General features: G+C 37.2%; 1 pseudogene and 1 gene segment (V, D, J or C); both read left to right on the forward strand.

Moving 5' to 3' along the window:
* Window positions 1-24039: 24039 nt before the first annotated feature.
* LOC144253742 (immunoglobulin lambda variable 1-40-like) lies at window positions 24040-24580 on the forward strand. The segment is given in 2 exon segments: window positions 24040-24097; window positions 24207-24580. Coding segments are annotated over 2 exon segments (432 nt in total).
* A 2671-nt stretch (window positions 24581-27251) lies between these two features.
* LOC113177255 (dnaJ homolog subfamily B member 6 pseudogene) lies at window positions 27252-27977 on the forward strand (annotated as a pseudogene).
* The last annotated feature ends 44112 nt before the right edge of the window (window positions 27978-72089 follow it).

Raw genomic sequence — 72089 nt, forward strand, 5'->3', positions numbered from 1 at the left:
CCAGCCTGAGGATGAGGCTGACTATTTCTGTGAGTCTTATGATGACAATCTTGGTGCTCCCACAGTGCTCTAGGCTAATGGGGAAGCAAGACAAGAACCCCTTTACCATCTGTCAGGAGGGCCAACACCCAGCAGCTTTGCTCAGACCTGGTCTCTGGCTTTTTCTGCTACCACTACTAGAGGCCCAGATGAATCTAGGCTTAAAAGATAAATCACAAGAGATGAGGGCTAATTCTACTTTTCTAGAATTCATGTAATTCCTTGACTGACAAGCCTCTTGTCCTCTTTCTTGGCACTTCCTTGACTGACAAGCCTCTTGTCCTCTTTCTTCAGAGTCATTCACACCAGGATGTTTCTGGGAACATGTCTCCATATAAACAGTAATTCCTGCTCCTCCCTAGCTTGAGGGCCTGACTATTTAGGATGCTTTGATCTCCTTTTCCTGAAATTCAGGTCATGAGTCAGCCATTGCAAGCCTGGACATCTCATACTTGACATCTGAGGGGGTAAACCTGTGGTTCCATCATAACATTTTTCCCTATTTACATGAATTCTAGAAATGTAGAATTAGCCCTCATCTCTTGTGATTTATCTTTTAAGCCTAATTTTCTATAAGTTTTCTAACATAAAATATTTGGCACACAATAAAACATACATAAGGGAAAACTTTGATAGATTTTGAGATACTATTGTCAGCACAATCAGGCCAAGGAATCTGTCCACCAGCCCACAATCCTCCTTTGATCTGTGCTCCCAGAACCTCTGAGGCAACCACTAACTTTCCCTCTGTGCATATTGGTAAGGTTTCCTTATATATTTGTTAACACAGAAAATATTGTTTCTTGAATGATGTCTTCCTCGCTACAAATTCCTTTAAAGACCTTTTCACATTTTGTTCAATTTCCATTGATTCTATTGAGGACACATCATGACCCTTGTGTTCCTTATATATTTCTGTGTTAATCCACAATTTTCTCTGCTCACATGTGTATTAAAATTTTATTTTTTTTACTCCATCTGTATAGAGAGCAATATAATCCAGCCTTGATTGTATTGATTATATTATTGACCTCCTGGTCTAAGATCTTTTGTTAAAAATGTGATGGAAAACAAGTAGAAAACTTTTTCCTTTGTTATCTGCTCATAAGTCACTGAGCTAAGCATCACCTCATTGGGGCTGTGGGCATGTATAGATGTGCCCTTCTCCTTCTCACTTTGGAGAGTGGCTGTCCTAATTCAGGGCTTGTGGTGGGACTGAGATTAAAGGCGAGAAAGCTGATATGCATGATTCCCAGTGAGTTACTTGGAAGCAGATGACCATTGGAGATCACAGTTCCTGCGCTATGTGCTCAGAGTATTGAGAGTGTCTCTTACATTTCTAGGACCTCTGAAAGGACCTCTGCAACTGCACTACAACTTCTGGAGCCCATGTGATGACAAAAAACATCCTAAGAAAATTATCTCCATATGCTGATTACAACAGATGACACATAAGAGAGACTCAGGACAGGGAGAGGTAGGGAAGGCATGGATTTCCAATTGTTTCCAGGCTTATTTCCAATTGTTTCCAGGCTTGTGGCACATTCATGAGAAAACATTCAAAAGCCATTTTTGTACATGTCGTGCCTGTTGAGCCTCCAAATCACGTTTCTGAAGTTCAGTGAGTTAAATAAGAAATGAGTGACATTCGTATTTCCCTGTTTATCTCATGTCAGCTGAGATTCCCAGTGGTTATATCTAATGCCTGACAAACACCTCATCTTACAAGGACATGTGCTAGGATATCTAAGGAGTATAAAAAAGATGGCAAGATATGGACCTAAGACATTTTCCCTTAGAATCCTTCAGGGACAAAAAGTAGATTTGAGTAGTTGCAACTAAGAGACAAAATATTTTAAAAATCCAGGTTATCGGAGTGTCACTGTGTGTGCTATATTTATGTGTTTTCTCTTTCTTTAAAACCTACTGAATGTAATTCAGGGGATTTAAATGGGAGCCCCCAGATTGTCCCTTGCAGATTTGGGGAACAATAGTCAAATATTTGAACAATTAAAAAAAAAACATGCGATGAGCATAATTTGATGGAACTGGCTACATCTTAAGCTTGTACTGTACAACAACTACCTGGAGAAAAATTCAAATGAGTGCTGTTTCCCCCTTGTACATAAGATATACATTGAGGAAAATAGCTCTCCAGGACAACTTTATTACTACCCATGAGAACCTCCAGAGGGCCCTTATGTGAACTCAATAGTAGGTCCATTGTTGAATGCTGCTCTGGGTGATCTCATGGTTAGCATTCAGCTCACTCACTGTCATGGCCCAAGTTTTATTTCTGGTCAGGGAAGACATTCTTTTGCCAGATGTGGCAAATACTTAGGAGCCTGAGTCAGTGGGATAATAATTTGGAGGCAACCTTCAACAACTGAGGAATAACATGTCTCAAAAATGAAAGAAAAACAACAACAAAACTACTAAAGAGAAGCCATTCAGCTTAATACACAATTTGGGTCATCAATATTGTTTATGCTTATCAGTGGTTATGAACATTGGTTTGGTGAGCAACTTAAAAGGTGACCAGGAATTGGTTGGACTTAAGACTCTGCATGCAATGTGTGCACATGTAGTGCCATGGTTTTCATATTTCCAGTTTATTTTGAGTACCAGACATAACTCTCTGCCTCATTGAAGGGTTCCTTGGCTCAGGGTTGCTTTGCTCAATAAAGTAGAATCAGAGGAGTCTTGTGCTACATCGGGACAATAGCATGATAAGATGCAGAGCTACTTCCCTCTTTCTTCTCTGCATGATTTCTTCTGCATTTTGATAAACATTATCCCAATGAGTGATCACATATTGAGTTAGTAAAAGAATGAAAATAACACATGGGAAATCACCATTTATCACATGTGGTAGAAAAGGTTTGTGAATGAGAATTTTGCCATGTTATTTCACAACACAGAGTTGCAATTGTGTTCATCCAGAATGACAAAGAGTATGTGGTCTGAAAACAAAGTTAAATTGCTATGTCTACACATCTCACTTCTAACTAATAACGTGTCTTTATTGGGTGTCTGATTCAGTATAAAGCTCCACTTGCTCCAAAGCATGTAGATCAGCAAGATTGATTTTAGGAGATGCAGATGCAAGTAGATATCTGGGAAACTGCTCACCCTGGCCCACAGTGTGTGGAACAGTATCTATTCAAAATAATATGAGTCTCTTCTCAGACTGTCACTCACATTAGCCCCTGGAGCTTAGGAACATTCTTCTTAATTAAATATGGATTCATTGGCAGGATAGATTATATGTTAGGCCACAAAACAAGGCTTAAAAAATTGAAAAGGAGGGACTTTTTCTAATATTCTAAGAGGCCAGTTTTTCTCTCCTAAAATTTTTACTGACATTGATAACTCTCCTGAAACAATGACTGCTATTATGCTTACATTATTGTCAATCAGCAAAACCCTAAAATCTTGGGGTGGTGGCATAATCTCAGCAGCTTCAGAGGATGGGGCAGGAGGATCACAAGTTCAAAGCCAGCCTCAGCATTTCAGCAAGGTCCTAAACAACTTAGCAAGACCCTCTCTAAAAAATATAGGGGGACTGGGTATGTGGCTCAGTGATTAAAACCTTCTGCACTCAATCCCCCACCAAAAAAAAAAAAGGAAAGAAAATACCAAGCAATCAATCAAACAAACAACAACAACAAAAAAACAGTAAATCCCTTATGAGCATGATGTATTTTTGAGTAATGTGGTCATGTAGATCTGGTTGATCATCTTCATAACCAACTTTATCTTCACAGAATGACTTAAAAAAATTGAAAATGGAAAGAAGAAGAGATTTAAACCTCTAACTTGGAGCATTTTCTTTTTCGTTTTTTTTTTTAACTGTAGATTAAATTACTAAAAGAATTTTTAAGTTAAGCTTTCTCCACATTGACAAGAAGGTCAAAATAAACAATCTTATCATAAGTCTGGTCATGAACACAATTCCTTTACTCATTCAATACATTTATGAACTGAGATGAACATCATTACTCTAAGGACATATGTGAAAACACAAATGGTGTGACTCTACAATGTGTACAAAGAGAGATATGAAAAATTGTGCTATATATGCATAATATATAGCATACATATCATTCTTATATCACATATAACAAATTACAATAAATTTTAAAAATAAAAATAATCATTCATGAGTGAGGTTCTTGCCTATTTATTGATCGGGTTATTTATTTTTGGTGTTGAATTTTTGGAGTTCTTTGCATATGCTGGAAGTCAATGCTCTATCTGATGTGCATGTAGTAAAGGCATTCTCTCACTCTGTGGGCTGTCTCTTCACAATATTATCATTTCCTCTGCTTAGAAGAAGCTTTTTAGTTTGAATCCATCCCATTTATTGATTATTGATTTTATTTCTTTTACTTTAGAAGTCTCATTAAGGAAGTCAGGACTTAATCTAACATAATAAAGATTTTGGCCTAATTTTTCTTCTATTAGGTGCAGGGTCTCTGGTCTAATTCCTAGGTTCTTGATACACTTTGAATTGAGTTTTGTGCAGTGTGAGAGAGAGTGGTTTAGTTTCAATTTGCTGCAAATTGATTTCCAGTTTTCCCAGCACCATTTGTGGAAAAGGCTATCTTTTTTCCCAATGTATGTTTTCAGTGCATTTGGATTCCCTACTTTTGTCTGCCTTGATTTCCTCCTGTCCTCTATCAGCTGAAGAAATACACTCTTTATGTGCTTAGAATCTCAATTTTTACAGGGTAGAGAGAAAGAGGCAGTGAAAATATTTAACACTAATGGAGCGGTTGGGGCTGTATGACTTCTTATATCCAATGGTTCATGGCCATGTGCCTTACTTTGTCCCTCCCAATGTATATCTGTTATTCAGTGTTGCTCCTCCTACACTAGGCTTCCTTTCTAACTCTGTGACAACAATCAAAGGGGTTCTCCTCCCATATTTGTAAATCATTAGGGAGATTCAGAGTTCTCTCCCCTACTTTCAAGATACTTCATATTCAAAATATTAACAAATAATTGATAATTATTTCTCAATAATTGATTTTATTATTGAGATCTAATTAACACTCAGTTTTCTTTAAAATGGAATTATTACCTGGGAACTATATAGAAGTGCAATTTGCCAACCTACATCTTGATGTAAACTACTGCCTTGCTGCTAAAGATATTATATTAATAAGATATCAGAAATGTTGTGTGACAATTACTAACTGGATATCAATTTTGCTTTTATACTTATGAACTTATTTTTGTAAATTTATGTTTAAGATGCAGTTAAAATAACCATCAATCACTAAGTTACTCCCATGTTGCAATTGATAATCCCCAAAATATTCAGAAAAATTTTAAAACATCAAGCCAATGCCAAAAAAATGACTTAATTTCAATCTGCAGCCAAAATATGGGAGAAATTTCTGCAAACATGACTCTTTAGAATATATTCAGGGTTGACGTGAATATCTGCATTACAAGAAAACCATCCCAGGTACAATTTGCTTCCAGACACATTCTTATCACCCACGGAGGTGACTCTTCTGATGAGGGATACAAAGATACAGAGCTGGTGTTTGTATCTTGATATAAAGGGGTCCTAATACATTCAGCACTGGTTGAACAGATTAAGGGGACAACATGTGAAAAATCAGCATTAATAATTTTTCTATTTCATCCATAGAAAATAATATTATAAATTATTATGTTGAAGAAATATACAATGATAAAGAACCAATGCAACATATAGGAAATTACTGATATGAAAATATTATTAATATGCTATATTGCTTTTACTAACCTTTTGAAATTTAAATTAAATCTTTTGTAATTTAAATAAATAATGCAACTGATATAAAAATTCCCTCATAATTGTGAGTTGAAAGTAGTGACATTGCAAGACAAAAAAACAAATTGATTCATCCAGTTCATTTCCTAGATCAGAAAGGTAAATTAGTGGAGCTCCCTATCAGTCTTTGAAACACAGCATGTCCTGGAAAAGACTGAGACTTTTCTTCAATGCAAACACAAAAAAGCAGGTAGAATATTTTGTCTCCGCATGAAGTGCTAATGCTGACAGGGTGCAAAAAAACATTTTTTTTTATTGTTGGTCGTTCAAAACATTACATAGTTCTTAATACATCATATTTCACTGTTTGATTCAAGTGGGTTATGAACTCCCAATTTTACCCCGTATACAGATTGCTGAATCACATCAGTTACCCTTCCATTGATTGACATATTGCCTTTCTAGTGTCTGATGTATTCTGCTGTCTGTCCTATTCTCTACTATCCCTCCTCCCCTCCCCTCCCCTCCCCTTTTCTCTCTCTACCCCTTCTACTGTAAATCATTTCTTCCATTTGTATTATCTTATCTTACCCCTCCTTTCCTCTTATATGTCATTTTGTATAACCCTGAGGATCGGCTTCCATTTCCATGTGATTTCCCTTCTCACTTCCTTTCCCTCCCACCTCTCATCCCTGTTAATGTAAATCTTCTTCTTAAGCTCTTCGTCCCTACCCTGTCCTTGTTTACTCCCCTTATATCAAAGGAGTCATTTGGTAATTGTTTTTTAAAGATTGACTAGCTTAACTTAACATAATCTGCTCTAATGCCATCCATTTCCCTCCAAATTCTATGATTTTGTCATTTTTTAATGCAGAGTAATACTCCATTGTGTATAAATGCCACATTTTTTTTTATCCATTCATCTATTGAAGGGCATCTAGGCTGATTCCACAATCTTGCTATCGTGAATTGTGCTGCTATGAACATTGATGTAGCAGTGTCCCTGTAGCATGCTCTTATTAGGTCTTTAGGGAATAGACCGAGAAGGGGAATAGCTGTGTCAAATGGTGGTTCCATTCCCAGCTTTCCAAGAAATCTCCATACTGCTTTCCAAATTGGCTGCACCAATTTGCAGTCCCACCAGCAATGAACAAGAGTACCCTTTTCCCCGCATCCTCTCCAGCACTTATTGTTGTTTGACTTCCTAATGGCTGCCAATCTTACTGGAGTGAGATGGTATCTTAGGGTAGTTTTGATTTGCATTTCTCTGACTGCTAGCGATGGTGAGCATTTTTTCATGTACTTATTGATTGATTGTATGTCCTCCTCTGTGAAGTGTCTGTTCAGGTCCTTGGCCCATTTATTGATTGGGTTATTTGTTATCTTATTGTCTAATTTTTTGAGTTCTTTGTATATTCTGGTTATTAGGGCTCTATCTGAAGTGTGTGGAGTAAAGATTTGTTCCCAGGATGTAGGCTCCCTGTTTATATCTCTTATTGTTTCTTTTGCTGAGAAAAAACTTTTTAGTTTGAGTAAGTCCCATTTGTTGATTCTAGTTGTTAACTCTTGCGCTATGGGTGTCCTATTGAGGAATTTGGAGCCTGATCCCACAGTATGTAGATCATAACCAACTTTTTCTTCTATCAGATGCCGTGTCTCTGATTTAATATCAAGCTCCTTGATCCATTTTGAGTTAACCTTTGTGCATGGCGAGAGATAGGGATTCAGATTCATTTTGATGCAAATGGATTTCCAGTTTTCCCAGCACCATTTGTTGAAGATGCTATCCTTCCTCCATTGCATGCTTTTAGCCCCTTTATCAAATATAAGATAGTTGTAGTTTTGTGGATTGGTTACTGTGTCCTCTATTCTGTACCATTTGTCCACCCGCCTGTTTTGGTACCAGTACCATGCTGTTTTTGTTACTATTGCTCTGTAGTATAGTTTGAAGTCTGGTATCGCTATACCGCCTGATTCACACTTCCTGCTTAGTATTGTTTTTGCTATTCTGGGTCTTTTATTATTCCATATGAATTTCATGATTCTTTTATCTATTTCTACAAGAAATGCTGTTGGGATTTTGATTGGCATTGCATTGAACTTATAGAGAACTTTTGGTAATATCGCCATTTTGATGATGTTAGTTCTGCAAAAAAACATTTTAGAAGAAACAGGCCAGAGGGAGAGTATGTGCTCTGTGGATCCTGTTGCAAGGTCAAGACCTGTAGTTGCTCAAATCAAATCACTGAGGATATGGCTCCAACAATGCCTCCAGTTGCTGGGTAAATATGAAGTAGTAATAGGATATTATACAATAATGTAATTTATTTATGTTCCCCCTTGAGTGTTTCCCAGTTCAATAATGGCCTTTGAGATCCATTTATTTGTTTTGAATTAATTCATACAGAAAGAAATACATATAAAAGGAACATGATAATACCTCCAATTTATAAAACTAATTGATCATTTTTTATTCTTTTTTTTTAATCTGTGTGTGTGAGACAGATTGTACTCTGTGTGTGTGTGTGTGTGTATTTACATATACATATATATACACACAATGATATAGAAATACTCAGTTTCCTTTAAAATATATACTATGTACTGTTTGGGAAAAAAACTTTTCTTTTATGAAATAATTTGATTGGTTTTACTATTTTTTTTTTACCAATTACTGTATTTTTTTTGAAATTATAATTTACCAAAATAGAAACATATTTTAGCTTTAAATATTTTTCTCTCAAAACTAGAAGGTTTTTTGAGTGTGGAGCCTTTGAAAAGCAGATGCAATGTCTTCAGATAAGATGTGGTTTGGGAAGAGGGGAATGTTGGTGAACACAAACTAGAAAGGACCTGGAGGACACAGGTGACTTCAGACCACAGCTTCTTCACCTGTGACAGCATCAGGGTGAGAAAGAATTAGACAGGAAGATCCTCTGACCACAGACAGATCTGAGAGTTTCTTCTCAGGCTGAGTGGCTCCTGGATCCTGGGTGGCCATTAGAAGGATGCTAGTTCCTACAGAATGACCTTGAGGTAGTCACCCCAGAGTCCAGCATTGCCAGTGGCCAGTCCAAAAAGGGACTGTCAAGCAGTGGTTGTTCCCCTGTAGTATTCCCTGGAAGTTGTGTGAAGAGCACTTTGTTGTCAACTACCCCTGGCCGTTAGTGATTCATTCATCCTTAAGACAGGGGATGTTCCTTGTTCTCTTTTGCTGCTACTTCACCTGAACCCCAAATGAATTCAAAACTGAGGATTGAATCAGGGGTTCAGAGCCCTTGTAATCTACATTCCCTGAAGCCACTTAGACACCCCCTCTTCTCTGATCCTCATGGGCAAGAAGTCCTCAGGCCTGCAGCATCCTCTTATACCACTCTATCCCCTTCTGTGCCCAATTTTTGCTGATCACATAACTGGGAAAGTTTTAGAATCCCATATATATTTCTAATGTCTCATGATAACTGCAAAAATAAAAAAGGAAAAATATTATGAATGACATAATAAATAAATGACTGTTCTATGTCCCCTATTTGTGGTTGTTTTAACTTCTGCATTTTTCATATGTGATAGAAAATATAAGCCTGATTATCTCTGAATGTTCTAAATTATTTCCACTTTTTATACCATGGTTACAAAATGATAAATATGCATCCACATCCCAACTGTTGCTCAGACTAGATAGTCTACCTAGCCTTTGTTAGTCTCAGCAGATGTGTTGCCTCCACCTAACTTATACTCTGGTCCATCTATCCTCTCTCACCTGAGGTTCAGTGGGCCCAAGTGTCCCACCTAAAAAGCATGTGCCTTTGTATTACATCTGCAGTCTTAATAGCTACCCAGAAATGTTCTCTTTTGGCTCTTTCCTCCCCTATTCTCTTCTAGAATGTTACCCTAAACACCAACCAGAGCCTATACTCTAATATGAGACATAATAACGGCACAGACATGATTATACCTATTCAGGTAATTGAGGAAGTCACCTGAAAGACCAAAACCTTGTTTCTACTGAACCCTGAGCCCTGCCCACCTTTGCACCCAGAGTTGCCACTTCTTTGTTCTCTTATCTTCTCTGCCTGATGCTTTAGAAAGAGTGCACATTTCTAGTGCATCATTTTCTCCCCTATGAACATCTGATTCACCCTCAGTGAACTCCCTTCCAGCTGAGAATCCAGAGACAATGCCTCTTCTTCAGAGACCTTCATATGAACACACCTTCTCTATTTCTGCTCCAGACATTTTGTTCTCAGATTCAGAGTGGTTTGAAGGCTCTTCTAAGTCACCTTTCCATGTTTGTTCAGCACCCACAGACAGTACACCTGACAGTAGTACTTGACCTCATCCTCAGACTGCAGCCCAGAAATGTTCAAAAATGCACATTTTTGAAGTATCTTTGGATCCAGAAAATCTACTGGGGACTCCAGGCCCCAAATGCTTGGTTCAGTGGGCCCAGTTATCCCACCTGAGAGGCATGTGCCTTCATATTACATCTGCAGTCATATCAGTTACTCAGAAATGTTCTCGTTTGGCTCTTTCCTCCCCTATTCTTTTCTAGAATGTTCCCTAAACACCAACCAGAGCCAATACTCTAATATGAGACATAATAATGGGCACAGACATGGTTATTTATGGCTACCTCAAAATTGCACATCCTTTGTCCTTTCTAGATATTTCATTTAAGTGAAACAATCAGGCAAAAGTGGAAGTGTATTTGGTCCATTGTGAAAGAAGTTTGCTCTGAGACCAGAAAGTGCCATGATGAGACCATCTCCTAGTGCAAGAGGGTTAACCAGAGATAAATCACAGCTGGGCAGCCTCAACTGACTTGAGGTCCCAGGGCTGGGCCCTTTGGTACCTGGGTGACTTGGTACACATGTCCCTCAAGACCTAGCAGAGAGTCCCATGTACATAACCCCAGATGTGGTTTCATCAGTTGGTTCCTCTTAAGTTCACTTATTAGTCAAATTTGGGCACTATGCAAGCCTTCCTGGGAAAAAGACCCAGACACTGAGTGCCCATGGGAGAGAGACATAGGATGAGGACACATTTGCATAAGCTGCCCCTCCTCTTTGATTCCAGTGGGGCTCCTTTAAGACAGGCCTGGGTAGCCCAACCACAGAGGTGAGGCTGAAGAAGGGGCTATGTCCACCATGGTCTGGACTCCTCTCTTCCTCCTGCTTTTGTCTCAATGGACAGGTAGGAACCGTCTTCAGAGGCCCAAGGCATACCTATAATCTGGGTCATTAGCCTCTGACTCAGACCCTCAAGCCACTACCCCCTGCCTTTTCCATTCAATATATTTTGTCTGTGTTCACGGGTTCCCAGCCTGTGCTGTCAGCCACCATACATCTCTGCATCCCCTGGATCAACAGCCAGACTCACCTGCACCCTAAGCAGTGACCTCGGTGTTAGTAGTAAAAGCATGTATTGGTACCATTAGAAGCCAGGGAGCCCTCCCCAACTCTACCTGTACTACTACTCAGAATCAAGCAAGCAACTGGGGCCAGGTATCCCCAATAGATTCTCTGGATCCAAAGATACTTCAACCAATGCAGCATTTTTGCACATTTCTGGGCTCCAGCCTGAGGATGAGGCCAACTAATACTGTCAAGTGTATCAAAGCAATGCTATCATAGTGGTACACAAAGATGAGGAAGTGGGACAAAAGCCCTCAGCCCCTGAAATTCTGAGCTTATGTCACTTTTACTAGGGTAAATAAGAACCTCACTGATTTCAAAATAACACAAGATATTGGAATCTGGTTTCCATAATGTCACACTATAATTGTAATCCATAAACTCCCATGGAAACTCTAGAAAGTAAAAGTGAAAAAGAAGAAATATTCTATGAACATTAACAAATATTTGCACTTCTTATCAATTTCTACTATTAAATGAGCTCTGGCACAGAAGGTGAATTTCACCCAGATTATTACCCATAATTATTATCCCTCTATATTTTAGAAATGTATTTAAATTGTACAGTATGCATATGTACTATATATTATATGTATTACCATTTAAAGGAACATCAATGTCTGCCACCAGGACTCAGTGATTTTTCCTGTAAATTATATAATGAAATCTCTTTGGAAAAAAACAACAACAACAACAATAAAAAACAGGCACCAGGAAGTAAACATGTAAACAGTCATGATGCCACTGCAGAATGACACCTAGGGGCTTGTATAATTTTGTATTTTTGTTTGCTTTTTTTTAAATTCCTTAATTTTACAGTCATGCAAACAATCCATTGATAAAAGAATTCAGATGTTTTGGTACAAATCCTTTGCTCCAAAGTAAAATGAAGAAGAGTTTTAAACGTAAGTTTTCTTGCTCTTTATATTTTCAAACCCTAATGGTAACATAATTAAATATAACAGAGCCTAAGAACATGAGAAGTGTAAAATAGATTTATTTCACTTATCTAATAATATTAAATCTGCTTGAAATAATGCTCTCCTTGTAAGTCCTCCAGCTCAATGATCTTAGAAACTGCACTTTAATTCAATGAGGGAAATGGTTAAACTGGTAGGTTAATATTCTCACTTATGTGGCTTATGCTCCTTTCAAGAAAGAGTAGGTGAATGTATCAGTGCAGTAAAGTTCAGCTGGGCTTTAGTGAATAATTGAGCGTGTTCTACCTTGAACAAACACTTTCCATCTTTTTTATTTTTATGTTAAGTTTCAGGCACATGGACTCAGTGAATCACAGCTTCAGAATTTGTTTATTTTTTATGTAAGTATCATCATGGGCTATTTTAGTCATTCCAGTGGATAATTTCATTGGTGGTTTAATAGGCATGCTTAGTGACAGGTGATCTGAGAGTCTCACTACATTTCTGCCCTTTGGCCAGCCTCCATCTATCTCTTTTCACAGCACCTACCAGCCGACCAGTGACTTGCTCACTGTGATTGTTGGTCAGTTTTCACTTTATTAAATTTTTATAAATGAAATCATACAATAGGTATTCTTTCCTCAACGTCTTCCTGAACCTACAAGGTGCTTTTGAGTGTCTCCCATGATGAGTTGAATTGCACTTCATCCTACTGGGGACACATCATGACTTTTTGGACCCTACATGCTTCTTCCTTCATGGATCCTTAATGTAGCTCAAATGTAAATTAAAATATATTTTATGACTCATCAGAATAGAGGGAAATATAATCCATGCTGGATTATATTAACATTTCTTATGGCTATGAAATAAAAATTTTCTTAGAGCCCTAAAACTAGTCAGTCCTCCAGCACTTGTTCCTCCTGCTCTGGTGGATGATCAGACCTGCTTACATATTACTCCACTTTTATTCATAATTAAGTAGTGTTAAAATATTAGTTCTAATTTCTAGAGAGAATATTTTGCATTCTGGTGACTGAACTCAGGACCTTTACCACAGAACTATATTCACCAGTACTTTTTAATTTTATATTGAGGCAAAGTCATTCATTCTAAGTTGCTTAGAATGTTATTAAGTTCCTGAAGCTATTCTGCAACTTGTGGTCCTCCTACTTCAGACTCCCAAGTCACTGGGTTACATACATTCACCACCATGCCTGGCTAGAGGTCATGTGTTAATTCTTTTAGTGTTGCAATGACAGTGCCACAGACTGTGTAAATCATGAGCATTGTAAGTGTACATGTTTCATGATCTAGATACTGGGAAGTCCATCAGCATAACACTGGCATTTTGGGATGCTTTTGTTCAAGTCATAACAGGTGCAAGAGAAAATGGGGACACAAAGAGAAAAGTGGCCTGAATAACTTCTTTATATCTGGACACCTTTTCTGCCATAACTAATCAAATCTTATATATATATATATAAAACAAATATAATAAATTAGATACATATCTGGACACTTTTTCTGCAATAACTAATCACATTCTTTTACTTTTATATTCACAGGTTCCCAGCCTGTGCTGACTCAGCCACCAAACATTATAATATATATATATATATATATATATATATATATATATATATATATATATATGAATGTGATTAGTTATGGCAGAAAAGGTGTCCAGATATATATCTAATTTATTATAATTGTTCTACTTGGTTATATGGCGGTATAACATACTTTGACATATCATATATAAATGATGTTTAATTTCCTATGTTTGTGGTTGTAAATAATGAAGTGTTACACTGGTTGTGTATTCATATATGAACAGGACAGTTTTGTCTGATTCATTCTACTGTCTTTCCCCATCCTATCCTTCATCCTTTCTACCCCCTCCCCTCTGTCCAATCCAGTGAACACTGACTCCTCTCTCCCACCTGCTTGTTGTGTGTTAGCATCCACATATCAGAGAGAGTATTCAGCCTTTGGATTTTTGATATTGGATTAGTTAATGTGGCATGATGGTCTCCAATTCCATCCACATATCAGTAAATGCTATAATTTCATTCTTCTTCGTAGCTGAGTAATATTCCATTGTGTATATGTACCACATTTTCTTTTTTCTTTTTCTTTTTTTCTGAGGGCAGGTACTGCACATTGAACTCAGGGACACTCACCCACCAATATTTTTTTTTTATTTTATTTAGAGACAGAGTCTCACTGATTACTTAGCACTTTGATTTTACTGAGGCTGGCTTTGAGTAATCGATCCTCCTGCTCCAGTTCCCAACCTGCTGGAATCACAGGTGTGCACCACCACACCCAAATTGTACCACATCTTTTTAATTCCTTTATTGTTGTAAGGCACTCATTTTAGTTCTATAGGTTAGCTCTTGTGAGTTGAGCTGCTATAAATATTGATGTGGCTGCATCACTATAATATGCTGATTCTAAGTGCTTTGGGTATATGCCAAGGAGTGGGAAAACTGGATCAAATTGTGGTTCCATTCCAAGTTTTCTAAAGAATCTCCAAACTGCTTTGCAAAGTGGTTGCAACCATTTGCAGTCCACTAGCATTTTATGGGTATGCCTTTTTCCCAGCCTCCTTGCCAACATTTAATGTTTTTGTATTCTTGATAAATACCATTCTGGTGGGGGTGAGATAAAATTTCAGTTTAGTTTTAATTTGCATTCCTCTAATTGATAGAGATGTGGAACACTTTTTTCAAATATTTGTTACCCAATCACATTTCTTTTTCTGTGATGTGTCTGTTCAATTCATTTACCCATTTATTGATTGTGTTATTTTTTTGTGTGTGTTACATTTTTTGAGTTATTTATATTTCATGGAGATTCATATTCTACCCGAGGTACAGGTGGCAAAGATTCTCTCTGATTCTCTAGATTCTCTCTCTTCATATTCTTGTTTCCTTTGCTGTGAAGAAAATTTTTAGTTTGATACCATCCCATTTGTTCATTCTTAATTTTACTTCATGTGCTTTAGGAGTCTTGTTGAGGAATTTGATTTCTCAGCTAACATGATGGAAAGCTGCAATTAATTTGTTTTCTAATAGATACAACGTCTCTGACCTAATGCCATGGTTCATCATCCACTGTGAGTTTTGTGCTTGTGAGAGACAGGGGCTTAGTTTTATTTTGCTGCATATGGATTTTTAGTTTCCCCAGCACCATTTATTGAAGAGGCTTTCTTTTTTCTTTAGTCATTTAATTAAAAATAATTATAAGATCCTATCTTTACTCCACTGTATGTTTATTTACCCATTTATTGATTGTGTTATTTTTTGTGTGTGATACATTTTTTTGTGTGTTTGTCTAGTATGAGATAACTATATTTATCTGGGTTTGTCTCTGTGTATTCTAATCTATACCATTGGTCTTTATGTCTGTTTTGGTGCTAATACAATGCCAATTTTGTTACTATAGTTCTGTAGAATAATTTAAGGTCTGGTATTTTGATGCCTCCTGCTTCCGTTTTTGCACTGATAATTTCTTTGTCTATTCTAGGACTCTTATTTCTCCAAATGAATTTCAAGACTGCTTTTTTACTTGTATGAAGAACATAATTGGATTTTTAATAGAAAATGTCTTAACGTTTTTATATACTTTTTTGTAGTATGGCCATTTTGACAATATTAACTCTACCCATCCAAGAACATGGGAAGTCTTTCCATTTTCTAAGGGCTTCTTCAAGTTTTTTCTTTAATGTTCTGTATTCATAATTGTAGAAATCTTTTACCTCATTTTTTAGATTCTCAAATATTTGATTTTACATTATTTTTAAGGATACTGTGAATGCTATAATTTTCATGATATCTCTTTCAGGGGATTAATAATTAGTTTTAGAAATGTAATTGATTTATGGCTGTTAATTTTATATCCTGCTAGTTTACTATTTTTTAACCTTCTCTAAAGTAGACCATATATTATGACACAAAGCAACTTTTATCAAATACAAAAATTAAAAATTTTAATCCATTATGATCTGCATTCTGTCAGATCATAATGGATTAAAATTAGAAATCAATGATAAAATAAAAAATAAAAATACTCCAATATCTGGAGACTAAATAATATGCCACAGAGTGAACAATGGGTTACAAAAACATCAAGGAGAAGATGAAAAATTCTTAGAGGTAAATGAGAACACTCATACAACATATTGAAAATTCTGGGGAACTGTAAAGGCAGTACTGAGAGGAAAGTTCATTGCCTGTAGTTCATTTGTTAATAGAAGAAAAACCTCAACAAATAAATGACCTAAATTGCATTGCAAAGTCCTAAAAAAACAAGAAGAAATCAACACCAAAAGGAGTAGAAGACAAGAAATAATTAAAATAAGAGCTGAAATATTTGAAATAAAAAAACTGAAAAAAATTGATGAAAAAAATTGACTATCGCTTGGCCATGCTAACAAAGAGAAGGAAAAAGAATAGTCAAATTACTAGCATATGTGATGAGAATAAATATATCACAACAGGGATAAAGAAGAACATACAGAAGATAATTAGAAATTATTTTGAAAACTTGTACTTCAGTAAAATATATAATATCAAAAGCATTGACAATTTTCTAAGAACCACAGAACTTGCCCAAATTGAATCAGGAAAGTATACACAATTTAAACTGACCAATTTCAAGCAAATAAATAGAAGATGCCATCAAATGCCCACCAACCAAGAAAAGCCCAGAACAAAATGGATACATAGCTGACTTCTTCAAGACCTATAAGGAAGAACTAATACCTATACTCTTCAAATTATTTCATAAAATAGAAAAAGAGAAAGCATTTACAAACTCATTCTATTAGTCCAATATCAACCTAATTTCAAAACTAGGCAAAAAATGTCATACCAATAAGTCTAATGAACATGCATGCAAAAATCCTCATTAAAATTATAGCAAATAAAATAAAAAATATATATAAAAAAGGTAGTGCACCGTGATTAAGGTGGGGTCCATACCAGAGATGCAAGGGTGTTTCAACATACAAAAATCAATAATGTAATTAATCACACAAATAGACTTAAAGATAAGAATCATATGATCATTGTAATAGATGCAGAAAAAAATTTTGACAAGATCCAACACCCATATATTTTCAAAACACTAGAAAAGCTAGGAATAACTGGAACATATGTCAACATCATAAAAGCTACCTATGCTAAGACCCAGGTTAACATAATTGTAAATGGAAAAAAAAATTGAAACTATTCCCTGTAAAAATGGAAATAAGACACCTCTTCTATTTAACTTAGTTGTTGAAACCCTAGCCAGAGCAATTAGACAGACAAAATAAATTAAATCATTATGGATAGAAAAAGAAAAACTCAAAATATAACTATTTCCCAATGATGTGATTCTATACCTAGAAGACCAAAAAAAAAAAAATCCACCAGAAAATATCTAGAACTAGTAAACAATTCAGTAAAGTAGGAGGAAATAAAGTCAACACCCATATATCAAAGGTATTTCTGTATATCAGTGACACATCCTTGGAAAGAAAAATGAAAAAAAGTACCACATTTACAATAGCCTCAAAAATGAATAAATAAATAGAATACTTTGGAGTCAACCAAACAAAAGAGATAAAAGACCTCTACAATGAAAACTACAGAAAGCCAAAGAAAAAAATTAAAAAGACCTTAGAAGATGAAAAAATCTATCTTGCTCTTGGATAGGCAGAATTAATATTATTAAAATGACCATACTACCAAAAGCACTATATAGATTTAATGCAATTCCAATCAAAATCTCAATGACATTTCTCAGAGAAATAGAAAAAAGCGATCATAAAATTCATCTGGAAAAATAAGAGACCCAGAATAGCTAAAGCAAACTTTAGCAAGAGGAATGAAGCAGGTGGCATCACTATACTAGAACTTAAACTAAATTGCAGAGCAATAGTAACAAACAACAGCTTGGTATTGGCATGTAAATAAACTGGAATACCAATGGTTCAGAATAGAGGACACAGACATTAACCCACATAATTACAGTTATTTTTATTAGACAATGGTGCCAAAAATGTTCATTGGAGAAAAGATAGCCTCTTCAACAAATGGTGCTGCGAAAACAGGAAATCCATATGCAACATAAAGAAATTAAACACTTATTGCTCACAATGCAGAAAACTTAACTCAAAATGGAACAAATACCTAGGAATTAAACCACAGACACTGCATCTAATAGAAGAAAAAGTAGTCCCAAATCTTCATGTCGGATTAGTCCCCAACTTTCTTAATAAGACTCTTTTAGCAGAAGAATAAAAATCAAGGATCATTAAATGGCATGGATTTCAAATAAAAGGTTTCTTCTTAGCAAGAGAAACCATCAGTGAAAGTGAATAGAGAACCTATGTTTTTGGAGCAAATTTTTACAACAAGCACATCAGATGCAGCACTAATCTCTAGGGTATATAAAGAACTCAAAAAGCTAAACACCAAACAAACAAATAACAACAACAAAATAAAAACAAATAACCCAGTCAATAAATGGGCCAAGGAACTAAACAGACAAAGACACTTCTCAGAAGAATATATACAATCAGTTAATAAATAGATGAAAAAAACGTTCAACATCTCTAGAATTTAGAGAAATGCAATTCAAAATCTCTCTAAGATTTCATCTCACTCCAGTCACAATGGCAGCTATTAAGAATACAAAAAACAATAAGTGTTGTTAAGGTTGTGGGGGGGAAGCACATTCATACATTGCTGGTGGGACTGTGAATTGGTGCAGCCAATAGGGAAATCAGTATGGAGATTCCTTGGAAAACTGAGAATGGAAACACCATTTGACCCAGCTATTCCAGCACACCCAAAGGATTTAAAAACAGCTTTCAACAGGCTCACAGCCACATAATGTTTAAAGCAACACAATTCATAATAGCTAAACTATGGAACCAATCTAGATGCCCTTCAGTAGATGAACAAATAAAGAAAATATGGTATACATACACAATAGAATAAAAGAGAATAAAATCATGGCATTTGTGGATAAATGGATGGACCTCGAGAATATAATGCTAAGTGAATTTAGCCAATCCCCAAAAAACTAAATGCTGAATGTCTTCTCTGATATAAGGAGGCTGATTCATAGTGGGGTTGGGAAGGGGAGCAAGGGATGAATAGAGGAATTTCTGATAGGTTAAAGGAATAGAACCAAAAGGGAAGGGGCATAGGGATAGAAAAGACGGTGGAATAAGATTGACTTCATAACCTAACTGCATGTATAGAGATGCAAATATGGTGTGAATATACTTTGTATACAACCAGAGATATAAAAAATTGTGTTCAATATTGTGTTCTACAAAATTGTAATAAGAATTGTAATTCATTCTGATCTCATATATAACAAATTAAAATTTTAAAAAATAATATCAAAAAATTTTTAAAAATAACTTCACTGTTTATAAATAAAACATCAGATTCTGGTTTATTTTAGTGGCATACCATAATTCTCTCTCATTACACAATGTTATAGAATCTGTAAAAAGCAAAATCAAAAAACTTCCAAAATTATATTAATACTAAAAATAATAAAATTATCAATTATCACCTGTAAAGGAGGTATAGCACAGAAGTCGAAACCCATCAAGTCAATAACCCATTATATCATTATAACTCTCTATATAGCAATGTTTTATTTAAATTATAAATTATTCAGAATTATATACATGTAATAAAATTTTAGCAGTGATCAATGTCTATGCATCTTGAAATAATAATTGTACTTGCAAATTAGACACTCAATTCTGTAAATGCATTGTCTTTTAAAAAGTATCATTGAGTTAAGCATGTAAAGATCTCTGATGTGTCTGTAAATTGCCATATAAGAGTCTACTTTATTTTGTCTTTTTATATGCTTTTTTGAACTTCTAAATCTTAGACTTAGGTAAACCATCCCTGTGAATAACATAATTCAGATGTCCTGCTTCAACTGGTAGCTGTAAAATTTAAAAGTTTTAAAAATGTGGGTTTTTTGCTCTGTGTAAAATATTTTTTAAGCTTAATTTCAATTTTTAATATTCCAAAGCCTTAGAACATAACAATAAAGTTACTTTATTTTATTTTTGTCATAATATCAAGCTTGATTGAAAGAATAATCTGTATTTAAAGTGCTCTTATTTAGTAATCTTAGAACTTGCACTTGTTTTTAAATTAACAAAGAAGGGGATTATAGTGGTAACTTAATATTCTCATTTAATTGATTTATTCTTCCTGTGAATAACAAGTGTATGCTTGCATGAATACAGTAATTCACAGCTTGGCTTTAGTGAATGGGTCAGCTCTAGCAATCTGAGCATAAATGATCATTTCTTTTGATTTCCACATCACCTTCTGTCACCTGAACTCACAGAGAACACTCAGTTTCACTGTACGTTCATTTTCATGTCAGTGTCTTTGTGCAGCATTTAAATCATTCCATAAATGTGTAGCTTAATTCATTGCTACTTTAATATGCACAGTGTATTGATGGATTATATTTAGTGTTATTTAATGTGCTTATTCATTTTTATTTGTTGTTTTATATGTACATGACCCTAGGGTATATTTTGAACATTATACATTATGAGTACAACCCATTACAATTATGATCCCATTCTTGTGGTTGAACATAATGAGAAGTTATACTGGCCGTTTACTCATATATGATCAAAGAAAATTCATACCTGAGCCATTCTACTGTCTTCCCTATTGTCGTTCCCCCTCCTATCCCTTCATTCCTCTTTATCTAATCCAATGAACTTCTATACTTCCCCTCCCTACTCTCCCTTGTTATGGGTTGGCATCTGTGTATAAGAGAAAGCATTTGGCATTTGAATTTTGGGGACTGGCATATTTCACTTAGCATGATAGTCTCATTTCCATCCATTTACTGGAAAATGCCATAATTTTATTTCCCCTTATGGCTGAGTAATATTCCATTTTGTATATATACCACATTGTTTATGCATTCTTCTATTGAAAAGATTCTGGGTTGGTTTCATAGTTTTGCGCTTGTGAATTGAGCTGCTATAAACATTGTTGTAACTGCATCACTGTAGTCTGCTGATTTTAAGTCCTTTAGATATATACTGAGGAGTGGGATAACTGAGTCAAATGGTGGTTCCATTCCAAGTTTTCTAAGGAATCTTCATACTGATTTCCAGAGTGGTTCCACCAGTTTACTGTTCCACCATCATGTGCTTATTTTCTATCTGGAAATTTTACTATGACACATTAATCAATTCATATGATTTGTTTTATGTTGCTTGGTATGAAGAGCTTAAATATTCTGAGTTGATATTTGTAGATAAAGTTAGAGAATAGGATAATCAAAAGAAAACTCTGTATATGCTTGGGGATTTGGCTACACTTATGAAGAATAAAAGAATTAAACATGTTGATCAGCAATGAAGTAAAGAAAAAAATTGTCTTTCTTTTTCTGAATTTAAGGGAAAGTGGAACTTGGCCTGTGGGGGAAAAATGATCTGCAGAAAATTAGTTATTGCAGTTGAGAGTACAATGTGAGGGTCGAGAAATAATTTTTTATTAAAACTACAGAAAATCACAAGGGGACCTACATTGCCTATCCTCATAGTTAGAGGAAAGAGGAAGAAAACAAGAAAGAAAGAAAGGAGAAAATAATGATTAAAATTTAATATATTAAAATTTATGAATTTAAATTAGTTGATAATGCAAACATTCAGTTTTAATTCATATTAAAATAATCTATTAATCAGAAATGTAAATTATGTATTTCAATCATTGTATTATCACTTTCATAAATATGAAATATATTAGATGGAAAAATGTATGCAAAAAAACCATAATTGCTTGATTTTTAATTCTGTTTATATTCAATTGCAAATTGTTATAGAGTTGAAAAGTACCAACCAATCGTGGTTTGAGTTTCATTTCTAAGTATGGAAGTTTACAGGCCCTAGAATGGCACTTTGATTATCCTAGGATCTGGGACTGTCAAAATTATGAAAACATATTCAACATCTCTAGCAGTTAAGGAAATGCAAATGAAAACTACACTGAGATTTCATCTCACTCTAATCAGGATGGTAATCATGAAGAATAGATGCAATAATAAATGTTGGTGAGGATTTTGGAAAAAAAAAGCACTCATACATTGTTGGTGGGACAGCAACTGGTACAACCTTTCTGAAAAGCATTATTCAGGTTCCTTAGAAAACTTGAAATAGAACCACAACTTGACCAAATTATCTCACTCCTCAGTTCATACCCAAGGGACTTATAAATGGCATTTACATAGCTGAATCAATGTTTATAGCAGCTTTATTCACAATAGCCAATATATGGAAGCAGCCTAGGTGCCCTTCAACTAATTAAGTAATAAAGAAAATGTGGTGTACATACACAATGGAATACTACTCAGCCATAGGAAAAATGAAATTATGACATTTGCAAGTAAATGGATGGAACTGGAGACTAAGTGAAATAAGCCAATACCCCCCAAAATACAAAAGTCAAATGTTCTCCCTGATATGTGGTTGCTAACTCACAATAAACATGAAGGGAGGTAGGAAAGAATAGAATTTCATTGGATTAGAAAAAGGGCAATGAAAAGAAGGAAGTGGGAATGGGAATAGAAAAGATAGTAGAATGAATCAGACATTATTTTTCTATGTGCATATATGAATACAAAAACTTTACAACCAGAAATGGAAAGTTAGACTCTATATATTTATAATGTCACAATGCATTGTAATTTCATCTATAAATAATAACAAAAAATATAAAATAAATAATGAAAATATAATATAAAATGTAGAGGTTTTAAAAATTCAGTATATGATTTACTTCATTAGTTGGAATCATAGGACCCTTGTGAAATACACTGAATATTATTGAACAAATATGAACAAAAGGCTGATATTCATGCCTAAACGACCTGCATACCTGCCAGGGCCTAAAAGACAATGCATTCTTATCCACGTCTGAAGACATTCATTAGTCCTATAATTTGAGTCCTTTCAGTCCTTCCAGCAGCTATGACATTCCATGTAGCCAATGGTGAAAGAATTGCTATTTGGTTGTGGCTGACACATAGTCACAACCCTCATTCTCACTTGTTGACAATAAAGGTTACAAACATGTGAACTGAGAAAGCTAAAAGACATGCATACTAGTATCTTCTAAGTAGCATCAAATAGCTACTCATAAGATTTTGCAACTGAGTTCCTTGCCAAGCCCAATGTGAAAGGACCTGTGGAACAGTCTTTGTGCTGTGGATAAATGCGATGGTACCCTGCAAGCTAATAAAACCATAAAGTTTATGTTTACCTGTTTAATTCTGACCTGAGGAAAAAAATGTGTCAAAGATACCATCTTAGACCTGTCTAAGGAGGAATCAAGAGAACTATGCACAAATTCACTATGAGGAGTCTGAGAAGAGGAAGAAGGCCATTCTAAGGTGATGGGGAGGCCACAGAAGGGACTCACTGGCCTGTGTCCTAGGCAAAGACAGTGGGGATGACTGTCTCATGGGATTCTGATCAGAATGTAACAGGATGATATGCATGAGTTTGGACAACAGGGGGCACTGCAGACCAGTTAAGAGGGTCAGGAAGGAACCACTAGTGTAATGAGCCACCTGGCCCTGCCTGATGCTCTCTTGTTAGGGCTCACAGCTGTGACGTCCAACACCCTTAAGCCAGGCCTACTCCACTCCTGCACACCCACATGTCATCTTTATGTACTAGAGTCTGAATTAGGGCCCAGAGTGTAATCAGGAAACCTGGAGGAACTTAATTTGCATGCATATTCCCTCCCCTTCTGGGAGTATTAAGAGGTCAAGTGAGAGACTTTGGTGAAACTCTTCTCAGCTTTGGGAACAGTAAACAGAGCTCAGGATGACCTTCACCATGGCTCGGTCCTATCTCCTCCTCACATTCCTTGTTCAGTGCACAGGTGACACGATATGGAGGAGGGATAAGGTGTGGGAGTCCTCTGATATGGGCCCTGATTCTACTGTTGTTTCTAAACAAAACTTATGTTCTCCATGTTTTCTCAATTCCAGGATCCTGGGCCCAGTCTGTGCTGACTCAGCAGCCCTCACTCTCTGGGACTCCAGGACAGAAGGTCACCATCTCCTGCACTGGGAGCAACACAAATATTGGGGATGGCAATACTGTGAAGTGGTACCAGCAGCTCCCAGAAACAGCCCCCAAACTCCTCATCTATGGTAATAGCAATAGACCCTCAGGGGTCCCTGATCGTTTTTCTGGCTCCAGATCTGGAAACTCTGGTTCATTGACCATCACTGGGCTTCAGCCTGAGGATGAGGCCAACTATTACTGTCAGTCTTATGACAAAAGCCTTAAGGCACCCACAGTGCTCCAGGCTCATGGGGAAGTAAGACAAGAACACCTTTACCATCTGTCAGGAGGATAAACACCCCACAGCTTTGCTCAGGCCTGCCCTATAGCTTGTTCTGCTAGCTCTGCAATAGGCCCAGCTGAATCTCCTGGTGCTTCTTTGAGAAGCCTCTTGTACTCTGTCCAGAGTCATTCAGGACAGCATGTTCCTAGGAAAATGTCTCCATATAAACATAAATTTGTGTTGCTCTTTAACTTGAGAAACAGAACAGGATGGTGTTATCTCTTTTTCCTGAAAATTAGGAGGTGAGGCAGCCAGTGCAACCCCAGTCATCTCAGACTTGACATCTGATGGGGAAAACTGTAGTTCCGTCCTCCATTCTTCCAAATTTTCAGAATTCTTCAACTGTGTCTACTTCCTCTTATCCCTCATTCTCTATGTTTGTGATTCATGTTTTTGCCTAATTTGATGTAACTTTTCTAACAGGAAATATTTGACAGACAATAAAACACCTATATGTGAAAAGTTTGATAAATTTTGAGACCTTTTCACACCTTTGGGAACATCAGCATAATCAGGCAAAAGAATCCATGCCTCTGCCCACAAGCCTCCTTTGCCTATCCATCAGGACCCAGCAATTATACTTACAAATTAGATATTGAATTCTGTAAATGCATTGTCTTTAAAATACTATCATCGAGTTAAATATATAAACATCCCTGATACCTCTGCAGATTGACATTTTAGAGCTTGTTATATTTTTTCTTTTTATTTGCTTTTTCTTAAGTGGTGGTACCAGTGATCAAACTCAGGGGCACTTGACCATTGAGCCACATCTCCAGCCCTATTTTGTATTCTGAGATAAGATCTCACTGAGTTGCTAGGGCTTCTCTTTTGCTGAGGCTGGCTTTGAACTCGAAATCGTCCTTCCTCAGCCTCCAGAGTCACTGGGATAACAGGCATGTGCCACCACTCCTGGCTTATTTACTTTAAAAAAAAAAAAAAACTCTTTAATCTTAGACTAATGAAAACTGCACAAATAATAGTATTTATAAGTTCTGCTTCTAGTGGAAGTAGTAAAAATAAATAGTGTTAAAAGTAAACTTTTTTGCTCTGAGATATTTTTCAACATTTTCAAATTTCAATACTCAAAAGACATAGAACATAATAAAATGGTTTTTAATACTTATTTTTAGTTGTATATGGACAAATAACTTTATTTTATTTATGCTTTATGTGATGTTGAGGATTGAATCCAGTGTCTCACACGTGCTAGGCATGTGCTCTACATCAGAGCCACAACCCCAGCCCTAAAATGTTTTTTTTTTTTTTCCTTTTGTCATAATATCAAGCCTGGTTGAGAAAATAGTGTGCATTTAAAGTCTTCCAGATCAGTAATCTTAGAACTTGCACTTGTGTTTAAATTAATGAAGACAGGAATTATTATAGCCTGATAATATCCTCATTTAAGTGGTTTATTCTTCCTATTAATAACCAATGTTTGCATGCATCCATGCAGTAGTCCACAGATGGCTTTAGTAAATGGATGAGTCCATGCTAGTAGAGCATAAGTCATCATTTCTTGTTATTTCCACATCACCTTCAGGGACCTGGAAGCACAATGAACATACAGTTTTAGTATAGGTTTATTTTCACATCAATGACTTTGTGGAATATTTAAACCATTCATAGTTCTGTAGCTCATTTTATTACTACTTCAAAATGCACACTGTAATGATAGATAAGATTTTGTGTTATTTCATGTGCTTATTTTTTATTTGTTGTTTTTAGATTCATATGACAGTAGTGTATATTTTGACATATCGTACATATATGAGGTAAAACCCATTACAATTTTGATCCCATTTTTGTGGTTGAACATAATGTAGAGTACACTTGTCATTTATTAATATATAAACACAGGAAAGTTATGTCCAATTCATTCTATTATTCTACTGTCTTTCCTATTCTCATCCCTCCTTTCCTTCATTCCCCATTTGTGTAATCAACTGAACTTCAATACTTTCCCTCCCTACTATCCTTTGATATGGGTTAGCATCCACACATCATAGAGAGAAATTCAATCTTTGGCTTTTTGGTATGAGTTTATTTCTTTTAGAATGATAGTCTCCAGTTCTATCCATTTACCTGCAAATGCCATAATTTCTTTTTTTTATTATAAAAATATTTTATTTATTTTTTATTTTTTATTGTTGGTCATTCAAAACATTAAATTTCATTTTTCTTTATGGATGAGTAATATCCATTGTGTATGTATATACACATTTTCTTTTTCCATTGATCTGTTGAAAGGCACCAGTGTTAGTTCCATAGCTTGGATATTGTGAAGTGAGCTTCTATAAACATTGATGTGGCTGCATTACTTTAGACTGCTGATTTTATGTTTTTTGGGTATATGAGGAGGAGTAGGATAAGTAGGTGGTTCCATTCCGTGTTTGCGAAGAAATCTCCATAGTGCTTTTCAGAGTGATTGCACCAGTTTCCAGTTCTTATTTGTATCTGCAATTTTTTCCAAAACATTTATCATTTTATATAATTTGTTTCATGTTGCTTGGTGTAAAGAGTAAATATACTGGGTTTACTTCCTGTTTGGTGTTGGAGAAAGGAAAGTGCGAAGAGCCACTGCCATTGCCACCAAAGCAGCCTTAACACACCCTGAGCACCTTTCTGCCCACCCCGACCTGTCTCCTGCATCACTGGACTTGTTCCAACAACCTATTAAAACATGGTGGATTACTATGAAGTTCTAGGCGTGCAGAGACATGCCTCACCTGAGGATATCAAAAAGGCATATTAAAAACTTGCACTAAAGTGGCATCCAGATAAAAATCCTGAAAACAAAGAAGCAGCAGAGAGGAAATTCAAACAAGTAGCTGAGGCATATGAGTTATTATCAGATACTAAAAAAAACGGGATGTCTATGTCAAGTTTGGCAAAAAAGGCTTAAATGGTGGAGGTGGAGGTGGAAGTCATTTTGACAGTCCATTTGAGTTTGGCTTCACCTTCTGGAACCCAGATGATGTCTTCAGGGAATATTTTGGTGGACGGGACCCATTTTCCTTCCACTTCATTGAAGACCCATTTGAAGATTTTGTTGGGAACCAAAGATGTCCCCGAGGAAGCAGAAACCGAGGTGCAGGCTTGTTTTTCTCCACTTTCAGTTGACTTCCATCATTTGAAGGTGGATTTTCTGCATTTGATACAGGATTTACTTCTTTTGGGTCACTAGGTCATGGTGACCTTACTTCATTATCTTCTACAGCATTTAGTGGTAGTGGGATGAGTAACTTCAAATCTATATCAACTTCTACAAAAATAGTAAATGGGAGAGAAATCACTACAAAAGAATTATCGAGAATGGTCAAGAAAGAGTAGAAGTTGAAGAAGATGGACAGTTAAAGTCCTAAAGATAAATGGTAGGGAGCAGCTGCTATGTTTGGATAACAAGTAATTCAATGCACACATTTATGCATTTAACAGAAATGTTAAACTATAGCAAGCACCATTTGAGGATTAACAGGAACATTTTTTGGAAGATTTCAGAGGAACTCGACTTTCAATATAATTGTATTTAATCTAAAGTATTTATAAAAAGCTCATCGGTGTTCCTATTTGTCATAGACTTTTGTATTAATTGTTGGGACCACGCAATAGGACCATTTTTTTGTCTTTAAAATTGTTGTAGTCTCTGTCTGCAGTTTGCTTTTTCATTAAGCGTAATCCAAGGTGAGCCTTGACTTTGAGTAATCCTAGGAAAAGATTGTATTCTAACAGCAGCCTGGATCTGCTTCGCATTGTGTTTGACTTGTGAGCCAAGTAGTGTCAGCCTGCTGTGAACTAACATTGCCAGGATGAGGCTCCTGTAGAAGTAATTTGATTTTTTTTCAGTATGTAGTAATGAAATATATTAATGCATTAATGATAATACATTTCTGGTTTAATATAAATTTAAGGTTGTTTTCTAGTTGTGTATGAATGCTGTCAACTTAGTAAAGTTTTGACAATTGTTTAAATATGTAATGTTAAGCTTAGGTTTAAAAATCTGGTAAACTAGGTCTTTGTCATTTGCTCAAAAAAAGAAAATAAATGTGAATGTGTTTGGTGCATTTTTCCTGAAAATAAATAAATAGATAGATAGATAGATAAATAAATAAATATACTGTGTTTATATTTGGTGATAAAATTAGAGAAGAGAGTAATCAAAGAAAAAATCTGCATGTGCTGGTGGATTTGGGCACACTCATGAAGAAGAGGAGAATTAAATTTTCTGATCTGTAGTGGAGTAGAGAAAACATTTTTGTCTTGCTCTTTCTGAATTGAAGGTCAAGTTTAGTTTGGCTTATAGAAAGAAATAATCTGCAAGAAATTAATAATCATTAAAGTTGAGAGAACCATGTGAAGGTGGAGAAATAAATTTTCATTAAAACTAAAGAAAATCAAAAGGGGATCTATATTGCCTATTTTTCACATGTAGGTAAATGAAGAAAGAAAGAAAATAATGATTAAATTTTTATATATTAAACATGAATTTGAATCACTTTATAATGCACACATTACATGTGTAATTTATTTTAAAATAATATATTACTTAGAAATGTAGTTTTGTGTCGCAGTATCTATACTATCACTTTCGTAAATATGAAAAATGTTAGATTCAACAATGTATACTATTCCATCACAGAAAAAAACACATAATGCTTGATTTTTAATCCTGTCTATATTCAATTACAAAGTGTGCTAGAGTTGAAAAGTACCAAACTACTACGAGGTGAGTTACATTCCTAAATATTGAAGTTTCTAGGCCCTAGAATGTCACTTGTTTTCTATCTTGGGATTCAGAATTTTCAAAATTATGAAAACATAATTCAGCATCTCCAATAATTAGTGAAATGCAAATTAAAACCACACTGAGATTCAATCTCATTGCAGTTTGAATGGCAATTATCAAGAATACAAGCAACAGTAGATGTTGGCAAGGATGTGGGAAAACAGTGCACTCATTCTTTGCTGGTGGGATTGCAAGTTGGTGTAAGCACTCTGGAAAGCAGTATAGAGATTCCTCAGAAAACTTGGAATGGAACAACCATTTGACCCAGCTATCCCACTCTTTGGTTTATACTCAAGGGCTTAAAAACAGCATACTACAGTGATGCAGCCACATCAACATTTATACTAGCCTAATTCACAAGAGCTAAAATAAGGAACCAGCCTACGTTTTCTTCAACAGATAAATGGGGAAAGAAAGTGTGGTATATATACTCAGATGGAATATTTCTCAATGATAAGGAGAAAAGAAATTATGGTATTTCCCAGTAAATGAATTAAATTGGAGAGTATCATGCTAAGTGAAATGAGGCAATCTCAAAAAACAGAGTGGGTGTTCTTTCTGATGTATGGATGCTAAATTACAATTAGGGCAGGCAGAAAGGAACAGAAAGAAGTACTTTTATTAGACACAGGAAATGAAGGGAAGGGAGGGTGTATGAAAATAGGAAATACAGTAAAATTAATCAGGCATTACTTTATTATGTGCATATATGAATACATGACCAATGTAATTCTACATCATGTAAAAGCAGAGAATGGAAAATTATACTCCATTTATGTATAATATGTTAACATGCATTCTACTGTCACCTTAATACAAATAAAACAAAACAAAAGGAAATAAAAAGTGTTTTTAATTCAGAATATAATTTACACCCTCAGTTGGAACCATAGGACTCTTTTGAAATACACTGAATCATAATGAATAAATATGAACAAATGCTGATATTCATGCTGACATCACATACTTCCCTGCCAGTGTCTAGGAGAAAGTGAATTTTTATCCATGTCTGAAGACATTCATGATTCCTGCAATTTGAGTCTTCTCAGTGCCTCTGTCCCCTGAGGCAGAGATTCCATGTAGCCAATGGTAGCTAAAGTGATGTATGGCTGTGAGTGACACGTAGTCACAATCCTCAGTCTCACTTGCTGATAATAAGGGTTACAAACATGTGAACTGAGAAAGCTTAAAAACCTAGATGGTACCTGCATACTAATAAGTCCAGAAACTTTGTTACCCTACTTAACCCTGAACTGAGAAGAATTTATATCAAAGACACCATCCTAGACCTATCTAGGGAGGAGTCAAATGAACTATGCATGAATTCCACATTAGGAGTCTTAGGAAAGCAAGAAGGCCATCCTGAGGTAATGGAGAGGCCACAAAGGGTCTCACTGGCCTGCCCCCTAGGCAGAGGAAGTGTAATGGAGGACTGTCTCAGGGGGTTTGACCACAGTGTCACATGATGATGTGTATGTTCTTGGATCACAGTGGGCATTACAGACTAGGCAAGATGGGTCAGAAAGTAACCAGAACTGTAATGAGCCACTTGGCTCTGCCTGATGCTCTCTTGTTAGGGCTCCCAGCTGTGAACGCCTGTGGGGAGAAGTGCATGGAGTACTGTATACATGGCATCCATTAAGGACTTCTGAGTGGCAGGCCATTCCCCTCCTGCTAGGCATATGAGCGACAGGCCACTTACCCTGTAGGCTATGTGTTGCAGTCCCTGCACTTGCTCCACAGCCCACTCCTCGATTGGACGCTGCAAGGACAGTTAGCAGAAATTTCATTGGTGGCTGCCTGTAATCTGCTTTGCTACTGCCTTAGTTTATATACATGGTAACTGCACAATAAAATCAGATCTGCTACCAGTTTGGTAAACAAAGGTCTGAATTAGTGAGTCTACAGCCACACTCTCCTCTGCCCTTTTCTGTGGAACTTCTCACTGGAGAAGAGAGAGCCCACATAACCTCCCACATCTATGAGCCAACCCAACTCCACCCCTGAACACCCACATGGAATCTTTATGTACAGGAATCTGAACCAGGACCCAGGGTGCAATCAGGAAACCTGGAGAAATCTAATTTGCATGGATAGACACTTCTCTTCTCAGAATATGAAGAGGACAAAGGAGAGACTTGGGGGAAACTCTGTTCAGCTTCACGAACAGTAGGCAGAGCACAAGATGGCATTTACCTAGGCCTGGTTCTCTCCTCCTCACATTCCTCCTGTTTTTTGCACAGGTGACATGATATGGAGGATGGATAGAGTGTGGGAGTCCTCTGATATGGGTCCTGATTCTACTCCTGTTTTTAGACAAACATCACCCTGTGTCTCTGCCACATCCAGGTTGTGGGACCTTGTGCTGACTCAACTGCCTTCTTTGTCTGGAATTCCAGGAAAGACAGTCATCATCTCCTTTGCTGGAAGCAGCAACAATATTCGGGGTGGCAGGAATGTGTACTGGTACCAATAGCCCCTGAAATGACCCCAAAGTCCTCATCTAGGGTAATAGTAATCAACCCTCAGGGTCTGTGATCACTTCTCTGGCTATAAGTCTGGAAACTCTGTTTCAGTGACCATCACTGATCCCCAGCCTGAGGAACAGGCTGACTGTTTCTGTCAGTCTTATGATAACAGCATCAATGTTTGCACAGTGCTTCAGGCTCATGGGGAAGTAAGAGAACCCCTTCTCCATTTTTCAGGAGGGCAAACACTCAGCATCTTTTCTTAGAGCTGCTCTCTGGATTCTTCTGCTAGCACTACTATAGGCCCAGCTGAATCTATGGGCACTTCTTTGAGTGATAAGCCTCCTGCACTCTGTCCTCAGAGTCAATAAAAGCAGCATGTCTCTAGGACATATTTATATAAATATATAAATTTGTTTTCCTCTTTAGCTTGAAGAGCTGAACAGGATTCTCTGGCCTCTTTGACCTGAAATTCCGGTGTTGAATCATCCAGTGGAACTCTGATCATCTCAAATTTGACCTCTGATGGGGAATTCTGTGGTTCCATCCTTCAGTCTTCCCTAATTCCAGTAATTATAGAATGTGTCTTCTTCTCTTTAGCCTTCATTGTGTATGTCTGTTATATATGATTTAGCCTTATTTTATATAAATTTTCTAATATGAAATATTTGATAGAATATAAAACACACATAAGTGAAAACTTTGACTAATTTTGAGATATCTGTACAACTTTGTGAACATTAGCACAATAAGGCAAAAAAATTGATGCCCCTGCCCACAATCTTCTTTGGCCTTTGGGAATCCTCCCTCTATCTCTGCTCACAGAATCTCTCAGGCAACCACTGACCCTCTGTGTGTCTGTTGGTTGCGTTTTCTTTTATATTTGGGTACACACTGCAGATATTCCTTATTGAGTGGTTTCTTCTGCTCTATAAGTTCCCTTTGAGAGCCTTCCACATTGTGTGGAAATCTCTTGATTCTCCTGAGGACAGTACATCATGATCTGATCCTTGTTTTTTTTTTTTTTTTTTTTTTCTGGATTGACAGACACTTTTCTCTGACTACATATGTATTAAAAATTTTATAGATAGCAATATAATGCAGGCTTATTTGTATTCATTATATTATTGACCTCCTGATCTAAAATATTTTCTTCAAAAATCTATGGAAAACAATCAGAAATATGGTTCTTTTGTCATCTTCTCACTGTACACTGGGCTCAGCATCACCAAATTGTGCCTGTGGGCATGTCTAGCTGTACCTTACTTCTCCTTACTTTAGAGAATGAATCTCCTAATCCAGGGCTTGTGGTGGAACTGAGAAAAAAAACTAGAGGGCTGACAAGCATTATTCTTAGGGACTTACTCGGAAGCATAAGATCATTGGGAGGGAAAGGCTTTTTCCCTGTGTGCTCAGGTCAGAATTTTGAGGGTATCTCTTACATTGCCAGGAAATCTGCAACTGAAACACATTTCCTGAACCCCATTTGAGAATGAGAATAATCCTAAGAAAATTCTGTCATCTTCATAATCTGGTAGTAAGGGCTGACGTATCAGAGAAGTCAGGACAGGTACAGGTAGTGAAGGTGTGGACTTCCATTGTGTCTAAGACTTTGGAATGTCCATGAGAAAAGATGTAAAAGACATTTTAGCATATTTCCTGCCTGTGGAACATGCAAATCATGTTTCTGAATTGCAGTGAGTTAAATGAGAAAAGAGTGACTTTCATATTTTCCTCTTGATACCATGTCACCTGAAATTCCCAGTGATTATTACCAATATCTGACAAATACATCATCTTTCAAGGAGATGTGATAGGACATCCAAGGTGGATGGCAAAGAGGACAAGATATTTAACCCCTTCAGGGACAAAAAGTGGAATTAGGTAGTTACAGCTAAGAGAAAAAAAGTTTAACAAATCCAGGTGGTCTGAATGTGACCCTGTTTGCTATGTTTTTGTGTATTATCTCTCTGTAACCCCTACTAGAAGGAATACAAGGGACATATATTGAGGCCCAAATTGTCTCTTGCAGATTTGCCACACAATAGTCAAATGTTTGAAAAAAAAAAAAAGGAGGCTCTCACCATAGGATGGCCAGGGTGAAATGAGTACTGGTGCATCCAGAGTTTGCTCAGTACTAAAAACTGGCTGGAGGTAAAGGTCAAGTGAGTGCTTATTTTTTGCACATGGACATAAGGTGAACATTGGTGAAGCTAGCTAGCCAGGAAAACTTGAGTACTACCCATGAGAACCACCAGAAGATCCTTGTGCAAACTCAACAGTACGTCTATTTTTATGAAACTCAGAGAGATGCTCTGTGTGAGCTAGTGGTTAGGATTCAGCTCTCACTGCCAAGGTCCAAGTTCGATTTCTGGTCAGGAAACTTTATTTTAATGGCTCTGGTGGTGCATGCCTATAATCCCAGATACTCAGGAGGCTGAGACATTGAGATAACAATTTGAAGGCAATCTTCAACAACTGAGGGACAACCTGTCCCCAAAACAAAAATAAACAAAATAATAATAACAACAACAAAATACCACAGAGAAGCAATTAATCCTAATACTCAACTTGAAGCATCAAAGTTCTTTCTGATTATCATTGATTATGGATGTTGCTTTTGTGAGCACCTTATAAGGTGTCCAGTAATTGGGTGGACATAGGACTCTACATTAGATGTGTGCACATATAGCATCATGATTTGCAAATTTCCTGGTCAAAATTCTCTGACACTTTGAATGATGCCTTGGTTCAGGGACTTTTTGCCTATAAAGAAGAATCAGAGAAGGCCTGTGCTACATCTGGACTATAGCAAGATAAGTTGAGGAACTACTACCCTTCTTCTTTCCTGCACGTTTTCTTCTGCACGTTGACAAGAATTATCCCAATGAGTGATCGTGTATTCAGTTTGTAGCAGAATAAAAATAGACACATGGTGAATCACCATTCATCACATGCAGTGGATAAGGTGTGTGAGCAAGAATTTTGCCATGTTATTTCACATTACAGAGCTGCAATTTTGTTCATCCAGAATGACAAAACTATATGTCTGATAACAAAGCAAAATTGCTAAGTCTATGCATCTTGCTGCCAATAGATAATCTGTCTTCAATGGGTGTCTGATTCAGTATTAAAAACACTTATTCCATGGCATGTACATCAGAAAGATTGGTTTAATGAAAGGCAAATGCAAACAGACAACTGGAAAACTACTCACTGTGGGAAACAGTGCCCTAACTTACGTGAGACTCTTCTTAGACTGTCACCCACATTAACCACTGGAGACTAGGAACATTCTTGTCAATTAAACATGAATTCATTGGCAGGGTAGATTATATGTTAGGCAACAAAACAGGTCTTAATAACAGTAGATGATGGAGTTATTTTAGTTTTATTCTAAAAGAAAAAAAAAACAGTTGTTCTCTCCTGATAGAGTCAATGACATTTATAAATTTCCTAGAAGCAATGTGTGTTATAATGCATACATTATTGACAAACAGAAAAACCCTAAAGGCTGGGTATGGTGGTGTACATCTGCAATTTCAGCAGCTTGGGAGGCTGAGACAGGAGGATTACAAATTCAAACCACTCTCTGCAACTTAGCAAGGATTTAAGCATCTTAGCAAAACACTCTTTCTAAAAAAATAAAAAATGTGTATGGTGGCAATGGTTGATTGAACTCCTGTGTGTTCAATCACTGATAATAATATAACAAAAGAGTTTTAAAAAAACAAGTTAGCTTATCAGAGCTTGGTGATATTTTTGTGTAGTGTGATTACACAGACCTGGTTGACCATCTGCCTAACTGATTATATCTTCACTGAACTATTAAAAAATACAAAAGTTAAAATGGCAAGAAAGAAAATTTAATTCTCCATTATGGAGCATTTCCTCTTACTGTTTTCTTTTTAGTCTCACAGACTAATTACTAAAATAATTTTTCAGTTAAGACTTCTCTACATTCAATGACAAGATAAAAATCAATAATCTTGGTCATGAAATCAATTTGGTCATGAAATCAATTTCTGTACTCATTCATAACACATGTAAGTAAGGTCCGATCTTTATTACTTTTTCTCTTGGTAACATGAAATGGATCCTTGAAGAAAGATATGTTGAATAGAGAAGGAATATCCAGGAAAGGGAGAAAACAAGGTGACAGGCAGATCCTGTGAAAGGATACCAAACAAATGATGCTATGTGAATGTACCAATATATCACAATGAATCCAAATTTTATTAACAATTTAATATACCAATTGAAGAATAACTGAAATGAGACCAGAAGAGTAGAGAAGCAGGTTTATGGGAGGGTATAAGGAAGTGAATGGGACAATATTGGGGAATAAAATTGATAAAATTAGTGTTCCTGTATGTATGATTATGTGTACAGTGAATGCCACTATTAACATAAAATTATAATAAAACAATGAAGCATTTTACAAAATAAATACAAGTATGTTAATTATTAAAATATTCAGAGTAATTCAAGACCATGCAACACTAAAATTAAATCGCATACAATCAGGAATGATTTTAACAAACAAACAAAAACAGGTAAATAGATATAAGCAGAAATGCTCCAAGAAAACTCAAGTAATGAATGTGAGACAGTCTTGAAAATACAGTGGCAATGTCATACAAGTATGTTAACAGTTCATTATGAAATAGGACCTTATAGCTTTAGCCCAAAAGGCCTCCACGGGGCACTGTGGACATTTGTAGAAAACTGGTAGAAACTCAAATGGTTTAGCTTCACTGGATTCTGATCAGTTGCTTAGTGAACCATGCACAATAGTAGTGCAGCTGTTTCCTCCCATGGGAAAAACCTTACAACACACAGCCACCCTGTGTCTACTTCTGAAAATCTACGTGCTCTCAGAACATAGGACCATGTTTTGGAAGTTGATGGTAAAGGGCTCATATTTATATAATACACCATATATAAATGTGACCCCTATATCCAGCCATTTCAGTGGGAAATCATGGCCCATCAGGAAGTTTGGCCTAAATTTTAGGGCCAGGGAATCCTCCCAAAATGCATACCACAGCCTGGACATGTCTGCTTCTCCTCCTCACTCAGTGTTCAGTATTATAAAGACTTTGGATTCCAGCCACTGTAATGGACCTGTGTTGTCTTTCCTCATGCTAGACATGCTTTGTCAGGTTTTAGGGTCCGCTTATCAGGTTATGATACTCAGGAGCCTTCTCTAACCACTTTCTCAGGAGGGACACTCACCCACTCACCCTCATCCAGAAAAGTTTTGGTCACCAATGATCACTTATCATACTTGTTGCAACAGAAATCTAGGCAAATGCCAGGATGCTAATTTAAAACACAAACTACAGACACTCTTGGTCATCTTCCTGGTTCTCAGACTCCCTTGTTGGGACAAAAATCACCAGACCCTCTCAGGTGCCCACCTGAGGGTGAAACAGGTTCAATATGTGATACATCACAATGATGCTCAGCACAGTCAGTCCCAGGTGGGCAAAAGAGATCTAAAACTGCACATGATTTAGTCTGGATAGAAACATGATCACAGGATATGGGAATTATAAGACTGGACACTGACCTCTCTGACTGACCAATGATGACTCCCTGTAGAGAAAGCATAAGGTAAGTGGTTAGTTAATTTCTGTTTCTGATTAAGTCCAAAATGGAGAATATATGTGAATTGTTTGTGAGAAATTTTCCAAAAAATGGGGATTCAATGATTTTATTTTCCAAAAGGAATAGTATCACCTGAATCTGATTGAAAGAACAAGGTCAAATCATTTTTTTTCCAGTGGTTAGCTTTTCCGGTGATATTCATTTTGCAGTACATCAAAGCAAAAGACATACTTTTTTTTTTTTGTGTGTGTGTGTGTGTTGTATATATGTTATTTACTGTTTGGGAAGCAACTTTACTTTTATAATTTTGAACTTATTTGAGTGGATTTATTAAATTATTTTAACCCAAACTACTCATTTAAAAAAAAAATCTATCTACCAAAGCAAAAACACTTTTTGTCTTGAAATATTTTTCTCTCAACACTAGAAAGGTTTTTTTGTTTTGTTTTGTTTTATTTTTTTTTTTTTTTGAGTTGGGAGCCTTTGAGAAACAGATGCAAGGTGTTCAGATAAGAATGTGGTTTGGCAGGAGTGAAATGCTGGTGAACATAACTGGAAAGGACAAGAGGAAAACAGGAGACTTCAGAACATGGCTCTGATACCTGTGGCAGCATCAGGATGGGAAAGAATTAGATAGGCAGAACCACTGAACACAGACAAATCTGAGTTTCTCTGCAGGCTGAGTGACTCTGGATCCTGGGTGATCACAAGAAGGAGGCTACTTCCTCCAGAACGATGTGGCAGTAGTCACGCCAGAGTTCAGCATTGCCTGTGGCCAGACTAAGAAGGGACTGCCAATCAGCAATTTCTACCTATAGTATTCCCTGAAAGACATATGAAGACTACTTCCTGGTCCACTAGCCCTGGATTTTAGTAATACATTCAGGGGATGTTTCCTGCTCTCTTGGCCTTCTGCTTCAGCTGGACTCCCCAAAATTAAAAGTTGAGGTTTTTCAGAGGTTCAGAGTTCTTTCTACCTACAAGCCTTACAGCCACATAGACACTTCCTCTTCTGTGATCTGCATGGGTAGGATATCCTCAGGACTGCAGTATCCTCTTAAGCCAATTGATGACCTCCTGTGCCCAATTCTTGCTAATCAAATACCTTGAGGAACTCCTAGAATATCATATATATTTCTAATATTTCATGTATGTGCAATATCACTAATCATATCATTTTTAAAATATCTATTTATTTAATTTTACGTGGTGCTGTGTTGAGAGCCACAGCTGAAGGGGACCCAGCAAACTTTCAGACTGCCAGCTGCTGATTGGCTCACAGCGGCCCCAGCAACATCTAGCTGATTGGCTCCTCTGCGGTGATTCTCATTGGGCTGTTTCCCTGCCCTTTCAGGCCATGGAGCTGCTCATTGGGGGACTTTTTTGGCTCTGCCCACATGACCCAGCCAATCGGCCTCAGGAGCAGGAGGATTGTGGGAGGTGGAGAGGTGTGTGTTAGTGTGAGGGGCTTGTGGGAAGCCGGTGGTAGCAGTTGGGCTCTGAGGGTTTTTCCTGAGGAGCTGTTTTGTTTGGCCTGTGTGGTTCTAAAAATAAAGTTAGTTTCTTTTGACAAGTGGCTCCTGAATTGTGCCCAGCCAGACTGCGGCATTTGGTGCCTCACACGGGGAGCGACTGAGGATAAGTAAACTGCTTGCCCCTGAGGGCAGGGCGAGAGGATGGGTAACCATTTTAAGATTCCTCTTTTGTTTTGCTTCAACTTTTGTTTTAAGTTGCCTGTCCCTGGAAATGAGTGAGACAGAAGAAAAACCGCTCACATCTGAGGAAAAACTATTCACATCTGAGGAACAGATAGGGAGAAAGGACGGATGCACATGTCAGGAGGATAGAAAGGCTATAATGAATTTTGTTGTTCCCTTTTTATTTAATTCTGTCTCAGTTTTGTTTGGCATCATCTTGTTGGGTTGTATTATAGTAGAAATACAGGATCAGAAATTAGTAAAAAAAAAAAAAAACTGAAAGAGTGTTAAGTAAATTGTTAGAGGAAGGAGCCGTCTCAGTAAAATCAAGAGCAGTCAGGGCATACATTGATACAATACAAAAATGTATCTCATGGCTTTTTAAGGAGGAGTTGTTAAATATATCACAATGGAACCATCATGGTGAAGATTTAAAAAGAATAGAAAAGAACAGCCCAGGGACTCTGCCAGTTGGCACATTGCCATTGTGGACGTTCGTATCTGGTTTGCTTAGTCCAAAGCCTTCAAGTCAGACAAAGGTAGAGGAAGGAGAAGACATATTGATTCAAGTAAAAGAGAAGTCTCTCAAGTTAGTCAGAAAGAGGAAAATATTCAAGTAAAAGAGAAGGTCTTTTGAGCTAGTCAGACAGAAGAAGGAAATTTAGAGCAGAAAAAGCCATCAGGGGAAAAGTTACAACAGGAGACTGCTACTAACACGACATGTTTCTATCACCAGAGGGCATAAGTGTGCAATCAGTAGCACAACCTCCATATGCTGGGAGGCTCCCAACACCCACAGTTGATAGTTGGGATCCTGAGACAGGATCTCAAGTATTAACATGCCCTGTATTTGAGGTAGGAGGGCAGCAAATTTACCATGTTTAAATTTCAAAACAGTGAAGCAGCTAAAAGAGGCTGTAACAACCTATGGTCCTCAAGCACCCTTCACTGTAAGCTTGGTCAAATCCATTAACAACTTAAACATGACGCGAGCAGATTGGGCTAATATGTGTAAAGCTGTGCTAAATGGAGGTCAATACCTGTTATGGAAGGTTGCCAATGAGGAATTTTGCAAGGAGACGGCTAGGTGAAATGCGGCAGCTGGTTATCCTCAGAGAAATCTAGATATGTTGTTAGGAAAGGGACCTTATGAGGATCAGCAGCAACAAATTGCTTATGATCCTGGCATATATGCAAAAATTGCTGTAGAGGCAGTTAGGGCATGGAAGACTTTACAAGGACATGGAGGTTCGCAAGGTCAATTATCTAAGATAATATAAGGTGCTAATGAATCTTATGCTGAATTTGGAGATAGGCTTATTCAAACAGCTACCAGAGTTTTGGGAAATACAGAACAAGCAATGTCATTAATAAAACAACTGGCTTATGAGCAAGTGAATCGTTGGTGCAGAGAAATCATTAGACCATGGAAACATGAAGATTTAAACACATATATTAAATTATGTAGAGACATTAATGAACAAAAACAAGTTGTGGCAGCTGCAGTAAAACAGGCTTTAGATGCCAGAGACATTAATGAACAAGGGCAAATTGTGGCAGCTGCAGTAAAACAGGCTTTAGATGCCAGGCCAAGAACATGCTACAATTGTGAACAAACAGGACATTTTAAAAGGAATTGCCCCATAGGAGGAGGGTTTAACAAAACTAGGTATCAAAGGAGTAGAATACCGGGTATTTGCCCATGATGCCGTAGAGGGAGACATTGGGCAAATGAATGCTGTTCTCAAACCACCACAGAGGGTACTCCATTATCAAAAAATGAACAAGTGGGACTGGGGATGTTGCCCAAGCGGTAGCGCGCTCGCCTGGCATGCGTGCGGCCCAGGTTCGACCCTCAGCACCACATACCAACAAAGATGTTGTGTCCCCCAAGAACTAAAAATAAATAAATAAATAAATAAATAAATAAATAAATATTAAAAAAAATGAACAAGGACCAAGTGTTTATCCACGATATCGAGGAGAAAGGCATCGGGGTTCATTGCCAAAAAATGGACAGGGGGGCCCAATGCTCCGGGGCCCAAAACCACAAATATTCAGAGCACTGGAGGAACCCAGCAACCCCATCAGGGTAGTGCCCAGGACACATTGTCCATCAGATCCCTCATCAGACAAACCAGAGGGAGCGCAGGGTTGGACATCTGCGCCTCCGCCAGATCAGTAAAAACTCCAGAGATGGGAGTTCAAATCATTGCCACAGGGGTGAAAGGACCTCTTCCCAAAGAAACAATAGGCTTATTATTGGGATGCAGCTCTTCTACTCTAAAAGGTCTTATGATAAGTCCTGGGGTAATGAAGGTGAAATAAAAATTATAGCCAGTTCTCCAAAGGGTATATCAGTAATTTCACCAGGAGATAGAATAGCACAGTTACTAATAATACCAAGCCTACATGATAAATTATCCAGTCGTGCTGTAGAAAGAGGTTCCAGGGGATTAGGCTCCACAGGTGTAGATTGGGCTATGCTTTCTTTAAAATTAGATTCTCACCCCATGCTAAAACTAAATATTCAAGGACATGAATTTAATGGGCTACTGGATACAGGTGCAGACCTTAGTATCATCTCTTGTCAAGAATGGCCAAAACATTGGCCATTACAACAAGCCAATCAAATGCTTCGAGGCCTAGGAGTGGCAACTAATCCCCATAGAAGTGCAATGGTATTAGATTGAAAGGATCCTGAAGGATGTGAAGGAACTATACAGGCATATGTATTGGATCATCTTCCCGTAAATTTAAGGAGATGAGATGTCCTAGATCAATTAGGTTTGACATTAACAAATAACATCAACAAAAATGCACCCACTATTATGACTATACAAGGTTTTAGGAAAGAAAAAAGATTAGAAAAACAAGAACAAGGTATAGCAACACCAATACAAATAGATCAAAGAACAGACAGACATGGGTTGGATTTTCAGAAAGGGCCACTGAGACAATAAAAATTACTTGGAAATCAGAAAGACCAGTATGGGTTTCTCAGTGGCCCTTGGCTAAAGAAAACATACAAGCAGCCCATGACCTGGTCAAACAACAATTAGCAGAAGGACATATACAACCTTCTGTATCTCCCCATAATACTCCCATTTTTGTCATCAAAAATAAATCTAGTAAATGGAGATTATTGCAAGATTTAAGAGCCATTAATAATGAGATGGTTATTATGGGACCTGATCAATCAGGGATCCCTCAATTGTCTGCTTTGCCAAAAACCTGGTATGTTTTAGTTATAGATATTAAAGATTGTTTTTTTTTTTTCGATTCCAATTCATCCTGAGGATAGTCCAGGTTTTGCATTTACTATCCCTGCAGTGAATCATGAAGTTCCTGATCAGAGATATGAATGGAAAGTACTCCCTCAAGGGATGGCTAACAGCCCAACTATGTGTCAAATTTATGTTAACAAAGTAATCCTGCTACTTAGAAATCAAAATCCTGAATGTCAAATATTTCATTATGTGGATGATGTATTTTTAGCACACAAAGCTAAAAACACATTGCTAGAATGTTATGCCACTTACAAACTTATTAAAAATTATAATCTAGAGATAGCAATAGATAAATACAATTAAATTTTCCAATTAATTATTTAGGAGATCTATTATCCTCAACCATGTTCCATCCACCACAAATTCAAATACGAGTAGATCAACTCAAATCACTTAATGATTTTCAAAAGTTATTAGGAGACATAAATTGGATCAGGCCTTATCTAGGTATACCAACAGGAGAGTTGAGGTCTTTATTTGATATCCTAAAAGGTCCATCAGATCCAAATTTACCCCTAATGTTAATGCCTGAAGCAAGAAAGGCATTAAAAATCATTGAAACATATGTGGAAAATATGCATTTGAATAGAATTGATATAAGTTTGCCTTCATTATTTATTGTACTACCAACAAAAAATATTCCTACAGTAATATTTTGGCAAGAAGGTCCATTATTATGGACATTTATCTTATTCTCCTAACACTATTCTTACTAGGTGTCCTGAGGCTGTAGGACAATTAATACTCAAAGGAATAAAAGCAGCAAAGGGAGTGTTTGGAATTTCTCCCAATAAAATTATTACTCCGTATACTAGGAATCAAATTGATGAATTAGCTAATGAGTTAAATACTTGGGCAATAATCATGTGCAAATCTAATGTTTCATTTGATAACCACTTACCATCTAATCCTTTATTGTCTTTTTGGTAATCACATCCTGTAATTTTTCCAAAAGTGACAAGAAAAACACCTATAGGGAATGCTCCAAATATATTCACTGTTGGATCAAATATTGGTACAGCAGCAACAGTCACACCTGATCAAACTTTTACATTTTTAGTACCCAAACAATCAGCTCAAAAGGTAGAGCTTAATGCAGTATTACAAGCTTTTGTGATGTTTAAAGATTCTGTATTTAATTTATTTTCTGATAGTCAGTATATAGTTAATGCTATAGTATTCCTTGAAGATGCTGGTAGGATTTCCCCTTCCTCTACTGTTTTCTCTTTGCTTTCCACTATACAAAGTCTAATCTGGGACAGAAAAGATCCATTCTTTACAGGACATATCAGGGCACATACAGGATTGCCTGGAGCCCTTAGTTTGGACAATGATTTAGCAGATAAAACTACACATGACATACATATTTTCTCTACACTAGAAGAAGCTACAAATTTTCATAAAAGGTTCCATGTCAATGCTAATACTTTACAAAAGCATTTTAAAATAACTAAGGAACAAGCTTAACAAATAATAAAACAATGTCAAAATTGTGTGACCTTTTTACCACAAGTTAATCTTGGAGTCAATCCTAGAGGACTGATACCTAACGATATTTGGCAGATGGACGTTATACACTTGCCAGAATTTGGAAAATTAAAATATTTGTATGTTACAGTTGATACTTCTTCTAGATTTTTGATGGGCTCCCTTCATGCTGGAGAAAAAACTAAAGATATTATAGCTCATTGATTACAAAATTTTGCACTGTGGGCGTTCCAAAACAGTTAAAAATAGATAATGCCCCTGGTTCTACTTCTACCTCTTTTAAACAATCTTGCTCATCACTTGGCATTACTCATATAACAGGAATCCCATACAATCCACAACAACAAGGCATAGTCGAAAGAGCTCATCAAACTATTAAAATGTACTTATTAAAGCAAAAAGAGGGAATTGGGAAGGGGTATATATTCCCCAAAGATAAACTTAAAATAACCCTTTTTACTCTAAACTTTTTAAACTTGGATTCATCAGGACTTAGTGCTGTGGAAAGGCATACATGTCCAAAAAATGTACATAAGCCCAAGGTACTTTGGAAGGATATTCTAACAGGACAATGGAAAGGTCCTGACCCAGTAATTGTCTGGAGTCGGCGGTCTGTTTGTGTGTTTCCACAGGGAGAATAGCAGCCAATTTGGATTCCAGAGAGATTAACTAAAGTGATTTCTACAGACCAAAAAGAAGATGATTTGGCTCAAATCCATAACAGCTGATATCCGGAACTCCAGTTTGGCTATTCTTGCCTCTGCAACAGAAGTCTTTTATGTATTAATAAAATTAGAGCAATAATTTAAAAAACTGTGCAGAAGACAACTGTCTGGCATACTTTGAGCAATGAGAAATGAGTACAAAACCTCAAGATGCTAGGAAAGTGTAGTACCACTGAGTTACATCTCCAGCCCTTGTGGGTGAGTCCTTAAAAATTTCAATAGTGAAATCATAAGAGTCCTTTACAAACTCTTCTACCAAATCAGAAAAGAGGGTATATTCCTAGCTGCTTCTGTGCTTATCACTTATATTTTAACTTAAATGCAATATGAGAAAGATCAATTACAATCTTACCTTATTCATGAACTAGGTTTAAATATTCTAGATCAAATAGTAGCAAAAGAAAAAGTTTTTTGAAACATTGGTAATTTGTTTTCATCCTGGGAATGCAGGGGTGTTTTGCTGTCCAGAAATCTCTTGTTTCGTAGTGTGAACACAGCACTAAATTTGAGGACAGGGAGCTAACCTACAGAATTTGGTTTCAGTCATGCCACTGGCCAGTATCTCCTTAGAATATTACCTGACTTCTTTATCCTTCCTGTCCCTGGTATGTAGAACAAAGTGATCTTCATTGCAGAACTTTTATGAAGTTTAAATGATTTTTTTTGAAGGGCTCACAGAAAGTGCTGTAGAAATGACTGTTAATTTTGATACTCATACAAATAATTTCTATAATTAAATTAATGGAATAAAATACAAAGTTCACCTAAAAACTTTCTTGATTATAAGAAATAAAGTTCACAGCAGAGTAAGTAATGAAAATGTATTTTCTTTACCTGGTAAAGACCATCTGCTAAAAACACTAAAAGTTATCAAAATATTATCCTAAGTGAGAAAGTATTAGAAGTACACACGTTGAAATCATGGTAGGCATGGATTGATTCCTTTACCACTTTTGTTCAAGATCATGGTTCTCAGAGTCTGAGGTGTGGAATACAGAAAAAGAGAGGAGAAAGTGCATTATTGTACATTGAAAAACGTATCCCTGAATACAAAATCAAAAGAAAATGTATACATATAAGAAATTTAGAAAGGGAAATTCAGAAGCATGGCTAGATTTAGAATCAATATATAAACTCAGTTGGAACTTCATTGAATCCTGTGTCTACAGGTGTGTAATCACCTAGCCTTCCCTCTCCACACATCTGGGAAACCTTAAGGGCCCCTCCCAGCTCTCCCGTAAGGGCCCCTCCCAGCTCTCCCGTGAGCACGGTAGCCAGACCTAGGGAATTAGAGGTGGCGAGGGACCCGCAGCGCGGAACTACCACTCCCACCAGAGCTGACAGCTGAGGTCTCGTGCACCAGCTACCGGGGGTGTGGCTACCGGAGGGCAAGTAAAATTTGCTGAGGATTCTCAGCCCTAAGCTCCACAAACTTAGGGTCTGAGGGACAGGCAATCTGGGAGAGTGTGCCCAATCGTCCATGAAAACAGGGCTCCCGGGAGCAGCAGACCTGGCGTGTACCCAGTATTGTGGTGAGCGGCACCCGTGAGAGGGGCCTGGCTAGAGGAAAAGTGGGGAAGTGACTAGACACAAGAGGAGGCCCTAGGCACTCAGGATTGGAGACTCTCCCAGTCTGGGAGGAGGAGCTGCTGCACAGTGATTGGTTCCCGCGTATTGACAGGAGAAACTTGGCCTGGTGGGCACAGCGCCACCTACTGGAAGAGAAGTTAATCAAACTCTAAGACTGCATTTATTAGTGTTTTTTTTTCTTTTTTCTTTTCTCTTTTTTTTTTTTGATTTTGATTTGGGGTTTTCTTTCATTTTCATTTTTCTTTCTTGTTTTTTAAATCTTTTTTTACAATTTAAAAAAATTTTTTTTCTTCCAATTTTAATTTTAATTTTTGTTTTATTCTTTTTTTATAAATTTTTTTTCTTTTTCTTTTTTTATTTCCTATTTTTTTCTTCTTTTGTCTTCTCATTTCTTTTCAATTATCTTATCCCCCCATCCTTGAATTCTACCTGCTTACTCTCATTCTCTTTAGTGACTTCTTCCCTTCCCTTCTAATACCTTTCCTCCCAAGCATCAAATAAATTTATAGGAGTAAACAGTAACTCAGCAGTCAAACAGAACCAGAAGTAACATGAGCAGCTTCAAAAAGCAAGGAAGAAAAGGAGTACAAACAATGCAGGACAGCCTAAATATTCAGGAGGACCTAGAGTCATCGGAAAAATGTTCATATAAAGAACTCAAGGAACACCTTAGACAGATGGAATGGAACATTAAAGAGGATACGAGACAGCAAATTCAAGCAGCAAAAGAACACATTGAGAATGAATTACATAAACAGATAAAAGAAGAAGTTAAGCATCTTTATCAGGAGATAGAGATTATAAAAAATAATCAAACAATAATTCTAGAAATGAAGGAAACGATAAACCAAATTAAAAACTCAATTGAGAGTATCACTAACAGAGTGGAGCAAGTAGAAGCCAGAACATCAGATACTGAAGACAAAATATATCATCTTGAAAAGAGTCTAGCCAACTCAGAAAGGCTGGTAAAAAATCACGAGAAAAACATTCAAGAGTTATGGGATAACATAAAAAAAACAAATTTATGAGTCATCGGGATAGAAGAAGGTACAGAGATTCAAACCAAGGGAATGAGTAACCTGCTGAATGAAATAATTACAGAAAACTTTCCAGAAATAAAAAAGGAAACAGATATACAAATTGAAGATGCATTCAGGACACCGAGCACACAAAATCACAGTAGACCAACGCCAAGACACATTGTTATGAAGATATCCAATATACAGAACAAAGAGAAAATATTAAAAGCTACAAGAGAAAAGAGACAAATTACATTCAGGGGTAAACCAATAAGATTAACAACAGATTTTTCATCACAGACACTGAAAGCAAGAAGGTCATGGAACAATGTATTTCAAACACTGAAAGACAATGGATGCCAACCAAGAATTCTGTATCCAGCAAAATTAAGCTTCAGGTATGACAACGAAATAAAAATCTTTCATGATAAACAAAAGTTAAAAGAATTTGCAGCCAGAAAACCAGCATTGCAAAGCATTTTGAGCAAAACACTACACGAGGAAGAAATGAAAAACAATAACCAAAACCATCAGATGGAAGTGCTTCGGTAAAGACAGAGGGCGAGGGGAAAGATAATCATGAAGAAACAAACTAAATTTTTTAAAAAAAGGATAAATAATCAAACATGGATGGAAGTACAAACCATATATCAATAGTAACTCTGAATGTTAATGGCTTAAACTCTCCAATAAAGCGACATAGGCTGGTATCATGGATTAAAAAAACAAATCCAACAATATGCTGCCTCCAGGAGACACATCCGATTGGAAAAGACATACCCAGGCTGAAGGTGAAAGGATGGGAAAAAATATACCACGCACACGGTCCTCGTAAGCAAGCAGGCCATCCTCATATCGAATAAAATCGACTTCAAGACTAAGTTAATCAAAAGGGATAAAGAAGGACACTATATACTGTTAAAAGGAACCATTCACCAACAGGACATAACAATTATCAATATTTATGCACCAAATAATGGCGCTGCGATATTCATAAAACAAATTCTCCTCAAGTTCAGGAATCAAATAGACGAAAACACAATAATTATGGGTGACTTCAACACACCTCTCTCACCATTGGACAGATCCTCCAAACAAAAGTTGAATAAAGAAACTATAGAACTCAATACCACAATCAATAAACTAGACTTAACTGACATATATAGAATATATCAAACATCATCAAGTGGATATACTTTTTTCTCAGCAGCACATGGATCCTTCTCAAAAATAGACCATATATTATGCCATAGGGCAACCCTCAGTAAATATAAAGGGGTGGAGATAATACCATGCATTTTATCTGATCATAATGGAATGAAACTGGAAATCAATGATAAAAGAAGGAAGGAAAATTCCTGCATCACATGGAAAATGAACAATATGTTACTGACTGATCAATGGGTTACAGAAGACATAAAGGAAGGAAATCAAAAAATTCTTAGAGATAAATGAAAATAGAGACACAACATATTGGAATCTATTGGACACAATGAAAGCAGTTTTAAGAGGAAAATTCATCGCCTGGTGGTCATTCCTCAAAAAAAGAAAAAACCAACAAATAAATGAGCTCACACTTCATCTCAAAGCCCTAGAAAAGGAAGAGCAAAACTACAGCAAATGTAGCAGAAGGCAAGAAATAATTAAAATCAGAGCGGAAATCAATGAAATTGAAACAAAAGAAACTATTGAAAAAATTAACAAAACTAAAAGTTGGTTCTTCGAAAAAATAAATAAGATCAACAGATCTTTAGCCATGCTAACGAAGAGAAGAAGAGAGAAAACTCAAATTACTAACATATGGGATGAAAAAGGCAATATCACAACAGATGCTACAGAAATACAGAAGACAATTAGAAATTATTTTGAAAACCTATATTCCAATAAAATAGAAAATAGTGAAGACATCGATAAATTTCTTAAGTCATATGATTTGCCGAGACTGAGTCAGGAGGATACACACAATTTGAACAGACCAATATCAATGGATGAAATTGAAGAAGCCATCAAAAGACTACCAACCAAGAAAAGCCCAGGACCAGATGGGTATACAGCGGAGTTTTACAAAACCTTTAAAGAAGAATTAATACCAATACTTTTCAAGTTATTTCAGGAAATAGAAAAAGAGGGAGCTCTTCCAAATTCATTCTATGAGGCCAACATCACCCTGATTCCGAAACCAGACAAAGACACCTCAAAGAAAGAAAACTACAGACCAATATCTCTAATGAACCTAGATGCAAAAATCCTCAATAAAATTCTGGCAAATCGAATACAAAAACACATCAAAAAAATTGTGCACCATGATCAAGTAGGATTCATCCCTGGGATGCAAGGATGGTTCAATATATGTAAATCAATAAATATTCACCACATCAATAGACTTAAAGATAAGAACCATATGATCGTCTCGATAGACGCAGAGAAAGCATTAGACAAAGTACAGCACCACTTTATGTTCAAAACATTAGAAAAACTAGGGATAACAGGAACTTACCTTGACATTGTAAAAGCTATCTATGGTAAGCCTCAGGCTAGCATCATTCTGAATGGACAAAAGTTAAAGGCATTCCCTCTAAAATCTGGAACAAGACAGGGATGCCCTCTATCACCACTTCTATTCAATATAGTTCTCGAAACACTGGCCAGAGCAATTAGACAGACAAAGGAAATTAAAGGCATAACAATAGGAAAAGAAGAACTTAAATTATCACTATTTGCAGATGACATGATTCTATACCTAGAAGACCCAAAAGGATCTACAAAGAAACTACTAGAACTAATAAATGAATTCAGCAAAGTGGCAGGATATAAAATCAACACGCACAAATCAAAGGCATTTCTGTATATCAGCAACAAAACTTCTGAAACGGAAATGATAAAAACACTCCATTCACAATATCCTCAAAAAAAATAAAATACTTGGAAATAAACCTAACAAAAGAGGTGAAAGATTTATACAATGAAAACTACAGAACCCTAAAGAGAGAAGTAGAAGAAGACCTTAGAAGATGGAAAAATATACCCTGTTCATGGATAGGCCGAACTAACATTATCAAAATGGCGATATTACCAAAAGTTCTCTATAGGTTTAATGCAATGCCAATCAAAATCCCAAAGGCATTTCTTGAAGAAATAGATAAAGCAATTATGAAATTCATATGGAAAAATAAAAGACCCAGAATAGCAAAAGCAATTCTAAGCAGGAAGTGTGAATCAGGTGGTATAGCGATACCAGATTTCAAACTATATTACAGAGCAATAGTGACCAAAACAGCATGGTACTGGTACCAAAACAGGCGGGTGGACCAATGGTATAGAATAGAGGACACAGAGACTAATCCACAAAGTTACAACTATCTTATATTTGATAAAGGGGCTAAAAGCATGCAATGGAGGAAGGACAGCATCTTCAACAAATGGTGTTGGGAAAACTGGAAATCCATATGCAACAAAATGAAACTGAATCCCTTTCTCTCGCCATGCACAAAAGTTAACTCAAAATGGATCAAGGAGCTTGATATCAAATCAGAGACTCTTTGCCTGATAGAAGAAAAAGTTGGCTATGATTTACATATTGTGGGGTCGGGCTCCAAATTCCTTAATAGGACACCCATAGCAAAAGAGTTAATAACAAGAATCAACAAATGGGACTTACTTAAACAAAAAAGTTTTTTTCTCAGCAAGAGAAACAATAAGAGAGGTAAATAGGGAGCCTACATCCTGGGAACAAATTTTTACTCCTCACACTTCAGATAGAGCCCTAATATCCAGAGTATACAAAGAACTCAAAAAATTAGACAATAAGATAGCAAATAACCCAATCAACAAATGGGCCAAGGACCTGAACAGACACTTCTCAGAGGAGGATATACAATCAATCAACAAGTACATGAAAAAATGCTCACCATCTCTAGCAGTCAGAGAAATGCAAATCAAAGCCACCCTAAGATACCATCTCACTCCAGTAAGATTGGCAGCCACTATGAAGTCAAACAACAACAAGTGCTGGCGAGGATGTGGAGAAAAGGGTAATCTTGTACATTGCTGGTGGGACTGCAAATTGGTGTGGCCAATTTGGAAAGCAGTTTGGAGATTCCTGGGAAAGCTGGGAATGGAACCACCATTTGACCCTGCTATTGCCCTTCTCGGACTATTCCCTGAAGACCTTAAAAGAGCATGCTACAGGGATGCTGCCACATCGATGTTCATAGCAGCACAATTCACAATAGCTAGACTGTGGAACCAACCCAGATGCCCTTCAATAGATGAATGGATAAAAAAAATGTGGCATCTATACACAATGGAGTACTATGCAGCAATAAAAAATGACAAAATCATAGAATTTGCAGGGAAATGGATGGCACTAGAGCAGATTATGCTTAGTGAATCTAGTCAATCCCTAAAAAACAAGTACCAAATGTCTTCTTTGATATAATGAGAGCAACTATGAACAGAGCAGGGAGGAAGAGCAGGAAGAAAAGATTAACATTAAACAGAGACATGAGATGGGAGGGAAAGGGAGAGAAAAGGGAAATTGCATGGAAATGAAGGGAGACCCTCATTGCTATACAATATTACATATAAGAGGTTGTGAGGGGAATGGGGAAATTAACAAGGAGAGAAATGAATTACAATAGATGGGGTAGAGAGAGAAGATGGGAGGGGAGGGGAGGGGGGATAGTAGGGGATAGGTAAAGTAGCAGAATACAACAATTACTAATTGGGCATTATGTAAAATTGTGGATGTGTAACCGACATGATTCTGCAATCTGCATTTGGGGTAAAATTGGGAGTTCATAACCCACTTCAATCTAATGTATGAAATATGATATGTCATGAGCTTTGTAATGTTGTGAACAACCAATAAAAAAAATAATAAATAAATAAATAAATAAAAATAAACTCAGTTGAATTTCTCTACACCAAATAGGCAATTTGCTTTGTTAAAAAATAGCAACATTGAACATAGAAACATAATCCATAAAGACTAGAAAAAATTCTATACCTGAGTTCTGTATTGAGAATGCAGAATGCTTACTGAAGTTTGTTAAATGATAGTCTACCAAAATGCAGAGGGAGCTAGCTTTATAAGGGGATACTTTCTATTATAAAAATGTTCATTATAAATAAATGTGTAGATAAATGTGGTTTCAGTTAGTTCTAAAATTTCTATACAAAAGCAAAGAAACAAAAAAGTACATTTTGAATGTGTGTGTGTGTGTGTGTGTGTGTGTGTGTGTGTGTTGCTGCAGATGTAACTCAGGGCCTGGTGCATTTTAGGCAAGCACCCACCGAAATACATCCCAAACAATTCAAGACACTTCTGAAAAAGGAGAATATAGGAAAAAAATTCTCTATAAAACAATGAGACATATTATAAATGTAAAGAATTTAAAGTGGCATAGTATTTGGTCTAGCATTGATGTACTGACCAACAAAATAGAATGCAGAGCTCAGAAATGGTCCAATATACATATTAAGTGTGGTGGTACAAACTACCTGTTACATATATGTGGATCTATTAGCTTAATAACTAAGACTAAAACAAATACTTGGCTTTACTATGAAAGATATTGATAAAGGGTCTTTGTTTCACACCATTGGCAAAAGAAAAAAATGGATTAAAAAACAGTATCCAAAGTAAAACAATGCATTTATAATAAATGTGCATAAATATTTTTCTTACCTTATAGAAGATTACCTAAGACTCAAAGTATTTATAATAATAGAAAAATTGGTGAATTCAAATTCATTAATATTAAGGAATATTTAAAATATTTGTTGATGGTAGGCGGACCATGCACTCTGGAGAAGGGGCCCAGAGGCCTAGTGGCCCACCTGCGCAGTACACAGACCACCCCAGCTGGAGGAGGAGCCCAGCCTCCTGCCTGCACAGTAGGCCATCCGGAGAAGGGGCCCAGTGGCCCGATGGCATGGTAGACAGTCCACCCCAATTGGAGGAGGGGCCCAGCCACCACCTGCAGGGTAGGCAGACCACGCAACCCAGAGAAAGGGACCAGGAGCCCAGCGGCCCACCTGCACAGTAGACAGACCACCCCAACTGGAGGAGGAGCCCAGCCTCCCGCCTGCACGGTAGTTGATCCGGAGAAGGGCCCAGCGGCCCGCCAGGTGGTAGACAGACCACCCCAATTGGAGGAGGGTTCCACCCATCGCCTGCACGGTAGGCAGATCACCCCAGTTGGAGGAGCCCAGCCTCCTGCCTGCACGGTAGGCAGACCACCCCACCTGGAAGAGGGGCCCTGCCACCCGGCCATGCGGTCACCTGAGCGAGCAATTTGACAAACATAAGGTTTCCCCAACACCCCCCCTCATCAAACACCTTATGAGAAAAACTGATGGAACTCATCTTGGAAAGTCCCACCAACCCTTAAAACCCAACAACTGGTTGGCGTGGCTACCAGCGCGGTTCTGCAGTGGATCAGGCACCTGGTTTACACCTCAGAGAATAAGAGTAGACAGGCCACAGGTGGAAGATCAAGTCCTCTCACACTGACTACCACCACCATCCTGAACCCAGAGACTCAAGCTAGGAATAGACAATGCCACCAACTGGAAGAAATGAAAACAGAGTTCTGAGAGACATTATTTTTCTTTCTTTTTTTTTCTCTTCTCTCTCTCTTTTCATCCATTCATCCAGTCTCCTCTACCCTTCACACTCTGGTCCTCACAACCTCAACATATGTGAAACCAAAAATTGTGCATGAAAAAGGTCTTTAACAACTGAATCACCAGAATAATATACTATAGAGGAATTGCATATGCCCCACCTCCCTCCCTCCTTTTTATTTATTTTCTTTTTTCTCTTATTTTCTTTTTTCCCACTCTTTTTTCTCTTTCTTTCCTTGTTATTTGTTTTTCTCCCTCTTACTCCCTCTATCCCACTTGCAAACTCCTGAATTTTACCATTCATAAGTAAGGTAATCTTATAAATACAGATATGAATTTGAATCTATACATTCTTCCATAAATTCCCCATCTATTGGTTAGAGCTTTCCAAAGTTACTGATAGATTAACCCCAAACTCTCACTCCTTTCCCCCTAAACATAATATCCTACACCTGAAATTCAGTTTTGTTCAAGCTACCAGAAATGGTATGCCTTTCATGAAACTAATGACTATATTTATAAATGATAATCAAAACCAACATTTGTAGACATAGAGTCTAGCTATAAATGTAGTAATAAGGAAAACGTGTGCTTAGATGATGTACTATTGATATTAAGAACTGTTAACATTGTCTTTCTCCATAATATAGAGACTCTGCAACTATACAAGAGCAATATAAATATATAGTGGGAAAATCAATAACAAAACAGTTTCACAAAGCAGAAAGAAATGTGAGCAGTATGAAAAGATGAGGAAAGAAAAGACCACAAGCAATGCAGGTCAACTCAACTATAGAAGAGGTAATATCTGCAGCAGATGGAATGTCAGATAAAAAATTCAGGATATACATGCTTCAGATGATCTGGAGTCTCAAGGAAGATATTAGACAGCAAAATCAGACAATGAAAGATCACTTTGACAACGAATTACATAAACAAATCCAAGAAGCAAAATATCAACTATACAGGGAGATAGAGGTTATAAAAAACAAACAAACAGAAATCCTAGAAATTCAGGAAGCAATAAACCAAATTAAAAACTCAAATGAGAGTCCTACCAGCAGAGTAGAACACTTAGAAGATAGAACATCAGACAATGAAGACAAAGTATTTCAACTTGAAAAGAACATAGACAGCTCAGAAAGAATGTTAAGAAACCCTGAGCAAAACATCCAAGAAATATGGGATAACATAAAGAGACTAAACTTAAGAGTTATTGGGATACAGAAAGGTATAGAGGTCCAAACCAAAGGAATGAGAAATCTGTTCGATGAAATAATATGAGATAACTTCCCAGAGTTGAAGAATGAAACAAAATCCCAAATCCTAGAAGCCTCAGGACGCTGAATATGCAAAATGATAAGAGATCCACACCCAGACACATTATAATGATGAAGCCAAACATACAGAATAAGGAGAGAATTTTAAAAGCTACAAGAGAAAGGAAGAATATTATATTTAGTGGTAAACCAATCAGGATAACAGCTGATCTTTCAACACAGACTCTGAAAGCTAGAAGATCCTAGAACAACGTATTTCAAATGAGGAAAGAAAATGGGTTCCAACCAAGAATTGTGAATCCAGTGAAACTAAGCTCCAGAATGGAAGATGAAATTAAAACCTTCCACAATAAACAAAACTTAAAAAGAATTTACAGCTCAAAAACCAGCTCTTCAAAACATCCTTGGCAAAACATTACAGGAAGAGGAAATGAAAAATAACAATGAAAACCAACAACGGGAGGTAGTACAGTACATAGGAAAATTAATCAAAGAGGAAAAACAAGCCATGTTAATTAACAAATAAACAAATATGGCTGGAAGTACAATCCATATCCCCATAGTAACCCTAAATGTTAATGGCTTAAACTCACCAATCAAGAGACACAGGCTAGTAGATTGGATCAAAAATTTAAAAAAAGATCCAGCGATATGTGATATGCTGCCTACAGGAGATGCATTTGATAGGAAAAGGCATACATAGACTGAAGGTGAAAGGTTGGGAAAAATCATATCACTCATATAGACACCGGAAATAAGCAGGAGTGTCCAAACTCGTATCAAATAAAATAGATTTCAAGCCAAAGTTAATCAAAAGGGATAAAGAGGGACACTACATACTGCTCAAGGAAACCATACACCAACAAGACATAACAATCATAAATATATATGCCCCAAACAACTGTGCTGATATGTTCATCAAGCAAACTCTTCTCAAGTTCAAGAGTCTAATAGACCACCATACAATAATCATGGGAAACTTCAACACACCACTCTCACCACTGGACAGATCTTCCAAACAAAAGTTGAATAAGGAAACTATAGAACTCAATAGCACAATTAACAACCTAGACTTAATTGACATATATAGAATATACCACCCAACATCAAGCAGTTACACTTTTTTCGCAGCAGCACATGGATCCTTCTCAAAAATAGATCATATATTATGTCACAGGGCAACTCTTAGACAATATAAAGGAGTAGAGATAATACCATGCATCCTATCTGATCATAATGGAATGAAACTGGAAATCAATGATAAAAGAAGGAAGGAAAAATCATGCATCACTTGGAGAATGAACAATAGGTTACTGAATGATCAGTGAGTTTTAGAAGACATCAAGGAGGAAATTAAAAAATTCTTAGATTTAAATGAAAACACAGACACAACATATCGGAATCTATAGGACACATTGAAAGCAGTTCTAAGAGGAAAATTCATTGCCTGGAGTTCATTCATTAAAAAAAAGAAAAAATAAATAAATGATCTCATACTTCATCTCAAAACCCTAGAAAAAAAGAGCAAAACAACAGCAAAAGTAGTAGTAGGCAAAAATAATTAAAATCAGAGCTGAAATCAAGGAAATTGAAACAAAAGAAACAATTGAAAAAAAATTGACAAAATTAAAAGTTGATTCTTTGAAAAAATAAATAAGATCAACAGACCCTTAGCCATGCTAATGAAGAGAAGAAGAGAGAGAACTCAGATTACTAGCATACTGGATGAAAAAGGGAATATCACAAAAGACACCTCAGAAATACAGAAGACAATGAGAAATTATTTTGAATCCTTATACTCCAATAAAATAGAAGATAGTGAAGGCATCAATAAATTTCTTAAGTCATATGATCTGCCCAGAATGAGTCAGGAGGATATACACAACCTAAACAGACCAATATCAATTGAGGAAATAGAAGAAGCCATCAAAAGACTACCATCTAAGAAAAGCCCAGGACCGGATGGGTATACAGCAGAGTTTTACAAAACCTTTAAAGAAGAACAAATACCAATACTTTTCAAGGTATTTTCAGGAAATAGAAAAAGAGGGAGAACTTCCAAATTCATTCTGCGAGGCTAACATCACCCTGATTCCTAAACCAGACAAAGACACTTCAAAGAAAGAAAACTACAGACCAATATCTCTAATGAACATAGATGCAAAAGTCCTCAATAAAATTCTGGTGAATTGGATACAGAAACATATCAAAAAGATCATGCATCATGATCAAGTAGGATTCATCCCTGGGATGCAAGGCTGGTTCAATATATGGAAATCAATGAATGTTAGACTTAAAGATAAGAATCATATGATCATCTCGATAGATGCAGAAAAAGCATTTGACAAAGTACAGCATCCCTTTATCTTCAAAACTCTAGAAAAACTAGGGATAACAGGAACATACCTCAATATTGTAAAAGCTATCTATGTTAAGCCTCAGGCTAGCATCATTCTGAACGAAGAAAAATTGAAGGCATTCCCTCTAAAATCTAGAACAAGACAGGGATGCCCTGTCTCACCACTTGTGTTCAACATAATTCACGAAACACTGGCCGGAGCAATTAGACCTATGAAAGAAATTAAAGGCATAAATATAGGAAAAGAAGAACTTAAATTATCACTATTTGCGGATGACCTGATTCTATACCTAGCAGACCCAAAAGGGCCTACAAAGAAAATACTAGAGCTAATAAATGAATTCAGCAAAGTGGCAGGATATAAAATCAACATGCATAAATCAAAAGCATTCCTGTATATCAGTGACAAATCTTCTGAAATGGAAATGAGGACAACCACCCCATTCAAAATATCCTCAAAAAAATAAAACAAAATACTTGGGAATCAACCTAACAAAAGAGGTCAAAGATTTATACAATGAAAACTACAGAACCCTAAAGAGAGAAATAGAAGATGATCTTAGAATATGGGAAAATACACCCTGTTCATGGATAGGCAGAACTAACATCATCAAATAGGCAATATTACCAAAAGTTATCTATAGGTTTAATGCAATGCCAATCAAAATCCCAATGGCATTTCTTGTAGAAATAGATAAAGCAATCATGAAATTCATATGGAAAAATAAAAGACCCAGAATAGAAAAACAATTCTAAGCAGGAAAGGTGAATCAGGCAGTATAGCGATACCAGACTTCAAACTATACTACAGAGCAATAGTAACAAAAACAGTATGGTACTGGTACCAAAACAGGAGGGTGGACCAATGGTACAGAATAGAGGATACAGAGACCAATCCACAAAATTACAACTATCTTATATTTGATAAAGCTGCTAAAAGCATACAATGGAGGAAGGATAGCATCTTCAACAAATGGTGCTGGGAAAACAGGAAATCCATATGCAACAAAATGAAACTGAATCCCTTTCTCTCACCATGCACAAAACTCAACTCAGAATAAATCAAGGAGCTAGGAATCAGACCAGAGACTCTGCATCTAATAGAAGATAAAGTTGGCCCTAATCTTCATCACGTGGGGGCAGGCCCCAAATTTCTAAAAAGGAAACCTATAGCACAAGAGTTAAAACCAAGAATCAACAAATGGGATAAATTCAAACTAAAAAGTTTTTCTCAGCAAAAGAAATAAAAATGTGAGTTAGATAGGGAGCCTACAACCTGGGAACAAATATTTACCCCTCAAACATCAGATAGAGCTCTAATCTCTAGAGTATACAAAGAACTCAAAAAGTTTACCAACAAAAAGGCAAATAACCCAAATCAACAAATGGGCCAAGGACTTGAACAGTAACTTCTCAGAAGAGGATATACAATCAATCAACAAGTACATGAAAAAATGCTCACCATCTCTAGGAATCAGAGAAATTCGAATTAAAACTACTCTAAGAGACCATCTCACTCCAATAAGAATGGCAGCCATTATGAAGTCAAACAACAATAAGTGCTGGTGAGGATGCAGGAAAAAAGGTACACTCATACATTCCTGGTGGGACTGCAAATTGGTGCAGCCAATTTGGAAAGCAGTATGGAGATTCCTTGGAAAGCTGAGAATGGAACCACCATTTGACCCAGGTATTCCCCTTCTCAGACTATACCCAAAATATCTAAAATGAGCATACTACAGAGACACAGCCACATCAATGTTTATAGCAGCACAATTCACAATAGCTAGAATGTGGAACCAACCTAGATGCCCTTCAATAGATGAATTGATTAAGAAAATGTGGCATTTATACACAATGGAATATTACAGAGCACTAAAAATAACAAGATCATGGCATTTACAGATTATGCTGAATGGATCAAAGAGCTTGATATCAAATCAGAGACTCTGTGTCTGATAGAAGATAAGTTGGCTCCAATCTACATATTGTGGGGTCGGGCTCCAAATTTCTTAATAGAACACCCATAGCAAAAGAGTTAATAACAAGAATCAACAAATTGGACTTACTCAAACTAAATTTTTTTTTTCTCAGCAAGAGAAACAATGAGAGGTAAATAGAGAGCCTACATCCTGGGAACAAATTTTTACTCCTCACACTTCAGATAGAGCCCTAATATCCAGAGTATACAAAGAACTCAAAAAATTAAACAATAAGAAAACAAATAACCCAATCAACAAATGGGCCAAGGACCTGAACAGACACTTCTCAGAAGAAGACATACAATCAATCAACAGGTACATGAAAAAATGCTCACCATCTCTAGCAGTCAGAGAAATGCAAATCACAACCACCCTAAGATACCATCTCACTCCAGTAAGATTGGCAGCCATTATGAAGTCAAACAACAAGTGCTGGGGAGGATGTGGGGAAAAGGGTACACTTGTACATTGCTGGTGGGACTGCAAATTGGTGCTGCCAATTTGGAAAGCAGTATGGAGATTCCTTAGAAAGCTGGGAATGGAACCACCATTTGACCCAGCTATTGCCCTTCTCGGACTATTCCCTAAAGACCTTAAAAGAGCATACTACAGGGATACTGCTACATCAATGTTCATAGCAGCACAATTCACAATAGCTAGACTACGGAACCAACCTAGATGCCTTTCAATAGTTGAATGGATAAAAAAACTGTGGCATTTATACACAATGGAGTATTACTCTGCACAAAAAAATGAAAAAAAATCATGGAATTTGCAGGGAAATGGATGGCATTAGAGCAGATTATGCTAAGTGAAGCTAGCCAATCCCTAAAAAACAAATGCCAAATGTCTTCTTTGATATAAGAAAAACAACTAAGAACAGAGCAGGGAGGAAGAGCATGAGAAGAAGATTAACATTAAACAGGGATGAGAGGTGGGAGGGAAAGGGAGAGAGAAGGGAAATTGCATGGAAAAAGAAGGAGACCCTCATTGTTATACAAAATTACATATAAGAGAAAGTGAGGGGAAAGGGAAAAACAAGGGGGAGAAATGAATTACAGTAGATGGGGTAGAGAGAGAAGATGGGATGGGAGGAGAGGGGAGGGGGATAGTAAAGGATAGGAAAGGTAGCAAAACACATCAGACACTAGTATGGCAATATGTAAAACAGTTTATGTGTAACTGATGTGATTCTGCAATCAGTATATGGGGTAAAATGGGAGCTCATAACCCACTTGAATCCAATGTATAAAATATGATATGTCAAGAGCTTTGTAATGTTTTGAACAACCAATAATAAAAATTTAAAAAATAAAATAAAATATTTGTTTTAGTTGGAGGTGTCCACAATAACTTTCATTTTATTTTTATGAAGGGTAAGGCTCAATCCAACCAGGACAGGTCCCCAAAGCCCCTGTGAGATCCCCCTCTGCGTGGGAAATGGACAGGCTTCTGGCATCACTGTTCCTCAGCCAGATCTTTTACCACCACCCACCACCTCCACCATGGAAGCCTCCACCTGGATGATGTCTGCTGTCTCCTCTTAGAGCCACCCTCCCACCTCCAGCACTAGTGTGACTCTTTTCCCAAGACTGTCAATTGCAGCTTCTGCCCTTCCTTTCAGGCCCTCTCTCAGAATATTTGCAAGCTTGGCTCCACAGCTAGTGGTCCCCTTTATGGCCCCCCTAATGAGCACAGATTTCCCTTTTCAGGCCCTACTCTTGGGGCCTCCATCTGGCTCAGGTAGGAGGTTCCTCCACTCTCCCTCAGTCTCAAGCCCAAACAGGAACTACAGAGCCTCAGTCTTCATCACCTCCAGCTCACCATCTTCAAGGATCTGGCAACACACTCCACATTTGAAGCAGCTTCCATCCCTGGAGCCACCATCAGCCCATTCGTAGGGTACTGATGGAAAGAATTCCTGGGCCCTGAAAGATGCCAGCTGTCTACATTTTGGACACCTGGGAGCTCACCATACAAATTCAGCCCTAATCTTACTCTTGGATGTATGTCCCTCATCTTGGACAGACCACTCAGCCACTGGGGCTTACACGTCCAGATATTCCTTCTTGGATACCCATGCCTACACCCAGAAACTTTCTGCTCTCACCTAGGCTGCATAGTCCTCTGTTGCCTAAAGTGCATCTACCTCTCCCTCTGCCTCTGCCTCTGTAGCTGCCACCATGAGGTGAGGGCCTGTGGCCAGTGTTTGGCTAAAGAATAGGCAGTCCCAGTCAACATGTGCCAACCAAAGTTTTATTACCCTCAAGGCTGGCAGTCCCGATCACCCTAATGTAAACTGGGAGGATAGAATTGTCCCCAGATCTAACATCTGGCATAATGGCAATGAACATATTTTCACTGAGCAGAGGAACCCCATGAACCAGAAAGCACTATGGGGCAAGCATAGGCTTGAACACCTATGGTCTCCTAACCAGAGCACCTCTATGGAGAACAAGGGACACAAGAAAAGGAGCAAACAGGGGTTAGGGTTAAGGTTAAGGTTAGGGTTAGTACTTGGAACCAATATAATATAGTTTACAGAGCCAAATCACTGTTTGTAGCAGCTCAACTCACAGTAGTCAAGCTATGGAAACAATCTAGGTGAATAAATATATTTTTTTAAATGTGGCATATATACACTATGGAATATTACTCATCCATAAACAAGAATCAAACTATGACATTTGCCAGTAAATGGATGGAACTGAAGAATATCATTGTAAGTGAGGTATGGTAATACCCCAAACCCAAAGACCAAATGTTCTATCTTATTTGTGTATTATAACTCCAAACAAGGCAGGTTGTGGAGGTAAATAGTATAAATGAATTAGACATGCAAAGAGTAACAAAGGTCAGGAGAGAGGATGGAAATACGAAAGAAAGTAGAATGAACTTGTCATAACTTTCCTAATCCTGTATTTATATACATAACCAGGGTAATTCCACATGTACAACAACAATAGTGGGAACCTAATAGAATAAGTTATAATTTATGTATATATATTCTGCCAGAATACATTCTGCTGTTATATATAAAATAAAAATTAAAAAATAAAATAAACCTCCTCTAGTTTCATGTCTATGCCCATGACACCAGTGGAATCTTGCAGCATGACTTGTCCCTTGATTTGATATCTGTCTTTAGGACTATGTGTATCTCCTTTCAAGGACCCACAGCACTAGTGGGCAAGCTGAATTCTTGCAGCCCCACTAACCAGCCATGTTACACTAGAAAAAGGGAAACAATGTGCTGGGAGCCAGGAGTGCCATTCCTTTAAGTACCATTGCCAATGGGCCACCCAAGCAGAAACCCACAAGTTCACCTCAGGGCACAAGCACCTAGGTGCACATAAGTGCTGCCCTTTCACCCTGACTGCTCTGTTTCTCATGGGTGCACAGTGAACAGGAATGTCTCATTTATGGCCCAATTCTCATGTGGCTAGGGCTATGCTGGATCCAGGAGGACTGGGCCCACTGCCAGATACTTCTTCTCCAAGTCAGGACCTGCTTATGTGGGGTTCAGTTGAAACATGCTGCCCTAGGGTCACATACACCTCTATTGCAGGACCCTGATGTGTAGCATCAGGTCTTGCTCTGACCTCTGAGGTAAATGGGAGGCTCATAGACACACCATCCTATTCCCAGCAACTTCCTAGGGAGCTTTGCCCTGAAACCTGAGTAGTAAGAGGCTAGGATGTCATTTGGGCTCACTGGTTTTTGTCCCCACAAACACAGACAGAGTCCCTTGGCCTGGGCCTGTCTTGTTTCCTTGTGGTTTGGAATTCTTTGGAGCTCATTGAGTGTCAGCCATTTTCATGATCAGGGAAAGTGGAAATGGGCAGAGATGTTGTATTAGAGAGTGAGAAGAGATAGAAGTTAAACAGAGGAAGAAGGCTATGGGGAGATCTCTGTAGTTATTTGTAACTGTGATCAATGCTGAGCCCACACTATCAGGAAGCTCTATGGGAAGAATTTTCACTCACACTTTTGCTCAAAGCTCTTAATTTATGAGCAAGAAAAAAGATGACTACTTGCTAAAACATAGCATGGTATAGATATGTGATAGACCTAAAGTCATGGGTAACTGAATAATTATTTTGTGGTTTGAATTTTGGGTCAAAGATTAGAAAAATGGGAAGAATATCATGTTCTAAACTTTCATACTTTTACATAATCAAGACTCTTTTTATGATGCAAAGGTATTGGGCCCCAAAAGAGAGGCCTCTGCTGAACAACAGAGATGTTGAAGGGGAACATAGAATAATGATAACTGCTTTAAGCTAGGAAGCTACCCATATTCCAACAGTCCTCTACTCCCCTCAGTTGGGCCTCCATCCTGGCCTCCAGTCAACAGGGACACTGGAGCATCGTATCACCTCTGCCATAGAATGGTAAGTCTGGAATGCTCTGACCCTTGAAGACTTGTGAGGGCACTCAGATTGCCCAGGGCACCCAGTTTGCCCAGGGCACCCACCACAGAATCACAGGGCCACTCACACTAAAACAATTGCCCATGGAACCAATACCAAGGTCAGCCAACTGGTTCTCTCTCAAAATGTATCCCCCTATCATCTTCCTGTCTGCTATGACACTCAGATATGTTGAAATATCTTTTGAACATTTTTGTCATTTGCCACCCTTATATCTTAGAAACTTATGACTAGAATCATCTTCTCTTTAATAAGTCCCATGGAAACTCTCAGATACTTCACCAAGCTAACTCACCCAACATTCCTTCATCCAGCAGTAGTTCCCATCATAGATAAGTCTAATCATATTGGGCCTGTTACAGGAACAGCAGGAAAGCTTCAAGAGTGGGCTCTTCTGCAACCTGTGAAGACCACTTATGAGACGTGAACTGCTGTCTCCATCTACATCAATACCTGGTTTCACTCCTGGGCAAGGATACCCACCTCTCACTTTTCTTCTCATATTTGCAATTCTCTCCTGGTCAGGTTTTGAATGAGGGTCCTTCTGGCCTTGCATACTAAGTGTAGATGAATTTCTTCACTCGGGGTTATGGAATAATTTGAAGAACACTAATGTTAGTGTTTCTTTTAGAATCTAGTAAAATTCATATAAGTGATTTCAGCTGAAACTGAGCTTTTCTTTGTCAGAAGAATTTAGCTCTGCTTCAATTTTCTTTCTTATTACTTGTATTATTTAGATGTTTATTTCTTCATGATTCAAAATTTGCCTCTCTCTCCTAGATTACTTAACACATTCGCATACAATTGATCAAAACACTCCCTAATGATCCTTTGAGTTTCCTTGGTATCTGTTTGAAGACTTCCTTTTTCAAGTCTTATTTTATTGTTTTGCATCTAATCTTTTGTTAATTTAGCTAAAGGTCTGACAATTCTTTTTTATCCTTTCAAAGAACTACCCTTTGTTCCCTTGATCTTTGGTGGTGCTCCTCTAGGTTATATTCCATTTAATTCTGCTCTGATCTTTATTATTTCTTACCTCATTCTGATTTTATCCCATAATTTGTTTTCATTTTTCTAAGACATGGTAATGCATGTTTAGGCAATTTATATGAAGCCTCTCTCTTTTAACTTGTAGGTACACATTCCTACAGTTTTTTTTTTCTCTTAGCTGTGCTTCTTCTGAATCACACAGGTTCTAGTATGTTGTGATTCCATATTCTTGGGATTTTTCAATTGTTTAATAGCATGTTGTGTCATATTCAAGTGTTTATGAGATTTCTGTAGGTCCCCTTGCTCTTGATTTGTAGTTTAAATTCATTGTAATTGGAAAGTATACAAGAAACTATTTCAATTTGGGGGGATTTCTAAACATTTGCTTTATGGCCCAATACATGATATACCTTGTGCTGATGAGTGTAATGTGTATAAGCTGCTGTCATATGAAATATTCTGTATATATCTATTGAGTCCATTGTATCTATAGTGAAACTTATCTTTGTCCTGCTAGTCAAGTGATCATAAATCCCATTGGTTTATTTTTATCTTGAAAGGTCTTTCTTTCTCCTCCAATTCTGAAAAATAAATCCCTTGCTGAGTACATTAATCTAGGTTGGCATCCTTGTCTTTTCAGTGCTTGAAAAACATCAATTTAGACCCTCCTGGCCTTGTGAGTCTCTGATAAGAAGTCTACTGTTTTGCATATATATATATTTGCCTTTCAATGTGTATTAGCACTTCTCTCTTGTGGCTTGCAATACTAATATTTTTCTTATTTTTTTTTTTTGGAATTGAATTATCAGTAGTGTAGATGGTTTTTGTGCACATTGTTCTTTGGTTTCCTAAATGTCCACATATGCACTACTAACATAGTGCCAAAGCTTTAATAAATGTTCTGTTGTGACTTTTCTTGAATGTTTTCTATCTCCTTAGCCATAGATATTCTCCCCATGATATGCCAAGTATTCAGATATTTGATTTTTTAATGGCATCCCTGAGGTCTTCTATGTTCCCTCCATTTTTCCTATTGTTTGTCCTCAGTGCTGACTGAATGTATTCTGGCAAAGCTGTTCTCAAGAACTGATATTCTATCTTCTACTTGATCTGGACTGTCACTGAGTCTTTCAACTGAGGCTTTATGTGACATATCAAGCTTTTCCTTTCCAAGATTTCTACTTAGTTCTTTTTCAAAATATTTATCTCTAGATTCAAGTGTCCATTTATATTTTGCAGTAACCTCATTATTTCTTTGACCTGTTATTTTCATTCTCTTGAATTTTTATTGATCTTTTAAAAAGATTATTTTTTCAGTGCCTTATATGGCATTTCATCCACTTTGAAATCTTTGGCATCAGTGCCAAGAAATTTATAAAATATAGGATGAGTCAATTTGCCTTATTTTGTGAATCTTCTTGTGATTGTTTTGAAATTTGCACTACTGATGAGATGGATGTCCCATCTGGGTTTTTGTTTTTGTTTTTGTTTAATCTCTCTCTCTCTCTCTCTCTCTCTCTCTCTCTCTCTCTCTCTCTCTCCTCTCTCTTTCTCTTTGTCAAAGAAATGAACCCATGGGTGCTTAAATTCTGAGTATCCCCAGAACTTTTTATTATTATTATTATTATTATTATTATTATTTTAAATTTTGAGACAGGGTGTCGTTATGTTGCTAGGTCCTGTCAAAGCTACTAAGGCTGGCTTTAAACTTGTAATTATCCTGCTTCAGTCACCCAATTCTCTGCAATTACAGGCATGCATAACCAAGCCCTGATCTCTTTTCAACTTACTTTTATTTGATTCCCCCTTAGTAAGCAGTTTTCTCTTAGTGCTGTAGCCTGGAGAATGGGATTGTTTTGTAGTGTTGAGTTTAATTTCAGATGCACTTTATTGCCTTTTTTCCTATTGCATCTTTGGCTGTGACTAGTAAGTACTGATCTTAGACATTGAGTTCATAGTGTGAGGGTCTCAATCTCTGTATGTGTCAATAGAATGGGGCCCTCTGGAATTCCAGGTAATGTTATGTAGACAGCAGAGTATATTTGTCATGCTCTTTTTACTTACTCCTACAATGGGAAAGGAAGTACCTACCAAGAGTTGGAGTTTTCCTGAACTTGGGCCCTGCAGTTATTGGTTGTGTTTCTTGTAATCAGTGGTATCTGGAACTTTTATTCTCTATGTAGACATGGATGCAGCTCAAGTTAGAATACAGGGAGAAGCAGGGAACACACCCGTGCCCCTCTGTAATAGTTACCTCGAGTCTCATTGAACATGTGTGACCTCACAGGGGGAGGGGGATATGCATGCTGAGGGTCCCTCTCGGTGGTGTGCCGAAAAGAATTCCTAACATCCCAACTGGAGAGTGAATGTCAAAGAGTAAAACTTATGCTCATTCGGGGATGGTTTGTTGGTGGGAGATTATTACCTCTTACATTTTTAAAATTGAAATATATACCAAGGGTAGAGCAAGATTGGTTCATGGCTGCAGAAATATGCTATTCGTCTCTGCTGAGCAGAGCCCAGCATCAGTTGCACATCATACATGAAAAAAGTGCTGCACTGCACTCTGAGTGCACCACAAAGAAAATAGAGACAAAAATGCAAAACTTGAGGTAAGGAACTGATGTAAAAATCAAACAAAAATAATATAGGTAACACCATCCACAACAGAAAACACAGAATGAAATGACATGGAGGGAAATAAAAGATTAAAATATAATAGGATGAATAAGTACATTTAAAGGAGCAAAGGTAATAGGAGAAAAAAATGAAGGCAGAAGGATAAAAGAAAAAAGCAAGATAAACCCCAAAAACTACCAAAAGGAGAAAGGAAGGAATAGGAAAAATTCAAGTAATAAGTCAAAATGTGAAAAAAAAATGGAGAAATGTAGCAGGCTGCAACCCTAGCTAGCTTGAATGCCATTTTTCCTATTTTCCAAGATATAGTCATGGATCTTTCCCTTCTTAACTCCTTTTTAATTATAATACCACTTCCTTTTTAGCAGGAGCTACAGCAGGATGCAGAAATTACCAGATAAAGATGTTAAGCTCCTGTCTTATAAAATTTATAACCTCTCACCTAGAGTCAATTCAGCTACTAGTCATGCAAATGGAAGCCAGGAATAAAAAAATCCTATTCACCAGGGGCTCTCAGATAGGCCACTAAAGAAAGACCATGATTGACTTTCCCTATCCAATGCCTCATTTGAGTTTGAAGTACCCAGAGCAGTTCTTATTCCTTTCCTTAACAGCATTTAGTGACAGGTCTTCAGAGGTGAGAAATGAATGAGAGGGTAGATAGTAAAACAGACAGTTAGGATATTAGACTCCAAAATATCTAAAGAAAAAGCTGCCCCATGAAATTAACTTGCAGAAACATTCCATAAATTTCAGCTGACCTTTATTCTAGAAGCGGTGGGAAAATGGAAGTTATAGTGGACCTGAGTAGAGACTACAAGAATGTTCAAACTCAAGTGCTTAAAGGATACAGCCAATCAGAAGGTCCTGGGCTGAATCAATAGCCTTGGTCTTTGTCCAGTTCCTACTTAGCATAAATCTTGACAGATAGCCTTAACCTAATAGCTATATTTACTACTAGTGAAAATACACCTAAACGGAAGTCTGTGTTATCTGTTCCCCTCTCACACAGCGAAAACTATGCTTATTTTTTTCTCACTTAAATGAATCTTATTTCTTTCACAGTTGGAAAAGAAAAATAAAAATGGCAACAGCAAACATGTGTGTGTGTGTGTGTGTGTGTGTGTGTGTGTGTGTGAGAGAGAGAGAGAGAGAGAGAGAGAGAGAGAGAGAGAGAAGGGAGGAAGAAAATTAAATATTCAACAGAAGACAGAAGGGGAAGAAGCACATATACACAGAACAGCAAAACAAAAAGTATTAGTATAAAATAATAAAAAAGTTGTCAATATGAAATAATAAATTCCTACTTGTCCTCATTCCTCATTGTTTAATGAGTGGGCAACATTTCACGTTTGCAAACCAAGACATTCAAAATGCTTATCCTTGTCTTCTTAGGGTACAGCCCTCTTGGACAAGTTAAAAACTGGTGTCATTCAATACCCTCCCAATTCTTCCCTGGGAATGCTCATCAGGTGACTACCAGGTGACTGGGGTCACCTGATTAACAGTGACTGGAGTAGGTCATGGTACCTGTAATCTGCTTTGCTCACCAGAAGGAGCTAGAGTAGGATGCAGACATTAACAGATAAAGATTGAAGCTACTTGAGCCAGGATCTCCAGGAGCAGGAAGTACATCATTGTTGGAGTGTGTCAGTGAGCTATTGCAGAATGCTAAATACCAAAAATTGTCTCTCCGTAGCTATTTTTACTATGCACTCAGAGGGTGGGGTAACACCAGACATGTGTGATAATTCCAGATGCCCCTCATGTTAGGAAGAGCAATGAATTCTTTGATTGGAACCCAGGAGAAAGACAGAAGTCTCCAACTGTGTACAACTGTTAACCTCCTGGTGAGTTTGTGACAGGACTTCTCCCTCCAGGGTTAACTGAATCTGAGATGCTATCTACTGAGCCAGTACAGCAATATTTCCAAGAGGTTCCAGAGATTAAAAATTCAGGGGTCTTTGACTTCCAAAGAAGGAAGTTTGGACAACAGAGCTTCTCTTATAATGGCTTCCACTTTTGGCACCATGAAAACATGAAGTGAAGTGCAGATGACAACTCAGAAGCACTTCATCATTCATACCCCTATTGTGTCATCTTTTTAGACTATATTGCTGCAGAGTTCTAAGTCCTGTGCCTGCCTGGGAATTATTTTTTACTTTCATCTCTACCCTTGATGAATAGGTGATTCCCTAGACCCATTGAGCCCATGATCTGTGCTGGAAATTATCTTTAACAATCCACTGGACTATGATGTGTTCCTCATGTCTGTTCCTGTCCTCTGTCAAACTACAGCATTTTTCCACGGTCAAATACCACAATGAGTGGCCTCTCTCCATCTGATTTTATTCCATCTCTGGACAAATAGGCAAGTGCTGGATGCCTCTAATCCACTATCTTGCCCCTCTCATTTAAATTGATTGAACACCATTTCCCCCAGAATATTTGGGGAAAAAATGCTAAGAGTACTCAAAGCTGGTGTTTCTAGTAGTTGGGAACATCTGAAACTGCAAGGTGAATCCTCACAGATTTGGATATTTACTAGGAACTTTAAATTTGTCATAGTTGATTCTATTCACCAAGCCTCTCATGATGGGCCAGGTATGTTTACAATATGTATGAGACCAAAACTCAGAGGACAGGAGTTGCTCTTGGCAATAAAAAATATGGCCCAAAGTTGCAACGCTTGGCCCAAAACAGCCTGCCAAATTGTGGTGAGGCCCATTTTCAAGCCCATATCCTTTAAAAGATTAGACAGTGAACTGCACTCAATACCCAAGGGAAGTGAAAACATTAAAAAGATAAATTTTCCAGCAACACTTTGTCTAGTTGTGTTGAGTCATAGCCCTCAAGAAGGAAAATGGCCTCAAAAGTGCCTTGAGACTGACCAACTTTAGACAGTGACATCAAATAGAATATATATATGACTCTATTCAATGTAATTATGTTTATGCCTTATCTCAAAAGTAATTAAACAACTAAGTAAATCTTGAGGAGTTCTATGATACTATATACTGTTGTGATATATCAATCAACAAGAAAGACAGAAAGATGAGCTATATCCCAAAACTGAGGAAGGGAAAAGAGCTAGAATAGGCAGATTGAATTCTTGGACCTCACCAAGGTCAAATTTCTATTAACAAAAATACCACAGTCTTCAGTATAAAAAGAGCATGGATACAAATATGAGCCTAACAAAAACAGAGAGTGAGACATCTGTGACTCACTGCCCAGAATCTCTCTGAAAAGGGACTCACTGCAACCCAGAAACCTTAACCTGACTGGATCAAAGGGTGCATGAAGAGCTCATGGACATTGCATGCCTCACCAAGTTTGGGCCAGGGAATGACTTCCTAATCCTATACATTCATATAAACCCTGAGAAAACAACCACTCTCTGGCAACACTGTCTTGGAACCCCTCCCCTACAGGAGTTCTGCTTCTTTCTATTACTTTCATAAATTCAGTTAGTCTACCCTAACTCTTCCACTATTTGTGTCTGAGAAATTTATTTGTTGAATTTGCAAGACAAAGAACCCAATGAATTCCATGGTCTGGTTACAAAATGACTCTAGCTGAAATGTGTCAGGAAAACTAGTCTGATTTAAGAAAAGGTATTGCCTATGCTTCTGCTATGTAGATGTGGATCCCAGAATTGGGCTGAAATTGACCCTCTGTGAGACTGAATATAGGAGGCCCTTTCAGCCCTCACTAAAAAGAATGAACTCTCCACATTTAAAATATCAAGGGAGAATCAAATATTTTGTAACAACAGTTTTGAAAAATCCAAAACTCCGCATAGGTGTTTACTTCTTCTAGAACAATGACCTACCCTCAGGACCCTACACATTCTTCCATCCAGAAAACTCAGTCCTGCTGAAGAAATGGGGAAAAAACAAGAAACAGAGTAGTAACTCATGGAAAAGTGAACTGTCTCTAGCAATGTATTCCTAACTGCTCAGATGTCTTTGAACCTCACAGGTGTTAAAGCACAGTTTATCACATCTAAAGAGGAAAGTCACCACCAGAAAATGACTTTCCTGTTGAACCTGGGAATCCACAGTCATATGGCTAGCTGGAAACCCCACTAGAGAATTTCACATATCTCTTCAGATGATAAGCCCAAGATGGAATATCTCAACCAATCATTGGTTCAATTTTTGTTCCTCTTGACCATTTGTACTTTTCCTAATCTCCCATTAGATTCACTTTAACCAAGTTACAGATTTGGTTCTCAGTTTCTGAGTTCTATCACCAGATTGATGGCTGGGGATGTGGAAAGCTCCCCATGATGACCACTGACCCACTGTTGTGGAAAATTCAGACCACCAATCTAAGTGCATAGCACCAGTTTTCTAATTGCATCAAGAACTAGATGGAATTCATTCTCCCATGCCTGATGGAAAATGCTTACTTATTCCTTCTAAGCAGAAGAGCCTTGAGATGTGCAAAATCAAAATCTAAGTTAAGACAACATTTGTTCTAGGATGAGAAAAGGTTAACACCAGTCTGGACAAAGGCTACAAAG

Source organism: Urocitellus parryii, chromosome 3 (genome assembly GCF_045843805.1).
Source record: "Urocitellus parryii isolate mUroPar1 chromosome 3, mUroPar1.hap1, whole genome shotgun sequence".
NCBI lineage: Eukaryota > Metazoa > Chordata > Mammalia > Rodentia > Sciuridae > Urocitellus > Urocitellus parryii.